This window comes from Aptenodytes patagonicus, chromosome 14 (assembly GCF_965638725.1).
Source record: "Aptenodytes patagonicus chromosome 14, bAptPat1.pri.cur, whole genome shotgun sequence".
Lineage (NCBI taxonomy): Eukaryota > Metazoa > Chordata > Aves > Sphenisciformes > Spheniscidae > Aptenodytes > Aptenodytes patagonicus.
This window is the reverse complement of record NC_134962.1, coordinates 11,603,561-11,655,342: the sequence shown is the minus strand read 5'-3', so window position 1 is coordinate 11,655,342 and position 51,782 is coordinate 11,603,561. Positions and strand designations below refer to the sequence as shown.

Below are 51,782 nucleotides of genomic sequence, written 5' to 3'. Positions count from 1 at the left end.
CTTTCTGCAAAGGGAACTAACCCATGCTTTGGGGGTGGAAGCATCAGTTCTTTATTAGTGTCAGCTACAGGAACAAATAAAACTACAGAACCCAAAAAATCCACTAAAAATGATGATTCATCAGCACTTGTCATTTCCTGGGCAACTGAACCAGGCTGGGTTCCACACTACATTTCACAAGATGCTTTCAGTAGCAAGAAGAGAATTAGCATGGGGATTTTTTTTTTACAGGTGCAGGAGGAAGCAATTCTGCAAGGTTTACAATACACACAAAAAAAAAAAAATAGGATGGGGCACTGAAGACAAGCCAGGGTCACTGTACGGGCACGATTCCAAGAGCACAGTGGGGTTGCTGCTGCTGTTCTGCAAAGGCAATGTTCTCGGGGCTGGCTCTCAGTCCTGAAGTCTACAAAAAAACAACAGAGAACCCACATATGTAATTTTCAACTGCTAAAGGAACAATTTCATCCAGACAAGAATTCACCTGAACTCGGATTAACACAGTTTCCTTGCGATCACAAGTCAAGAAAATATTATCTTCGAAGGGGTACATGACAGTCCGAATTGCTTGTTAACGGGTCTGTCCCACCCTCAGCAGCAGGGTCAGCTCTCCTGGTCAAGCCCACACAGGACCGCCAACATTTTATAGGGTATCTACTGACAAGGTTCTGCAAAAAACACTGGGAAATCCCAGGAAAGATTGTGCCAGTCCCCACTGGACCTACAGAAAAGCCAGGTCCTTTCCTATCTTCCTTCCTGGTTGCATAGTCATTGCCCTTGTGAACACAGAAAAACCACACAGAACCATGTCTCTGCAGTACAATTAAGTCTGGAAAATGGAGAATGTGATTTAATAAGCGGAATATTACAGTCAAAGATACTTACATTGCTCATCAAGCCATACTTGGTCTGGACAAGAAACCAAATCCCCAGTTTCAGTGTCAGAAACCAGAGACCCTGAGCACACCACGCACACGCCGACACTTGCAACAGCTCCCTGCACCTACCCCGAGTCACTGCAGGAACGCCACGGCGCTGCTCTTGTGCGACGTCTCGGTAGCCTGGTGTGCTTGGAGAACAGCAACCGCTTCCTCGATCTTACAGAAAGCACAAGGAGGGGAAGAGGTTGAGTTGCTCCAACAGAGGAGCACGCTACACAAGATACGCAATATTCCAGGTCCCGATCTGGCCTCTGCACAGACCCACTTCCAAGAGGTAAAGGACTTTAACAACAATTATAAAATCCAAGTCCGCTGCTTCTGCAGGAGACTGATCAGCTCACAGACCTCTTCTGTCTCTTCCCTAGGAAAATGCTGGGGCATCTCTCCTTTTCTGTAGGAGTCAGAACTGTTGCCCTGGTTTCGGCTGGGATAATGTGAATTTTCTTCCTAGTAGCTGGCACAGTGCTGTGTTTTGGATTTAGCATGAGAATAATGTGATAACACACCGATGTTTTAGTTGTTGCTGAGCAGTGCTTACACTAGCCAAGGACTTTTCAGCTTCCCATGCTCTACCGACTGAGAAGGCTGGAGGTGCACAAGAAGCCGGGAAGGGGCACAGCCAAACTGCCCAAAGGGACATTCCATACCATGTGACGTCATACTCAGTACATAAACTGGGGAAAGCTGGTGGGGGGGCCGCTGCTCGGGGACCGGCTGGGCATCGGTCGGCGGGTGGTGAGCAGTTGCACTGTGCATCACTTGCTTTGTATATTCTTTTATTATTATTATTTTATTTCAATTATTAAACTGTTTTTATCTCAACCTACGAGTTTTCTCACTTTTACTCCCAATTTTCTCCCCGATCCCACCGGGGTGGGGAGTGAGCGAGCGGCTGTGTGGTGCTCAGCTGCCGGCTGAGGTTAAACCACAACTGTCCAGAGAGAAATCAGACTTCTCCACAGGTGGAGCTGCCTGACACCACCCAGCAGAGCCCATGTTCATTCAAAAAAAAAAACCGTCAGTGAAAGGGTAAAAGTGAATCCTGCCTCCAAGGAGCAACAAGGAGATGCAGTCAATTCACTGCAACTGTTTTGATGGGAACCAAAGCTAAATATTCACCAGGATTAAGGAGGAAACTGAAAAAATGCTTCAGAGACAGCATTTATCTGGTTTCTATTCTCAGGAAAGAGCATTTCCTCCTCTCCTTCTGGGGAGTGACACCCACGCTGCTTTTCCCCTCTTACTTCCCAGCTACCTCCAAACCACCCTCGGAACTCGGCTCTGTTGCTGAAGGCGGGCAGGCGTTCGGGCACTGGGTGCGGTGCCATCAACCCGAGGCCCTTTCTGTTCATTTTTCACCAAAAAAAAAAAAAAAAAAAGCAGCAGCTACTTGCTGCTCCCACGGCTATCAACGTCCTTGGTCCATTTTCTGGGTCACGATCACCCTTCCTTGCAGCAGGAGGTAGTTAGGCCTTTGGGATGCGATTTGTTTGGGCACTGAGTGCCTCCTACCTTGGAGCGCAGGGAGTCGGGGGACTCCAGGAGCAGCAGCAGCTCGGAGTTGTCTATCTCCAGCAGCATCCCAGTGATCTTGCCGGCCAGCGAGGGATGCATCGCGTGGATCAGAGGGTAGAGGCGCTCACCTGCTCCAAACACCAGGGAGGACATCAGCACTATGCAAGACCTCCAGCATTTTCAAACCCAGCACCCTCCTGCCCTCCCAGCTCTGCCCTTTCAACTAAAAAGGGATACAAGGGGGGGGGGGGTGGTGGAAGAAAAGTCACTGCTCACAAGCAAACCTACTCCAGCATGTCACAGCAACAGCGTTTGCAGGCAGGGAAGCTGCTGGGTGAAGCCAGACAGCAGCAGGCACCTGCCGTGGGAGCAGGGCAGCGGAACGGCGAGCGCTGCCCATGCCTGCCCACCAGCGTGCACGTGAAGGGGCCTGCTTCTGCAGGAGCAGTTTCCTCCTGGGGAGGGAAGAGCTGGTCTGTGACCTGCTGTGCTTTTGCCAGGCCCAAGCCCTCGAGGCAGGTGGAGCAGGACAGCCTCCCTGCAGCAGGGTGAGCGATCCCTTCCCACGCCACAGGCACTGGCCGCTCTACCAGCGGGACGCCAGACGGCACCCGAAGCCCAAGGACTGTGCGGCAGAGCTGACCCTAACCCTTAGGGCCACCAAGCTGTTCATCAGCACCCGAGAGCAGCGATGCAGGATGGCTCGGGAGTTCAGGGGAATCGCAAATGCCCTGGTACAGCCTGGCAGCTCCGGCAGGATGGAGCTCTGCCTCTCCTGCAGAGCTTCGCCAGACACTGTCTCACTGCCAGATGGCTAATACAGACAGGGAGTGGTTTTGCTGCTTCCATACCCTTCCAACACAGCCCAAAATTGTTTGGGTTTTTAGTTTTTGTTTTTGTTTTTTTTTTTAAAAAGCACCATAATATCAGAGCATTCCCAAACGCTTACAGCTTTTCCTAGCAGCTAAGTTTTCCCTGGTGCATGCAAGTCCACATGCCCTCACGTGCATGCACAGCCCCACAGCCGGACCTACTCCAGCAGAGCAGCCATGACACCCACCTATCATTTGCTTCTGCTCCTGAGGAGGGGCTGCTGCAAGCATAGATGCCGTCAGCGGCTCCTGCCCCTGAACATGCACAGCAGGTTCTCCCACCTGGAGAAAAAAAAAACAGAGAAGAGCAGCAATCAAAGGCTGGAAGTGATGTGCGAGTTACCTGGCTTGCGGGAATGGTGCTGGTCCCCGAACGCAGTGGGGCATTTCACCCTTCCGAGATACTGATGCAGACTCTGGCATTGCCTGTTTGTATCCAAACGCCAGCTTCCAGGAAAGCCGGAGCCAGGCATCACAGCTGCGTGGCTACTGGATCTGTAGCCCCAGTTACCCCAGCAGCCCGTGGGAAGGGTCCCCATAGCACAAGTCATAAACGGAGCCATGGAGCTGCCTGGGGTCAGCAGTTGCGTTAACCCAGAGCAGGACCGGGACCGATGCACGTTGCGGTGACTGTGCCGAAGCCGGGAGCCCACAGAGCGGTTACCTGCGGGGCCACCACGGGCGGCACGTGCCCCATAGGCTGGACGTTCCTGACGGCCGAGGAATACTTGTACTGTGGGGCGCCCCGCGGCAGGGTGGGCGAGGATGGCACCCGAGCACTGACTGTCTGTGTCCCGATGTTGGCTGCAATGGGGACAGGAACGTTTGTAAGGAGCCTGTTGAACGCATGCCTGTGCCGAGGAGGCTGAAGCCACAGGGGCAGTGTGCTCAGCCAGAGGGCCTGAAAAATCCCCCCATGGGCTCAAAGCAGCCCCCAGGTCAAAGGCAGCTTTCCTGGGACAGGCAGGGCACTGCCATCCTGCCCGCTGGGCTGGGGTGGTCTGATTTTGTGCAGAGGGCAGGAGAGCTGGCAAAGGCACCTACGCCCCGTTGTCTGTCTTCCAGAAATGCCCGTCTGCATCAGCAGCCAGAGGACGGGGACAGCACTGAGGAGGAGGGGGGCTGCAAGAGCAAGTGCCCCTGTCCCCCAGCTCACCCTGGCTCCCCTCCTGCAGGGAGGCAAGGGCAGAGAAACGAGGGGACAAGGACAAAAGGAGAGGGGACGAGCCAGAGACAGCCCTCCTGGTCCCCCTGCTCGCTTCAGCGAAGACACTCAACGCAAAGATGACCTTGGGCTAAACCGCATGAAGCTGGGAGGGTTGTAGGTAGATGCTGCCCCACCAGACAGTCCTATGTTTTGGGGGACATCAGACCTTCCCCCACTCACCAGGTGGGCAGCTTCCACCCTGCGCTACTTAAGCCTCTCCTCAAAGCCTGTCCACAGAGGTGCCTCAGAGGGGGCTACGCTGCGAGCCCCAGCGAGCATCCTCCTCTTCCTCACTCACATGAAAGGCAGAGGGGTGACAGGACAGACACGGGGTTGAAGGACTCTTGGGGTGAGGAGCGCTCTGGGCACCGTGTGCAGGACAGCAGCTCAGTCACCACCCCACCAGCCCTGCAGGAGCACAGCCACGTCACACTGGCAAGGTGGAGGGGACACCCCAGGACACAGGGACAGCCCCAGCACAGCAAGGAACTAGGGACGCCAGCAAGGTCTGGTTCTCAGACCATAGCTCTGAACACCTCTAATGTGAACGTGTTTTACCGGAGGCTTGGCCTTGGCAGCAGTTCAGCTAGAGCTGGTGAGAACCTCTGCTTCTGCCCAAGAGCTCCTTTCCCAACCTCCACCCCAGTCTGAGCACTAAGCCTAGGTTGTCATGGCTGCATCATCTTCATCTTTAATGAACGTATTCAAGGAACAGTGGCCAATAAGACCAATCTGCACATCAGAGACCTCCCCCATTACCTGAAAGACCACAACCTTCCCCAAAAGTTACACACTTATTTACTACAGACACTGCTCCAGTCCCATCACATCTGAGGGCACCATCTGGACTCCTCCACGAGCAATCCCACAAACCGATCCATCTTCGGAAGCAGACCCAAGCTCGCAGCAAGCACCCTCACCCACGCACAGCCCCTATGGCGATGTCCAAGGCAGGTCCTTCCCCCACTCACCCACTCTCTGGGCCTGGGGGGGCACACGGGGCACCTGGGTGGAGGCCTGTCTCATGGTGCTGATGTTGGACAGCAGGCGCCGGGGCGGTGCGGCAGCCCTCAGGATGGGGGTAGCTGCAGGGTACGCTGCTGTAGAGATGGAGCACGATTAATAAAACTTCTTGGTAGCAGAGACATGGAAGGAGATGGGGGTGGGGGGTGGGGGTGGGGGGGTGAGTGACCATGGCTAGGGAAACCTCAGGAGCACCTTACTTCTGGGTCAACCCTAACACCTCATCCCCCAGTGCCCACCACTGTGACCCCTGCACCAACCCCCCCCCCGTGCACTTCTCCTGGCAATGGCCCCCTGTGGTTACACGCTTTGTGCTGCTTTTAGAGACCATCAGTCCCTAACCGAGCCCAGCTCGCACCAAGAGCCCTGGGGAAGAGACAGGCTGACTCACGGGGAGGCCGGGAGGGCTGCGCACTCCAGCGAGTGGCAGGACGGACTGGGACAACTGGGCTGGGGCTGTAGAAGGTAGCTCTGGTTTGTGGCTAGGAAAGGAGAACACGTTATCCAAGGTAGCTTGGGAGCTGAGCTGAGCCAGATCTAATGCAGAGCATCTCAGCGGCCACCGTGCATGGACAGGTGAGCCAAACCCACGCTCTGCAGCATGCTGGAGCACTTTAAAGATCCACCTCCAGTCCTGCTGCCTGCGTGTCCTCCAGCAGCTCCACTTATCTCCTCCCCACGAGCTCTTGCACCTCTGTAACCCTTCTCCCTCCCCTCCTTTCGTTGGGGACTCTTTCTCCATGCTCACACCCTCCCACTAAACTCCTCCTTGGTGACCTCCTCTGAGGAGCGGTCGGTGGCTACTAAATCCCCAGCCCATTGCCTGGAGCACCTGCAACCCACCAGCGTTTTGGCAAGCCCTGCCACTTATGCAGAAGCCCAGCGCTGATCCCACCGATCCCACGCCAGCGTGCACTTGGGTCTGCACAAACCGAGATACGCCTCTCAGCCCGACCGCCACCCCCCTCCCCCAGCGCAGGGCAAATTCAGGTCCCCATGTGAGGCTGCCATTTGGGCACAGAGACTCACCTGGGGGATGGGGGGTAGGAAGTACCCCGGGGGGGGCTGGAAGGAGCCCAGGAGAGGGCCGGGCAGAGCCCTCATGGTGGCTAATCTCTGCATGTACTGGTTGGTGAGGATTGCTTTCCGCTCCTCTTTCCTTTGAGCGAGCGCGACGTAGAGAGGCTTGGTGCTGACGATCCGCCCGTTCATTTCCGTCACAGCCTTGGTAGCCTCTTCTGGGGAGGAAAAACATACAAACCCAAACCCTTTGCTGTGGCCACCCTCTGTCATCACCTAAAATTGGATTAGAACAAGACAGCTAAGTCCACAGATCGCCGCAGCACCCGCGAAGCACAGCGTGGTGGTGGTGGGCACATGGGACCCACAGGCACCCCACTGAGCCCCCACACCCAGGGTGGGACAGATGGGGCAGCACCCGTGGGGCTCCACAGAGAGGTTTCTCCGGGGAAGGGAAGGATTTGCTTGGGCAAAACCAGTAGGTTTGGGAAATGAAGGTGGCAGAGTCTGGGCAAGCCCAAGATCTGCAGCCTGTGTTCTTCCAGGGGGTCTGTGCCCCAGCCCCACAGGACCCACGGGCCAGCAATGCTCCAGGGCTTAATGCCACAGGACCCAGCAAGGGCTGGGGATCAGTGGGACACCAGGCCCTGCCTGAGGGCCAGGCAGCATCTGTCCCCAGTAGCTGGCAGGTTACAGGTATCTGACCTTAAAGCCAGACCATCCCTCTGCACCCGTACGCACAGCCTTCAAGAAAAGCTTGACACCAGTCTTGGTGGCAAGACTGACACTTTTAATGTTTTGCCAAAAGGCAAAATGCCAGCCTGTCACCAGGCAAACCCTGCTCTCCCCAGAGCGAGGTGGCTTTTGGGTCATTTCCATTTGCGTCAGTGTCACATTGGTCCTGAACCGCAGAGCGGCTGTGCAATATTCAGAATGATGTGGCTTTAAGGTCCCATACCCTGCACCTCACCGGGGCTGGGGTAACTCAGCAAAGCTACAAAATATTTGCTGAATCAATAAGCTCCTCAGGACAGTGTGAGGTACAAGTGGCACATCCTTCACACTCGGCTTGAGACACAAGCCATCAGCAGGGAACCACAGCTCAACAGGATGATAATCCTGATCCATTTCCAAGGGCTGAGCACACCGTCCAGTTGACCCCAGGAGCCCCAGCGACAACCCCGGTCCCTCACCTTGGCGCTGGTGATGGTGCCGTAGGGAGAGAACTCCTTCCTCAGCCTCTCATCATCTATCCCATCATCCAGGTTCTTCACATACAGGTTAACCCCCTGCAAACAGGCAGAAAAGCACCTTGGCCTCTGGGCTCCTGAAGTTCACAGCAGCTTTTCAAGCTGGATGCATGTTTCACTTGCAGCTCAGCCGGAGGGTGGGACACCCCACAAACACGTCCTCTCCAGAGCTGCCGCGGGACCAGTGACGTGGAGAGGAGCCAGGACGGCATCTGTGCTCCACTCGTAGGTGAGACACCCCGAGTGAAGGGGGTGCCCAGACCATCGCTATGAAGCTGCTCCAAGACCTCAGGAAGCCACCTCATTTCCAGACTAATATTTTAATTTCTGGAAAAGGACAGACCCGTTCGTTCACGTGCCAAGATCATCCTGGGTTTACAATCTCTCTCCTCTTTCCTGATACTGTTTCCCAGAACATTACCAGGCAGTGACTGGACCCCTGTGTGGGTCTTTTTTAATTGCAGAAGGGACTCAGCACACTGATCTGCTCTGGAGAGCCCCGTGCTGTCCCCAAGCTGAGATGTCCCTGGATGCCCAGGGCATGTCCCCAGTGCAGACCTGCAGGACAGAGCACCCCGCTCTCCCCTTACCTGGTACCTGCTCACTCGCTCCTGCTTGATCTGCTCAAATTTCCGCTTCAGCTCGCTCTGGCGCTCCAGCCGCTTCTGGGCTCGGCCCACGTACACCATCCGCCCGTTGATCTCCTTCCCGTTCATGTCGGCCACCGCCTGCCAGCCAAGGGAAGGGCTCTGAGCGCAGTGGGAAGCTGACAGCCACAGCCCTGCTCTTCACCCACCACCCCCGTCCAGCCCCACCACGAGCAGAGACCTCCCTGGGTGAGGACAGGGAAGCAGCTCTGCTCCCCTTTGCCAGGTCCTGCCCATCCAGGCACCCCTGCCAGTACCAGCACCCAGGCAAGCACGAAGCCGGTGAGGTTCCCCTCCAAGGAGAGGTGGGAACATCAGCAGGCAACAAGCTCGGGGCTGAGACAGCAGACGGGCAGCGAGGAGCCTCTTGCCTTCTGGGCTTCTTCATGCTTCTCGAAGTTGACAAACCCAAAGCCCTTTGAGCGACCAGTGTTGTCCATCATGACTTTGACACTTAGTGTCTTTCCTGCAAGAGGAAAGGAAAGTATCTGTCTGAAGAAGGGCGCCCACCGAGGGGGTGCCACCGGCATGCAGCACCGTGCTCGGGAGCCACCGTGAGAAGCCAGTCCAGCGAGGAGACTGGATGGCCGTGGCAGCGCAGAAGAGCCGAACATCAGGACAGAGAGCGGGGAGCCCCCCTGCGAGGCAGGAATGGGAGGCTGCATGAGGGCGATCCCTCCCACCCTGGAGGCTGCTCTCATTGCTCTTGGCTTTTTGGTTTTTCCAGCCAGTGCACTGAGTTCCTTCAGCCAGAAGTTCTCATCTCCTTTACCATGAACACATATATTGGGTTCGTATGAATGGTATTCACAAGTTATCGGAGGTAACGCTGGCCAAGCACGGACAGTATGGTCTGTGGGTTGGCACAACACTGAACCCTGTCTCAAGGGGCATCTTCCAGTAATGGACTAAACTGAAAAGCCTTTTTTGGTTTCAATTCAGACTCAGCATCTCTTATTCCCAGGGCTCCTATAACCAGACAGCAGGCTGGTTTCAAGACAATTTCAAAAATTAACAAAACAAAAACCCCCACTTTTGTTACCCAAGAAAGTACAAAAACTTTTTTTTCCAGGAGAACACCTAATAGAAGTTACCCTCCATCATTGCAGGAAAGTGCATGTAACGTCCTGATGATTTAAGTCACTGCAGCCCTTTGGTGACATGGTGTTTAAGCTAAAGTCAGATCCCATCGAGAGAAGGGGCTCGGTATTTCAGTCAAGCACACTCCCCAGCTTTCTTTGCAGTTGCCCCAACTCCAGTTTATCAGACATGAGGATATTTTGCTTCAATAACCGTACTCACCAAACTTGGAGAATATTTCCCGCAGTCTGTCATCATCCATGTCATCCCCAAAGTTTTTGATGTAGACATTGGTGAACTCCATCGCCCGAGCCCCAAACTCGGCCTCGCGCTCTTTGCGGGATTTGAAATGGCCAACAAACCTGCAGGAAGCAAGGAAAAGGACATGAAACCCTCCGTGTCCTCTGCAGAGGAAAGACGGACACGGGCACATCTGTCTCGGTACAGGCCAAGAGAGACCCCGTCACCTCAGGCCATGCTTTGCTCACCCATAAACCCACCATGTGTTTCACATCCAGCAACTTCAGCGTGTCCCACACTGGCATTCCCCTACCCAGGCCCCACTTGGCACTACTGAAACGGGGAGAGTGGTAACATAGGGCACAGCCCCATGCTGGGGATGTCACCCCAGGAGACCCCAAAAGACCCCAAGGGATGCCACCAAGCGCCAGCTCTCTTCCTCCGAGGTATCCCCAAGCCCCTCGGGCAGCCGCTTGTCTCTGTGGAGACAGGGATGTAGAGAATAAGGTGATGCAACGTAAGCAGAGAGCTGAAGAACAACAAAAGTTCTTCCTGCCCAGATTATCTGATGCTGACAGCCAAGATCGAGGACCAGCCCTGCTTTGTGGGCACTCGTAACACCGCCTCAGCAATAAAACACAGCCCGGGGTTGGACTCCTTCCCCACCGTCAGGAACAGCTCCAAACTGCTATCACACTTCCACCGGCATCAACCACGAGTGACTCACTGCCCCAGAGAGCAGCAGAGCCGCCGCGCCCAGCAGGGACAGGATGGGACGAGGGCAGAAAACAGAGAGCAGCAGGAGGTGGCAGCCCAAGCAGGGCAGGCGTTTGCTCCCAAGCGTGCACCAAGGTGAGGGAGGAGCAGAGCCAAGCGCAGAGCTGAGGAGACACTCTCCTCTCCGGCACTTACACCTTCCGGTCGTTGAGCAACATCCCATTCATGGTCTCAATGGCCCGAGTTGCTGCCTCGTGAGTCTCAAAGTGAACAAAGCCATAGCCACGGGATCCATTTTCATCACAAACCACCTACAAACGCAGAGCAAGGAGGAGGAAAAAGAGACAGACACTGGTTTTCTCCACACTTGCACACGAGTAAGTCGCAGGAAAACCCCTCCTCATTTTCCAGGGGCATTTACCCTCTCTGACATCCCGCTCCCACAGAGCTGTGTTTGGGTGTTGGCAGCAGGTCACGGAGCCGGGCGAGCCGAAGGCCAGATGCCCAGTGCTTTATATGATGCCCGGGAGCTTGTGGCTCGCCGAGATCCAAGTGGCATCGATGCACCGAGCTCAGGCAGGACAGCACACAATGTCTCTGTGCAGGGACTGGGAAGAAGGGGGACACGGGGGAAAGCCCCCATTCCCAGGGGAAACACAGCAGGGCCTTTTGGCTTCAAAGCAGGTGGGAATTTAGAGGAAACTTTGTAGGAAGTGAAACGAGGAAGTGAATTTCAGCTGGCTGGAGCACGCTACCGAGAAGACGGGGCAGCTCTGCAGCAAGCCCTTTCCTGCAGGGCTCACGTGCATGTGTACCTTGCATGACAGGATGTTTCCGAAGGCAGAGAACGTGTCATACAGGGCTTTGTTATCAATGGAGTCGTCCAGGTTCTTGATGAAGACGTTTCCAACCCCCGACTTCCGGAGCCCGGGGTCCCGCTGGGACCACATGATGCGGATGGGACGGCCTTTGATCACTTCAAAGTTCATGGTGTCCAGGGCTCGCTCAGCTGGCAAAGAAGCAGAGACAGGGGGAGAGAGGAGGGTAACAGAAACAGATCCCCTTCACATCCTACAGCAGCTGAGACAGGCACAGGAATCGGGGATACTGTTGGACAGGGGCTCGTTAAGTTAAGTGAGACAGGCAGCTCTGCCTCCCAGCACAGGTAGGCACTGCTCTCCTCTCCTCCCCTCCTCTCCAGCCACACCACTCCTTCCTTTTTAATTTTTTTTTGTTTTCCCCTCTCCAAAGCATGTCTAACTCCCATGGGATCATCCATTTCACTGCAAGCTCCAGTTTGGCAGATGCCCAACTCATTCACCCAGTAACGATTTTGGTCTCCAGGGCAACTAACCCAACACCTTCCCATCACTGCTGCCTCGCTCCAGCATGAAACACCTTTCAGTTACAGCACTGTATCACTGCGATGCCTGCCAGGAGAGGGGCCTCACTTCACGCCGTGAGCCAGCGGGCAGCTGGCTGCCCTGGGGAAGGGCAGAAGGGGTTTTGGTGCCCTTCTCCATCAGTTCATGGAGGTACGTGACTCTTGCAAGTCACCTTACTCCCCCCCACGAGCCCAAAGCCCAGCTGCCGCATCCTCTCCCAGTCCCTAAGAAGAGAGGGCTGTGGGATGTGTCACCATCTGAGAGCAGATTGGGATTAGTTACAACCAAAACTCAACATCGGCAGAATATTGCCCAAGCCCCAACAGCTGATGCATCCATTCAGACAACCGCTGCCCCATTTTCTGCTGCCTGCCCTTCCAACACCCCAAGCCCCCGTTGCGAGGCAGCTCCTCGGGGCTGCGTTACAGGGAGCATACCATCCGCAGGCTGCTGGAAATTTATGTAGGCATAGCCCAGCGATCGGCGCGTGGCAACGTCCCGACAGACTCGGATGGACATGATGGGCCCAGCAGGCGAGAACTTCTCGTAGAGCATGGCTTCAGTCACGTCCGGGTGGAGGTCTCCGACATAGAGAGAGGCTAACGGATAGCCAGGGCCGCTAGCGTTCATGGTCAACCACAAAGCTCAGCTGCAGAGGAAGACAGACCCGAGGCTGCAGGGCACAGGTTTCAGATCACATACAGCAACCACAGACCCCCACGCTGGGGCTGGCCCCACTGCAGCAGCGCAAGCCGTGCCCTTCCCACCAGCAGTGGTAGGACCAGGAATGCCCCAAGGATGCTGCAGTTCCCAAATTTTTCAGGGACACTTTACTGTTGGTGCAAAAGCCAAGCTGGGGCGATCTGCACATCACAGCCCTCACACACCCGAGGAGTGGCCAGAGGGACACAGCACACCAGACACACTGATTTGCTCCTTTGGACACTCAAAACCCAAGAAAAATAAAACCCAAGAGAAATAAAATGGAGTTTGATTCCTCAGAAGGTAAACAGCCCTTCTCCAGCAGAGACCTCCACTTTAATTCCTCCTTAATGGCTCCCTCCAGCCGGCTCAGCCAGAGCAAACCCGAGGAGTACAGGTTTGCTCTGATGCACGGCACTGCCCTGCCAGGGGAGCAGCTTCCCGCGAGCAGCCCTGCAGCCCACACCGCTGCAGCCAGCGCTCCCAGCGACCGTCTCCATCTCTAACAAGGCAAACACAGGTTTTTAGCCAGCCCTTCCCAATTTCTCAGCTTGCTGACGAGGCCCCCAAAGCAGGAAAATTGATGCTCAGTCTCTCGCTGGTTTTAGTTGGGTATAAAGTTGTGTGTGAAGATGACAGTCACCGCTTGAGACCCCCAAGGTACTGCCTGGGAAAACAGAAATGCAGCTCCTGCCCTAAAAGCTTGTAAGCCCATCTTTGGGGCTCTTACCTTAAAGCACAAAAGACCCGAGACACTTGTTGGGATACCCTATGGATGCCCAAAAGAAACGCACGCACACAGGAGAAGTGCATCAAGCACTCCCTCAGCCAAAGGCAAGTCACCACCAAGGGCAGAACATGGAAAAGCCGTGCATCAGCTCCGTGAGAGGGCCCTACTCCTCCCGCAACCAAGATGCGCCTCCTAAGGCCCTCACAGCAATGCTGACAGCAAAATAAATACAGGCTGACAGAGCAAACACAGCTTCCCTCTGCAGCTGGCAGGGCAAAGAGCGAGGGAAGGCGGTGAAGAAAGGAGAGGACCAAGCCGGAGCGGTGAGGACCAAGCGGAGATCCGGCCCAGGGCGGGGCGGGGAGCCAGCGGAGATGCGGTACAGCCCCGTCACCGCCGGCTGCCGAGCCCCCGCCGGCGGGAGCCCCTGCGCCCGGCAAAAGCGAGGGGGCCGAGTCCGCACAGGCAGCGGCGCGCCCGGGACGGGGCAGAGCGGGCGGAGCAGCCGAGGAGCGAGCCGCTCGCCCCACCCGACCCCGCTCCGCCGGCGGGGACCGCCGGCCACCCCCGCTCCGGGCCAGGCACGGGAGGACCCGCCGCCCCGCTGACCGAGACCCCGGGAGAAACCGCCCTTCGCCGACCCGGAGCCGGGCGGCGGGACCCCGGCCCCGCACTCACGCCGAGCGCTCCGGCGGGCTGGGCTGGGCTGGGCTCGGCTCGCAGCTCAGCGCTGCTCCGGCTGCGGCTGCCCGCACCGCCCGCCTCTTCCCGCGGCGGCGCCGGGGGCGGGACGGGGCCCTCCCCGCCCTCTCCTCCCCGCCCTCTCCTCCCCGCCCTCCGCCAGCTGCGGCCCGGCCCGGCCCGGCCCCGCCCCGAGCTGCGCCGAGCGGGGCGGGCATCCCCCCGCGGGCAGGGCTGGGCTGGGCTGGGCTGGGCAGCGGCAGCCCCGCGGTAGCCCCCGGCCCCGCGGAGCTAAGGGGTTGAGGCAGAGAGCCAGCTGTTGCATCTCCTAATTTTTTGCAAGCCGCGGCTAGGGCAGCCGCCCGCGTCCCTCCTGTCTTTTCAAATGAACGGCAGGGTAATGGCGCTGCATTTTGCCCTTCTGTCAGTGCCTGACAGCGCTCGCTAACGCTGCACGGCCCACCCACGCATTTTTAGGAAATCACCTGCAGGTTCTGGTAGGTTAAGTTAAGAAATCCAGACAGGAGCCGGTAAGATACACACAGCTCGGTACAAACCCCTCATCATCAGACGCTTACGCCAACTCCACAGCAAACTCCCTCAACACCCACCTGAGACCCACGGGATACAGAACCTGGCCTCTGCCATCACCTTGTGTCTGGATGAGACACGGGTGTTGTAAGGTCACCTTCATCCGCAGAGATCGCACCCCAGCTGTGCTGGACGTAATGGTACGTGTATGAGAGGTGATGATTTGTCATTAAACAACTTGCCGTGCAGCTGAAAGGCTGGATGAAAAAGCACAGGAGCCTAGGGCGGCGGGCAGGGCAGTTCCACCAGCAACTTCCCCAGCGCGACTGTTTGCAGGGCTGTGCTGGGCCTGAGTCACCAGCACCTCCGTGTTTCAGCCAGACCCGTTCCTCAGGGCCACGCTCCCCCTGCTTCCACACTTTTAAGCGGGGAAGCTTAGTGCAGCAGGACAAGTGTCTCACGTTGACTTCAGCTGAACAGGTCCGCTGGATTTCATGAAAAAAGGCGGTTCCTCTGCTGCCACGGAGTCCTTGAACGCCGCTCGGGAGACACACCAGCCTGCTCCAGGCAGCACGCACCGTGCAGCACCACAGTCCCACATATTAAAGCAAAACTAATCCAAGCGTGGTTGCTCAGCTCCACCCCATCCTGTACTCTCGGAAGGGACAGCTGCCGTGCAGATCAGGAGAAACCTTACCTTCCCAAAAGCCTTCTGGTTTCCCACGCTGAACTGCCTCACCCAGAGGTCAGACGAGCATCAGTGCCGGGAATGAGAAGCTGCAGCAGCACCAGTTAGATCAGTTAAACATGTAGAGTACACCCTGACTCTTACTGGGGCTGGGCCAGCTGGAGTGCCCTTTCCCAAAATGATCTAATTACTTGAAAAATCAAAATATTCCCTTAACTCATCACTGCTGCAGACCAGTCTCCTAGGCTCATCATTTCCCCCAAAAGAGAAAGTAAGGATGGGCGATGTCATCTGAAAGAATTGAGGCAGGACAAGTGCTCTATGAACAGGAGCAGCTAGCAGGAGCCGGGATTTTTTCTTCTTGGAGCTGACAATGTCATCAGTGTGAGTCAGACTGAGGGTACATTGTAAAATCATTTAAGAGCAAGTATGTCTATAAAAGCTGAAGAAAATGACAAAGTAGCAATAATTACAGATATAAATAGTGGGACCACGACTTAAAGCCACAGGACAGATCAGTGCTTGATCAGCAGCTAGTTCGATTTTGGCCTAACGCCTTTGTAGCAGTCAATCAAAAGAAGCTGAGTGACATTATCCACTGAGCACAGTTCTGCATCGTCTCACTGCAGGAGCAAGAGGCTCCGAGAGCAGGAAGGACGCTTGCTTCGGCCCCAACTAACCTCCTCGGCGCTTTTAGGCTGACTGGCTATTGCTATCCATCTCTTCAAGCGCTTTATTTCCAGGAAGACACCTCCACTTGCACTTAGATGTGCTCTTGCACACCACCAGCTGCGAAGAGCGGAGCTACCTGGCGTGTATGCAGGTCACAGTTCACTAGTGCAGCTGGGTGTGCAAACAGATGACTGACAGAGGGCCAGCTGAAGAGCTAACCCTGCGTTCAGAAGCGTGCATTTAAAGGATTCCCTGCGGAAAAAGCTTTAAATGTAACCAACACTTTTCTCATGTACGGTGTGTTCAACCATACAATATGCAATGACTCATGGCAAGTTAAATAGGTATTTATAGTTGCATTTCTTTTAAGTGCCACAATGACAATATAGCATAAGTATGACCTCCACAAAAATGAAGAGAACCAGTGTCCTCTACTACAAATCTGGGAGGCTGTGTGCGGGGAAGTCTCTGCAAAGGGATGAGTAATTAAGTATTCACACCATTTGGAAACCATGAATCAACTCGCATAACCCAAGATCCGTGCATTTAGTAAAACTAAGTGGTGATTTTACTACCACAAGTTTTTTGCCGCTAGTATGGCAAAGATAACAGACACAAACAACTGATAAAATTTTTTTTTATTATTCACTTTTGAATTCTTTTACACTTTTCCTGATTATTTTGTGTCAGGTGAAACTAGAACTGTTTAAAAGACATACACGAATCTAGTACATCAATAACCAGGTATTTCTTTTTGCTATACTATTCTCACAACCACGTGTGTGCTAGGCAATATAACCGTCACAGAAGCAAACTTTAGGCAGAATACTGGTCAGTAAAAACAAAGCGAAAAGAGCTACCAGATATACAGACAGGCTCGGTTCCACATTCACTACTGCATTTATCAAGCGCCAAGTATTAACTGCACAATTTGTTCAGCTAGTAGAGGGGAGTTTTAAAATCAGTGCATGAAATTCTCTTCAGCAGACAGATGGACAGACAAACAGATGGATCCTATACCTAAGTGGAATGTGAAGGTAGGGGGATGATACCGCGAGACTGATAGGTGACTATTCCTAACCTTTTCCACTGCATTATTCACGCAACTCTTACTAGGTTTTATTTAATGGGACACGTTTGAAACATAACTAGGTGAGGACGTTTGGAGCTCAAATATTACAAGTGTTGCAAATGTGTAGGTCTGCATTCCAGTACAATAAACGGGAATTCCTGAATATTTGAGCCAGCTCCTGGTACTACCAAAAAATGACAGCCAAGAGCTGAAGACTGCAACAGCACTGGCAGCTCTCAAACATCCAGGAAAGAAACCTGTCCTCGAGCAGACTCAGGTCTCACCCACCATCCTGACATCACCCATAATCGAAGAAAGGATGACGCGTGTGTGGGAGTCCAAAATTGCTTTAATGGAGTTTAAACAGGTGAGAGGGTCAAGGATGAACAGAGTCCAGTGGGAGAAAAATTTCTATAACATGGCTCAGTGGATTACTTAAGAAGTTTTCAGGATCAATTCAAAACGGGAATACCATGGAAATTTCAATTCACCTAAGAGTAAAGTAATGCAAAAGTGGCAGATCACTTCATGGTATCATCCAAACTAATAAGGCCATTCAAAAAATTGAATCTTCTCCTATTGCAAGTCCATGGCAGTGAACCAAGAATTCTCACTACTGAAGAATATCTAAGGTATAATTAGGTACGTTATTGCTGTGGGAAGGGGCTTAGTCATGCATGTTGTATGAGCACGAAAGCGCTTTTAGAAGTCAAATCCCAGTTATCTGCCAGTGTGAAGAATTTGGAAATCAAGCTGCTAATTCCCCCATTACCCTCCTCCCCAAAACAAAAACCCGTCCCCAGAAAGATAGGATTGACAAAGTGAGCTTTTGACTGAAAGCGGTGCCTCAGACTTGGTTACAAATGTCTACAGAGTGTGCCTGTTGAACTAACTCATAGCAGTGTTACTAACTGGAATGCCATACATCGGATTGTTTTCCTTCCATGCCCCAGTGTCACAATAGAATCTCTATAACTTTCTGTACAACTTTACAACAGAATTGTACTTCGACTATTTTGGTGCCAAATTAAGCTCGCCAGAGTTACATAATTGATGTCTACTTTTCTACCAATAAGAGTTTTGTAAAGTCAATTGCAATCACAAAACCCATAATCACAGTGTTCAGTTAAAAATATAAACACGGTAATCATAACTGTAAATGTTCATAATAGGAAAGTTCGGAATGCCATTATAATAGCCGACCTCCGCTTTAAGTACACAGAACACCAACCAACCGTTTTTACCCCACAGACAGTTTTTGCTACGTTGAGGTTGTGAAAGTCGATGTACTATTCTTTTTGCTTGTCGCACAAAGGGATATTATGTGTAGGATACAGGGTGACATTGAACATATAATGAAGCATGACAGCCATTAGTTCTCTCCCTCCCCAGCATCCCCTTCATCTCCCTGGTTTTCCGACGTCCATAGCTGTAAGAAAATACAAACACATGTTTACACTGAAAGCACGCAGTTAATTGCAATTGTCAGGAAAGGGAAGACAGCATAGTTAGCGATAGCTGTGCAATTTTCTCAGCTAAGAGCAACACAGAACGGAACTTAACAGTAAAGCTAAAGAATAATGAACTAGAAAACGGGCAGAGGATTACAAGTAGAAAGCCAGCAAAAGTTTGCAAGCTCAACACAAAGACAAGCTGGCTGTTGAGAACGGACAAACTGGACTTTCTGTTACAAAAAAGCCAAGTTTGTTACAGTGGTTAACAAGTGATTTCTGGTTTAAACAGGCAAGTCTAACTGGTCTGGTTACAGACAGGTTTTTTTTGTAACAGTGGTTACAAAAAGCAGTGCAGCTAAGACATGCAGCTAATGCCTCAGAAAAGGCTTTTAACGGCACAGAACTACCTAAGTCTTCAGATGTTGAGTCCCGCTTAGTGGAGTCCAGCAGCCTAAAGAAGTAACAGCGCACCGTGCAGCAGTTTGCCCCGTGATACTTACAGTGAGGTTGTCCCTAAGCAGCTGCATGATGAGAGTGCTGTCTTTGTAAGACTCTTCATTCAGCGTGTCCAGCTCTGCTATCGCTTCATCAAATGCCTAAAAATATGCAAGACGGCACTTTCACACTCTGCTCTCTGAATTCACTGCTGCTTGCAAAGAGCTTACAAATTTGCCACACTACTATTGAAATTCTGTGACAAAAGTTTCCAGTATTTCTTTTCCACCAAGAGAAGAAACGTAAACCAAAGCGAGCACCAGATCACTAGACAACCAGTGGGAAAACAGAAGTCTCGGGGGGTCCAGATGAAAGCCCAGAACAACTTTACTACCATGCCAACACCAAGTGCTGAAGAGGCAAGCGCACCCTCTGTCCTACTGAAGCATGATTCACACAGCTTGAAGTCAGGTTTAACAACACCGCTTAAAAGCAATACTTTCATTAAAAATGAAGGCCTCACTGGTCTAAATTGGCAGTAAAAGACAAAGGTACCATTAAATTGATGTATGTATTGCACGTGAGTAAGTAGGAAAGAAAATGGAAGACAAGGTTTTTTTGATGGTGGGGTGGAAGGTTTTGGATTTCTTTTCAAAACAGCATAGGAAATCGGGTATGTTCCACTAGAGATTAATAAAGCCATTCTTCCTATCGATCTGTTTGTGACACATGAAAGCCCATGCTGCGAGTCTGAGCGCCATGAATAAGTGCTATTTCTTCATTCAGGTTTCAAACAGATGTAATTGTATCAACTAAAAAAGCAAGAACAGCAGCTTTGCACAGCAAAACATTACTTGTTAAAGTATTATTAAAGCGCATATTAAGAACACAAAGATTCACCTAATGCCATATTATTCAAGTTACTACCAGGTAACTTTCACAGATGCAAAAAGCCTCATTTAGAAGGCTCTAATCATATTTTAAGGAGAAGGCTAAGACAAAAGCGACTAGCTATTTGTTTGGCACAACCCATCACACAAGCTCTTTTTGGTCTCTGGAGAGAGAAGCGCACACACACGCAGATACACAAGGACATTTAGGGCTATGACCATAGTCACAAAGACGACATTTCATGCGAATGCTAAGTGTTTAATTTTAAGTAAATATTTCACTTTACAAGTGCTAAATTAATCCAAGCGTTTTCAAATTTGACACAAGCACATTCTAAGAGAATTACATGGACATAAGAGGCGGCACTTTGTCTCCCCTTTCACTGGATCAACTGCACTAGCAAATTAGCTTTTCTTAAAGCTAAGGTAGTCTAGCTAACTTACCTGAAAATATACTATGATGACAATAGTTTAAAAATGACAGCATTTTTAAGGAATTTGGTATGAAAAAGCATAATCATCTACAAAGTGCTACTGCAACCATTTAATTATCTCCTTAGCCTCCACAAAAATTGGTAATATGAAGAGTCTGCTTACCGTCTTTGCCAGATTACAGGCTTTTTCAGGAGAATTTAGTATCTCATAGTAGAAGACAGAGAAATTTAGAGCCAAACCGAGTCGAATGGGGTGTGTTGGCTGCATCTCTTTCTTGCTAATTTCAAATGCCTCCTGGTAAGCTTGCTGAGAGTTTGCTACCGTTGCTGCAAGGAGTAATTACAATCATATTAATGCACAGTACCTCACTGTACTTCACGGGGGAAGCTATTATATTCTTGGTCTAGACTATCGTGCCACCAGAAATTCACACAATTACATATGCACAGACGCTTCTTTCAATGTTTTTAGATGTAAAAGCCTACCACTGGCTGAACTATTAAGGCAGAAATATTTGTTCAGATAAAGCTTTGAGCTGTGGAAATTAAATTCAACATGTTAAGAGTCTTAAAATGAAATTTATTCAAAATAAGTTCTAACCAATCTGAATGCACATAAGCTCTACCTAAGTCAAAGCGTACTGTGATTAAACACTCACTTCCAGCCTAGCTGAAGAAGTAGTAGTTCTGCATAATAAATCCAGACAAAACCATACGGGGAAGAAGAATTATCTAAACTACCTATTTAAACTGAAGGAAACATTTAGCAGGTAGGTCATGAGCTTTATGTTTCAGTTTGGGGTTTCAGAGGAAAGACAACAGTCCCTTCCTGGCTAATGGGTAACAACAAGCTCCAGAACGGCGTCAAACTAAGTTTGCAAGACGTGGACTACATCAGACACTTCACCAGGAATTCAGGCACAGTTCAGCTTTGCTTTACCATTTCAGGATTAATTGGCTTAGGACCCAGTAACCCAATATCCCATATTTGCATGCAGAAAGCTTGCAAACAGTGAAGATTTGCGAGCTAAACAAGAGATGATAGGAGCAAAGCATTTTCCATGAGAAAAAACACATTCTCCAGGAAAAGGATTTTACACTGCCAAATATGCTTGAAAATCAGTCACTGAGGTCGAGGGCGGCAAGCAGAATTTGACTGGTTTGATAAACGTCTGTCAATCACTTCTATTAATTTCAGTGAAGTCTTTCTCTAAAAGTGACTTGCACTGCACCTGTCTTCAATACTACAGAGCAGTAGCAAAAAGAAATAAATACTTCATGTTAGGGGAAAAGAACACGAGTATTTTTTATACTTTATTCTGCTCAGCCCCCAGCAGAATGAGAGATTTCATCTCTACTTACTTTGCTTATTGTCCCCAGATGCCACCTCTGAGAGGTATCTGTAGTAATCGCCTTTCATTTTCAAATAGAAGACCTTGCTTTCTGGCTGCGTGGCATTGACAATAAGGTATTTATCCAGGAGTTCCTGAGAAAGGAAACATCACCTTTTTTTTTTTTTTTTCAAAGTCATAAAAATAATGCCTGAAACAGAGCCTTCGTTACAATGGTAAGCATGAACTGTTAAAGCATTAACAATGACTTATGTATACTCATGCGTTAATCACTTTGCCTACTGTTGTCTAAACTCAGGAAAAGAGAGAAACTACTTGTACCCTAATCCCTGGAAAGCAGAAAACTTGCTGTGTTGAGGCTACCCACAATTCACTCCTGCAGAACCTAAGAGCTATCAGGGCTTAAGACTGCAAAGATTTTCCTTGAAATACACTGATGCAAACCTATGTCCACAACCAAGGTAATGAAAAGCAGCAGCTTGACATTAGCACAAGTCTGGTCACTTTTGCTGCCACAAACTTGAATTCTACACAGAGCAGTGAAATTATCTACAACAAACTGATTCTATCTGCAACTCCAGCTGAATAGTGGCACTGTCAGCACACGGGCATTCAGGGAGAGATGCAAAGGCTGAGAGCACTGATAGCAACTGCTCTTGACAGATCTTCAGCAAACTGAACAGCAATAAAAAGAATCCCTCTCGTCTAAGTGAAAGAAATAGCGAAACCGGTTTGGAGGAAGAAGTACACACCTTCTCCATCCCAAAAGGGTACTAAACAAGCCTCAGGACATCAGCATTCATTAACGAAAGAATTTAAATGGTAGGCTTTTTAGCAGGACTCATGCCAGTGCTCCAGATCTAAATTTGTTTTCATGGTGACCCCCAGCCAGCAGCTAGGGGTCTTCAACACTGCCTTGTTTGCTTCTTTCTATTAAAAAAAATAAATGCTCTTTTATAACAAATCCCCTAAGAAACAAACTAGATGACTTAGGAGCTAGAATTGGACCCAAGTATGTGGCTATGCAAAATTATTCCCCTGCTAAGGTGCTGCAGTGTCTACAGCACTAGTAAGATTCGTTAAGCCTCTCTGAAGAATGCTGCAGTACTAACTACTGTTATTTTTGCTGTTGGATTATTACCAGAACATCATTGCAGATATCCTGCAATTCAGCCTCAATTTTCTCACGATATTCTCTTCCCATCTGCTGCTTCTTCTCATTCCTCTCTGTTTTCTGTTCAATGCTGGAAATTACACGCCAGGATGAGCGACGGGCACCAACCACATTCTTGTAGGCAACTGAGAGTAGATTCCTTTCTTCATTGGACAGTTCATGTCCTTGCTCAGTGACAGCCTTCATAGCAGCAGCCATGTCATCGTAACGCTCAGCCTGTTCAGCCAATTTGGCTTTCTGTACCAACTCACTTTTATCCATGGCTCTCCTGTAATTAGTGGGGAATAAAAATAGAGAAAAATGTCTCTTGATTGTCTACACCGTGGAATTTAATGCTGAAGGGTGAAGCAGAACTCACAGTCGCTAGTAAGTGGGAAATCTATCAACTCTAACAAAGTAACATGAAAGGTTTCTTTTTAAAAATTCATACGACCTTTTGCCAAATAGGTATAATTTCTATGTGTAAATGACTAATCACAATCCTGAAGATATGTAAGCATTATTATTCAAAATGCAGCAAAATTCATACTGGCATTAAGCACAGCACATCAATATGCTCCCTGTGTAAATCTCCCCCCTTTCCTATACCAGCCACTGCTCAGCCTGGGAGACACTGCATGATCTAACCCAGAAACCACCGCTTTTGGCTTTTTGGGTTTGTTTGTTTGTTTTCCCCCCACTATTATACAACAGCAACTACTTAGGAGCATTGAAGCACTGGACAGCTCCTCCTGACACTGAAGATTTTTTGCACACTACAGGAGATGTTTCTGTGGGTTTAAATAAACCATACCCAGTAAAGCTGTAGTTGTTGGCAACTATGGAAAGTACATTTATACTCTTCTGCCAGAAAATTGGTTTTTTTTATACATGCATCAACGTACATATAACGGACGATTCTACACAGCTAGGGTGGCTGCAGTCTCAGGTTTTCAAGACCTTTCAAATAACACTGACATCCACAAAAACCCAATGGGACGTGGCCCACATGATGGTCACTACTGCAAAACTAATTGCTTGTATGGAAACAACTTGTTTATCATTTCTGATAATGCAGTTTAGCAACTGAAGCCAAGAAAAACACATCACATGACCACAAGGCCCCTGAAGAGCTTAAGCAAGGAAAAATGAAGTTGGTAAAGAACGTGTCAGTGAGGCAGCTTGAGTGTTGCTTACTTCTACAAGACAACGCCAACATATAGTTAACCTCGCCATTGAGCTACCAACCTTCTACTCAACCACACAGGGCCAGGTTCACAGGCAAACTTAAACAAGTTTCTTTGCCTTTATCAAAGTAAGTGGACCTCAGTACCTCACAAACTCCCAGATGCCCCAAATTCATCTATAAAATTTCTCCAGGTGCATAGGTTCATTTTTGGACAGACCCAGAACTGTTATTCTTGTCAGTACTGAGCAATAACGTTCCTGTCCTACTCCCTAAATCCCAGTCAGGACTGTCACTGTCCAGATGAGAAGTTTTCAGGCTGAGACCTAACAGCCAAAAACAACTTCTAAAAGAACACTAAAAAGCAAACAAGAACAGTAAGTTTACAGTTGTCTTTCATAGGCTTCTGTTCATTAGACAAGCGTCTACAGCCCTATTAGAAAGAACCAACGGGCTGAAAGCGATTGCTGTAGCCTTTTCCATGGCCCTCTCCTGTGAAGATCCCAGTCTGACAGGCTCCTGATGAAGAACGCTTCACACACACTGCTCAGTTTGTATTTCAATCCAAGTATCACCTGCCACACTATCATGCAGGGAGACCAGGCCCTTATACGAAACCCTCAACCAGGACACCGAGATGCAGACCCAAATTCCCATCATGTGTATGAGCAGTTTCAGAGTTTCTTACTGCCAAGGACAGAGTCCTAACTACAAAATTATTTTGAGATGAGCATACTCAATCCCTCCAGCTAAAGATACTCCACTTCAGCAAAAAAAAAAAATCACCCAGGATATCAAGTCAAACATTGTTATTTCACATGAAAACGCTTTAAATAAATCCAGCAACCAAACATCCTACCTGCTATATATTTGCAAGTCACGGTCACTCCTGTTTGCATTTGATCCTTTGTAGGTCTAGCCTAACGCATCCATCCACGTAAGGCACTCAGTAAGGATAAGTAATGCTAAAACCAGCCTCCTGGAAAGAGACCTCTTGCCGACTTGTAAGCGAAGTCCGGCTGCAGTTCAGTTCCATTTCAAATACTGGATTTAAACTAGTGGATTCTGGCACCTATTAAAATGTGACACACAGCCTTCAGATCGAAGCCCTCAACAAGACAGACTGACTGTGGGTAGCAGTGTGAGAAGTTCTTGTCAGGCATGATTAATTTGGCTCTGTCTTCCCCAAGAGGCTTTTACCACAGGGATATGCTATATCATCATTGGCTTCTGCAGACTTATCAAAAGGATAGCTCTTGAGGATGGAGAGGGATAAGTGGAATTTGTGATGTGCATTTTTTCTCCCTACTCTGAAGCGTATCATAGTACCAATGCATAACAAGCCTAAGGAAATCATCAAACTGTTTACCATTGAGAGAACCCATCCCACTTTTCACTGTTGAGTCTATCAAACCTCGTAAACCATTCCCTTAACTCAGCACTAAATTTAGACTATGTGCTTAACGCAGGAAGTAATTTGTGAGTGGCATTTCTCTACCCACTGACTAAAATCTGAACATGTACAAAGTACACCTGAAGAATGCTTTTTATGTTACAAGAGCCAACTTTAAATAACAGAACATTTAAACAAAACAGTTTCAGACCAGTTCTAGTTTCCTCAGTCTGCACAGCTTCTAGAAGCATTTCTACTGCAACCGTCTTCTCCTCCTCTTCTTATGGAATGTGATTATTATGTAGAAAAAGCCCGCTTATTGAATTCCAGAGGCAAGTAGCTCCAACAGAGTTTACATTTTGCCATTGAAAGGTCAGTTTTATCTTTGATCTGCACTTTGCCCATAGCAGTCTAATTTGTAGACAAGTCATCCCTGCAGAATTCCGTTTACAAACAATAGAGTTTAGTTTAGAGATGGTGCAGAGTTTGTTTTATCAAGCTCACTGACATATTTATCTTTAGATGCAAGTCAGTTCACAGCAGTCAATGGGTTCATATAAGGACACATGAAGGAAGTCACAGAGGGAACTGCAAGGGCATAAAGACCTACTGGATAAAAGAGATCCAGAAACCAGTTTAACATATCAATTATACAGGTGAAATACCAGCACAAAGCATCAGAATGTTGTTTCTCGTCAAACAACTTTCCTCAGTAATGTAACTAATTTATGCACATCTTTAATGTAACTCAAACTTATTACTGAAGATGGAGTTCCTCAGAACTTTGCTGGCTTAGTTTTGACATAAAAAGTCAGTATACAGGGGCTTGAGTTGTTTAGTGAATTCATCTTAATATCTGTACTGTTAGTAGGTTTGCTATGAAACACAAAGTATTATTCAATAACATGGATTTAACAGAACTCAAACGCAGTAAGAAAATCATTGCCCACACCAAAATATCTGCAGTCAACAGTAAGCCTACCATTGTTTCGTTCACAGGGTGCTGCATAAAGGAACACATAAAATCCTCATTTGATTCTCCATTGCTTACCTTGTTAGAAGCTTGGAGAGAGCTTTGCAGAGCTATGCTGGCTTGAGCTCCAAAAGAGGGAAGTGTTTGCCAGAAGGAAAAAAGATACAAGGAAAGGAGTGATGTTTGAAAAGGCAAGGAAGCAACTATCAGTTATAACTGGTCCCTCCTACAGAGGAGATGAAAGCCACACTCTAACAATGGATCAGTGTGCCACAGTCTGAAACAAGCAAAGCCTACAGCTAAAAATACTCCTAGGCCACAAACAGAAGCCATCTAACACAGGTTACCTGCAGCTAGGAGCAAAACGCACAGAGGTGATGAACAGGAGGCCGACAGAAATGATCTATTCTAGCACTAATGAAGCCATGCCACGCTGGCAAGGGGGGAAGAGGGAAGACGGAAGAAGGAGCGGAGACGTGCAGATCACAGCCATGGAGGAGTCCAGAGAGTTGCCCGTTCTAGGCAGAAGATTCTCACATTAGATGCGTTAATACATTTCAAATTCTTAAGAGACTGTCTTCTTAAGAATCTGTCAAACCACAACTTAGTAGGCCTCCAAAATGAAGTGGCTGGACACTATTTAGAATAAGGAATGCCAACCACTGGCCAGCAGTTGCAGCCAACAGTACCAGCTGCCAGAAATTTGAATCACCCTAAATCCCACACTCAAAATATATTTTTTTATTATTAATTTATTTCTCTATCTCCCATACAGCCTAAGTTCTTTCAACCTCTCTTCCAAATGCAGAATAGCATGTATACAGGTACTAAAGTTACAAGCGCTTACTTCCCGCCCCCAGAAAAGCTTTACACCTGTGTAGACAAGACTTTGAAACATATTACATAGCATCAAAGGTAGAGGGTCAGAACCTGCAAACCACAGTAGTTTGTAACCGCCTTGCTACTTTCAGCGGAAGATGCAGTAAGAAGGGGCTGGTGCGACCATCCTGGGAACGGCACCCGAAGTCAGCACGCCCACAGAACTTTCAAGAGCGGATGGACACACAGAACTGGAGGTTTACATCTCTGTAACAGCTGAGGAGTAAAACATACAGATGTTCTTCAGAAGACTGCGGGAGCTTGAGGAGAACTACATCTTACTGCTCAGCAGTTACCACATCTGCTTCGTAGCTTTTATTGTTTCCAATCTCAATGAGCTGTTTAGGACAAAGCCAAAACAGATCAGAAGTAACTGTGTTTAAAGTCTGCAGAAATCATATGAAAACTGACACTGAAAAAAATCAGGCTTATATAACATATTGAACTGACAAGACAATACTAATAAGCCTACGTTGGCCTGAAGTCTGCTGCTCTTGATGACCTGTTCTTCTGATGCTAATTAAGTAATTGATTTTTGTGTACTGTTTTTCTCTTTATAGCAAGCATTAGAATCTATCAGACAAACACTTCCACTTTGTAAAAAAATTGGTGAGAAAGCAGCGTCGTTACTGGTTTGACATACTGGTCCTCAATGAGTCAAGTAGAGATGCAGGTTAACAGACCTGCATGTTTCACTGTGAGAAATGAATGTAAAACCAGGTTTGGTGAAATGGGATGCAATCATACTTCTCAGTCACAAACTTTAAGTCCATTCAAATTGTAACAGGAAAAGCAGCAGACTGGTACAGAATTTGTAGTTCAATCTTCTAACAGTATGTGAACATGCGTTATTTGATTTCTGGATGGGCAATTCATTCCAAAATTAAACATTCACATGAGGTAAGCGGTATTTCAAATTACAGTTCTATAATTATAGAGAGTACGAGCTTTGGAGAGACTATTTCTAAAACAAATGGAAAATCCTTCTCCATAATTCAGGTACACACATGCTGACACAAGTATCTGCATGGTGTTGATGGCATTCACTGCCAAGCAGACATCGCTCCCAATAGATATTCTTTATAGGAAAGGAACCAACTCTCTTTAAAGCAACTGCAAGAAACCTTCCTTGCTTTATCGTAGTGCTAGGCATTTCATTTCATTAGTTGTGTTTCTCTATTTTGGTTCCCTCAAAGGCTACCACGTATTGTTAAATAACCGATTAGAAAATGAACGTGACTGGTAAGATCTGAACAGTGAAACCTTCCACAGCTGTCAAGAGCTTGGGTATAACAACAAGTTCAGTAAAATATACTGCAAACATAATGAGGGGAAAAAGGAAAATGACTTCATAGTTGTGATATTCTTGCTGACCTTGTGCAGCACATAACTTTAGCCTCCTCTGCATCTACTGATTAACCATACGCCCTGGCCTTCAGCTCAAATCTTTATGCAAATGTTCAGATAAAATTAACATTCTATAAAGCCATGCCTAAGCCTGCTCTGGCCATCTTCTGCCATCATTACTTGTTGCTTCCTAAAACTGACCAATATAATTTTTGAATAAAATGACATTCAACGGTTTTCAATCTCCATAGACAATTATGAAGTTTCTATGACAAGTACCAATAGCGCACAGGGATACTGATATCATATGGACAACTTAAATTTAGCGACAGTAGCCTTGTTCTTAATGCCATTTAAACGAGGGACTGCAGGCTGAAAAGCACTGCACTGCTACATACCTACGGCACTTCGCACAGGACAGCTGCGGGTGGAGACAAGCACGCAGTCCCAAAGTACAATATACTTAACACGGTAACACCTTTTTGTTCCAACTAGCAGAATTGTTTTTGGCTAGAGTCCAGGTGGAAATAGAGAGTTATCCCAAAAAATCTTCCCCCAGGCATAAAGTTCATGCCAAACTAGCGTATTCATATCACAGGTAAATTGCTTTTGTTAATAATAAACGGAGAGTATTTATGTTACAGGGTGGGGCAAAAAGTGCGGCCATATAAAAGACACACTATTACAACGCCTGGTCTTACTGGGATGTATTAGGATACCAGACAGATTAGAGTACTAGCTTTTTACCTCATTATTCAAATCATTATTTACTTAACTCCTCCTCATCTGAGTTTATTCACATGCAGCACAAAAAGCTGCATACTGGCAAAGGCCTGCTTAGGGAAAAGAAAAAAAAAAAAAGACTCAACATCAAAATAGCAGAGATCAGAACATGCGGTGCTGACATAATGAGGTTGCGAAAACTGCACCAGGCCCATCTGCGCAATGAGTCTATCACTTTATCGGTACCAGTTTAATAAACAAAATATTATACAGGCTATATTTTTGCAGTCCTTTAATATGAAGAGTGAAAAAGGCGCTAGCATTCTTGTTTTCCTTTCTAGACCAGTTTATGTCTATTATTTTAAAATAAAAGCTTTTCTTTTCATAAAGAAGTATTAAAATTTCTGACTGAGGTGTCCTGCAGCAGTGAACGTGTAAAGACGCAAATATTCCTACAGCCACTGAAGTTACAAAACCTTACAAATGTTCTCAAACTCTCTGACATTTTTACGTAGGAATTTAGCTTTTATGGTGCTGCATGACGTGCAGTTTATTTTCTTACCACCAGAAAAGTTATTTTAACTGCTAACAAGGAATTTAGCCGAAAAGCAACTGATTTACATTGTGATCTTTGCATCAGATGCGTTTTTGCTCCCATATGCTAACACAGTGACGGTATGCCACTGACATTTGATCATCCCAACTAATATCTGATTATACATACCTCAAATTAAACCTACGGTTGCTAGTTTTGGGTTACTGCCCAGCCTTTTTGTAGACTGGGGCTGGCTTGAAGCAACCTTCTTTCCCTCTGGAGTCCTCCCTAATCTCATCGCTATTTCCAGGTAGACACAAATAATCAAAATTTGAAAATAACAACAAAATAATTTGTTTCCTTCCAAAACGTTCATGACATTTCCGCGGTCGCCTCTGGTCCTACGTGAGCAGGCTCACACAAACGGGCACAGAAGCGGCACCTCCCCTCTCACGCTGAAAGGGCCCAGCCTTTCGGCTGGGCACAGAGCTCCTGGTTTGGGTGAAGCTGCGAGGACGCCCCAACCCCTCTCTCGACCTGGGGTCGCGAACGCGGGAGCCTTCGGGAAGAGGAGGGCTGTGACCGATACGGACCCCGCCGTGGCGGGGCTCGCTTTCCCTCCTCCCCCGGCCGCCGGGCAGGGGAGCCCTTCGCCGCCCCCGGCCGCTCGGTACAGGTGTGCGCGGCCGGCCTCGCCCTCCGGGGAGCAAGTGACTCGTTCAGGGCGGGGCGGGGCCGGGCGCTCGGGGAGGAGGCGGCGCCGCCCGCTCGGGCTCCGCGGCGGCAGCCGAGGGAGGGTCACACCGTTACTCGGAGCGGGGGGGGGGGGGGGGCAGGACCCGCCGCCCCCCCTCCGCGCGGGGACCCTCCCGCAGCGCGCCGGAGGCAGGCCCCGCGTTCTGCTGCGGCCTCCGACGCCCCTCCCCGCCGCGGGGCTGCGCCGGCCCAGCCGGCGGGGAGGCGGGGGGCAGGCCGGGGAGGCCTCCCCCGCACGCTCCCGCGGGCGCCAGCGGGGCCGCAGCGGCCCGGCGCGGCCCAACCCCAGCGGCGGGGGAAGGGGGGTGCGGCGGAAGCCCGGGCGGCGGGCGGGGCGGCGGGGAGGGGCCCGGGACCCTCACCTGGCGGGGGCGGCGGCACCGCGGCCTGGATCCCGGCGGGCGAGGCGACTCGGAGCGCGGCGGCCGCTCGGCGCACGCACACACACCCTGCGGCGCTGCGGCCCCGCTTCCGGCGCCGCCGACACGCCCCTTCCGGCGCTAGGGGGCGCCACCGCCCCTCCCGCCTCCCCATTGGGCCGGCGGGCGCCAGCCGGCTCTCGGTTGCTATAGCGACGGGGGGGGGGGGGAGCCGAGCCCCCTCCGCTCTCCCCGGCCCACCCGCCTCGATGGGGGGGCCGTGCGCGTGCTTCCCCCCCCCCCCCGCCCCGCTGCGCGCGCGCCCGCCCAGGCGCGCGCCGCCGCCGTCCCCCTCGGCCCCCTCAGCCGCCGCCGTCCCGCCTGGGGCGGGCCCGGCTCCGTCGCCCGGGACCCGGCGGAGGGAGGGCGCCTCTCCTCAGCGCGGCCCGGCGCGGCGCTCCCTCCGAGAGCCTGAGGTGACCGAGGGCTTGGCGGACCTGGCGGCCCCCGCCTGCTGCGTGAACCCAGCCCGGGCTCCAGAGGAGGCAGGGCCTGCCTGTTCTGTCACACCTCGGCACCCTCTAGGCCGTGAGCTCTTGGCCTGTTTGAGCTCGTTTCACACGCGTGGGGCAGTCCCTGGTGCGCCTCTGGTCAATGCCGACCGCAATGAAGAGGTGGGGTGGGTATCTAGGGGAGAGAGCTGCTCTGGCTGGGGAGTGCAGCGACTTCTCCAGCAGCAAGATGACAGCATTTTTGGTTTTCTTGCCGTTTCTCACTACTGTTCTCTGGCTGAACCTCACGATAAGGGACATCTCTGCAGACCACAGGCAGCGGGTGCCATTCCGTGCACTGTCATACAAGTGAAAGTTCACAAAGGCTTTGAATTGGAAGGTCACCTTTAAACACTCTTTTAGTATTGGCTCCTCCCTACAATTTGAATTGCATGTTTTCACTGAAAAAACAAGATCCTTATTGGCTAGATAAGTTTTATGCAAGTGTAATAAAAGACATTTACTAGAGAAATGGAGAGAGAGCGCATTTTTAGGGCATGAGGAAAAGTCTAGCTTGGTCTCCAAGAAGGAATCCAAGGAAAAGAGTTCAATTTTACAATGCATGTAATCCTTTTGGATAAGAAGTGACTGCACACACACAACCCCCCTGCTCCCAAGTCTCAAGTTTATAGCAGCACCTCTTGTCAAAGCGTTATTATTGGGGCTGAAAGGCAGTCTGTTCAATTACAGTATCCTGGAGCCCAATTTTCTCTTACACTTTCAGATACAATCCTGATCCTGTCAAAGTCACTGTCAGATTCCTTTTCGGTGATGGAAGGACTTCATTAGTTTCCTGCTTAGTCTCGGTCCAAAGGTTAATTACTTTGGAAAGTCAGGAGGAAAATTACTTGGCATCCATGAGTTACCTTAAGCTGCAAACACTGATTCAGCTAGATCAGTTACTGTCATCGCTTTCTCTTGTTCTTTTCTTTTCTAGGCTAAACTTGGTTTTGCCCCAATCTTCTCCATAGCCCCCATTTTCCAGGTTTCCATCTGGGCCGTTCCCAGTTTTCTTGCTGAGGCCTTGGGAGTGCTGATTCATGGCAGAATTACTTGTATTCAACACTCCTTTCACCTATATCCCCATATAATACTTGGTTTGTAGAAGTGTACTGTGGACGCCTGTTTCTTTAGTCATGTGCTGTACCTCCCTCAACCTTCTCACCTTGCTGCCTACTCTGGCTCGTCACTGCCCTGCCCATGTCATCACAGCTCTTGCCTCCTACTTCCAGCAAGCTGCACCCAGCTCCCTTCATGCTGCTCCTCCAATTTGTCCAGATCAAATTCCGATCATCACCTCTCAAGTGCCTGCAGTCTTTCTTAGCTGGTATTTTTGGACCGTGCGTTCTCCATCACACTATCCACATAGAACAATTCAGCACTGTGTAGTCACAGAGGTGAAAATACCACCCTCTGCTTTTACAGAGCATGCTGCCGCTCCTGCGGCTGGGTCCCTGTTGGGCCAGAGGCCACTGAGAGACAACTGTGTTAATAACACAGTTCATCCCTCCGTGAGCGCTTCTTACCCTGGGGTCTTCCTAGCCCTTGTATGCCTGGTTTGGTGGAGGAGATAAGCAATGCATCCTGCAGTTTCTCCAGGCGCAGAAGGGTGAGGGCTGGAACCAACACCAAACCTCAGCTCTGAAACATGTTGCAACAGCAGCAAGTCTTTCGAAGTGCCACCTTTCAGAGGAGGAAGTGCAGACCTGCTTGATGTGGCTCAAAGGATCTGAGACAGGAGATCCGAAACTTTGTGGAAGAACAGCCTTTATCTCGGGGACAGGCTCGATCCATGAATAAACAAGCTCAACACAGAGACCAGCCTGCCTGGCTCTCCAGCAGAAAATGCACTGCTCTGCATTTTCCCAGAGAGACACATTTCAGGTAAATAAGTGTGAAGAAGTACAAATGGTATTTGGCTTTAGCAGCTGGTCAGCGTTAACCCTGTTGTTGCTCTGCGGAGGGCAGAATGGCTGTGCTGAGAGCACACTTGTTGACATGCTCACGATGAGTTGCAGGCAGGCATAGAATAAAACTGCAGGGAAGGAAATCACAGGATTCTGCACCGAGAAAGGAGACAGCCCATGGCCGAGATGGAGTCCCCTCGTTAGAGGAGCGGTTCATTACAAGAACTGTGAGACCCGTGCTCTTCCCTGACTACATAATAGGCTTCACCATTAGAAGAAGCCTCTCTGCAGACAGCTGAGATGTGCAGGGGCAATTTGTTCCTGTCTTTTGCAACTGCTTTCACTACAGAGAGGATTTCAGTCTTCAAAATGCTTCTCTAGCATTAAGTTTACTTAGCATCAATAATAGTTAAAAGAAGCGGAACAACCTCATTGTCAAAGATGGCCTGTTGCGGAACAAGGAGGGCTGGGTCTGCGCCCTGTGCAAGCAGCAACACTGAAGTTGTCCCCAGCAGATGGCACAAGTGCTTGAGCTGCTTCAGTTGCTGCTCTGAACAGCAAGGTACCTGCCCTCAGGTGTCCGGCTTCTTGCACAAGAAAAGCAAACCTGAGATTTGTAGCAAAATATTGTATTTAAATTGATAAACTTTCATTCAGAAATAAAATCCTGATGAGTTGCTCAATCTTTGTAATTTTTTTCGGTCATTTTTGTTGACAGCAATAGGTCTCAGATGATGCGGATACCAGACGCAAACAGTTGATGGCACTGCATGATCACCGTCCCTGCAATTTATGTCTCCCTGGCTACTCAGCAGCCTTTCTCTGAAAGAAAAGGGAAGGTGTTACACTTTCATGCTGTAGGAAAAACACTCACAAAATGTAATTGTTACCTACCAAGTATATTTTATTTCTTGATTCTTCTGTTACTTGTTTTCTCTATCTTCTGCTCTATGTATGAGAATCCACAGCCTGGACGTTTCAGTTGTTCTAGAGCTGGATCTCACAGACTGCTAAATAATGTATTAGGCGATGGATCCCAGACGGAATTAGCGTAGTGGTTTATGACAGCTATCATGGCTGCCTTGCTGGAAGTGATGGCTGGGATGTCCAGCAGAAGCCTGGTCAGTATATGAAGAATTTCATCATTTGTCAGTGCTGGTTGTGGTGCTGCTTTGAACGGTACGTGGTGGAGATAAGGAGGAGGCTTGTAAGGAAGCGACATGGAACACAAAAAAGGAAAACAATCAGTGTATTTTTCATGAATATTTCTGCAATAGGAAATAAAAAAAGCCCCCAGGGAAGAATTTCTACATTTCGTGTCTGTCTTGTATTTTCTCTGTACATAAACTGCTTGTGACATTACAGACAGCTGTGATGAAGTTAAAACTAGAATTAGGTTAGTTAGAATTAAATTTACAACCAAACTGGGATCAGGGATAAACATCTTGCATAGGATGGAATTAATATTAGCATTATTATTAACTTTAATTAAAGCAACATTTAACGCAAAGAGCAGCAGGTTTTCCTCATGGTCCCTGCCAGCTAAATGCTAGGCTAAATAATACTTTGTTTGGGCATCTTTCAGTTCTTCCTTCTGTCCAAGGAACCCAAGTGGTTTAGTACAGCTTTTCTATTAAATGCAATTTGGACTGAAGTCAAATGACTATTTGAATTTGAGGGTGTTTAAAGGTCTGAAGATGACTTTAGAGAACACAGTAAGACCATAATTGCGAAGCAAGAAAGCAACATATAAGAAGTAACTGTGAGAGCATGAAAATACAAACGACCTAAATAATATAAAATAGTATGATGGGAAATATGGTTAGAACAAATGTCTTGGATGGGATAGGAATTCCGTTCCAGGAATGCAATTTTGGCAGTAGCGTCCCAAACAGAGAATGCTATTTCTGGGGAAATGCACTGAACTCTGGGTCATGAATTAAACTCAGGTAATTTATGTTTGGCTCGTAAATAGTGGCAGTGCAAGAAACAAGCAGAAATGGGACAGAATATATTGCTGTAAATTTTGTAGCCATTGAAACCTGTGGAGTTGTCGTGGACATCTGGTGCCGGGTAATGCCTGAAAAAAATTCAAGCCAAGGAACACATAGCAAGCCCTTCAAAGCTGCCAACTCAACGACCTTAAGGAAATCCAGTTTCAAAGCAGCATGTTAAGAGAGGTTTGAAGAGGTAATTTCCCAAGCCCTGATCTTTATTTATTAGCTGTTTCTGACAAGCCCTAAAGAAAGGCAAATGTCTTGATATTTTGAAATTGCATGGCAAGCGTTCATTTTATAGGAAACTCTATTTTAGGAAATACCGATACTATTCCATTTCCTGATTTCTCATTCTTTTTTTCTCTGGGTATTTAATACCAGTCTCCTGTGCAGACCTTCCAAGCCAGTTTCAGTTTCCAAGGCTTGGCTGCCTGGGGCTCGCAGAGCTCCAGCTTCCTCACAACCAGCTCTCTTCCAGGTGCCTTTAAAGTGGGATTTCTGCTAGAAAAGTACCAACGGAAGAAATATAGCTCCATGTTGTAATCAGAGTTAGGTCTGTTAAAATTTTGATAATATTTCACTCCTCAGCGGGTGCAGGTCAGCTGGACTTCTTCATGGGGGGATGCAGCCAAAGGAGAAACCTCCATTTGGCAGGAGGACGGATCCCTTTGGGGTTTGATGAGATCAGCTTAGACAAGTCTGGGTGCCTTATGGCAAATACGGGAGAAACCTCTCCCTAACACACGGAGTGGTGGAGCTCCTTCTTTGGTATAAAGCATAGGGGAGCATGGCGTGATGTTTTCTCTGAATGTCTCTGGGGAAAGGCAGCTTCTCGCAGAGCAATATGTATCTGTTTCAGGCCATACTTCAAAGCTGAGCCTGGGTTTTTGGCGTTTGCTTTGCTCCTTTTAAATAGGAACTATCTGAAGGCCTAAAAATCTGAAGCTTAAAGAGCTATACAAGCTGCCTAGAGCTCTGAAGAGTTTCTTTATAATTAAAATAAATGCATGAAATATTTAGCCTTCATCCTGTGCAAACCCTGACTTTCAAAAAAGAATTTACAGCATAGGGTGGAGTTTTATCTGCTCCTAAATAGAACAAGAATTTCCCTCTTTCCGTTTCTGCCCCAAATCTCAAATTCCAGTGTGCGATGAATCAATTGCAGAAGAGGAGATGACCATTCCTCCGCCTCCCCATGCAAATGACTCTCAAAAACTTCACTTTTCTCGGGGAAGTCAGGGTGAGAGCTCTGAAGTAGCACGTCTCCAACTGGATTTCTGTTCTTTATTCTGGTTTGTGGTTCAAGGTGTCTTTTTCTTAATAAGTACCTACCACTAGACCATTAATAGTTTAACAGTCTACAGCTCCCAAGGAAATGCTTACCAGCAGTCAGAGCTGGAAAATAATTCAGAGGATGGCATAGGTCTGATAAAAGGATTAATAAATCACAGCACCGAGAGCTGTGAGTTCAGTTTTGCCTGACACTGGCACTAAGGATTATTTCGTATATTCAGTGCTCTTAATTGCTTTTTCTCCCCAGAAGTTCCGTGTGCAGGTCTGGGATGGGCTTTCTAGAGCTTTCCCAAACAAACTGAAGTAGATCTCTTCCTAATTTATATTTAAACTCTGGTCCTTACAGCAGACTCTTGTATTTGAGGTATACTGATTGGACTGATAAACACAGAGGGTGTGGAGTGAAACCTTCTCTCACTTCCATCATGGCAAAAGTAGAATATTTTTGCAGAATAAAACTGCAAACAATTTCAACCTAGCTCTGCTATTCCACTTTTCTTGGAATTGTTCCGTCTGTTTCTCTGAAAATGAAAGTCTGTTTTTACTCCTGCCACCTGCCATTTCCATATGAAAGAGCTGTTTTCTTATAACGAAGGTACCATTTCTCCCAAGGGCAAACTAAGGATATTTCATCACACTGATCTTCCTGAAGTTTCAGTAACCAAATTCAATATGTTACTAGATTTGATCTACTTTTTCACAAAGCGGTAAAGCCTTTCAGGGAAATCTCAAGTTCTGTCTGTGGGTATTTATAAAACAAAATGTCATCTCTCTGCTGAACTGTAAGACAGTCTGATCTGGCAAAACAAGAAAGAGAATCCAAAACCAAGATTCACTTCAGCTTCGAGTCTTATCTAGTGACAAGCATTTGGAAACCAGGGTATGATTTCCAAGCACAGACCATATTTTTATCCCAGGCACAAGTGAAGAACACTGTGACCGAAAAGTTTCTTCATGGAGACCTCTTCATGTGAGCAACGGTGGACAGTTGAGGTGGCCTGAGGTTTGTCTTCTGTGCAAGCCAGCTTTTTGCAGATCCAATTGTGCTTTTTAAGAAACAATTTAAAGTGCCCTTTGACTCCAGGAGAAACTCCCCAGATGAGTCATCTTTGACACCCGCCTTTTAATGAACCACTTAACATCATGAGCACTGTTCTCCCAACAGTATGGGTTAGTCCCACTTTCCAGGAGGAGAGCAAGAAAAAAGTCAGTGGGGCTGAGCACGCGCCACCTGAGTTTCCTCGGCAGGATTCCTAGGTGAGAATCAGGGAAAATTGATCCTCTTCTTAGCGTTTGTATAGATGAAGAAATTATAACCCATCAGAGAGTGTACTCTGGAGAACACAGGACTCCCAGGAGTTTAATATGCTGTTAGTTTGGTGTTGCGGGCCTGGATGCACTGGAGGTACCCAGCTGGCTGCCCAAAGGCTTCAGTAAAAGTAAGAGCAGGTGGGTCTGCTGTGGGTCATCTGCTGGACTTCCAGCTATGCCTCCGGTCACCTTTTCAGAGCAGTGCAGACACAAACGTGCAATCAGAAAAAGATTGCCACAGTTACATAGCTCCTTTCAGCACTGTATCATTTCTCCTGGTAGCCTGGCATTCCCCTTGGTTGAGATATACTCTTTCCTCTGCTCAGGGTTAATAGGTATCGTCAGGGATGAAAAGGAATAGGCCACGCTCTTGCTGCGTTGAAGGCTGCAGAGAAGACATAGCTGAATTCTTGCTCAAATTCCCAGAAAGCCACCAACTGTCACCAGATCTCTGGCCAGGATGCTACAGCTGGTCTGAGACTTTCCAGGTTCAGAAAAACACACTACGAGTGTTGCTTCTTTTTTGACTCCTAAGGTGAATCCTGCAGGAATAGGGATCGGGGCCCATACCAGCCTGAGGCTTTCTTGAAAATCTCAACTGAGACTTCCCTATTCATATGGGGAATATGGTCCAGAAGAGGGCCACGAAAATGATCAGGGGGATGGAACAGCTCTCCTATGAAGAAAGGCTGAGAGAGTTGGGGTTGTTCAGCCTGGAGAAGAGAAGGCTTCGGGGAAACCTTCTTGCAGCCTGTCAGTACTTAAAGGGGGCTTATGAAAAAGATGGCGGCAGACATTTTAGCAGGGCCTGTTGCGACAGGACAAGGGGGAATGGCTTTAAACCAAAGGGGGGTAGATTTAGACTAGATATAAGGAAGAAATGTTTTATGCTGAGGGTGGTGAAGCACTGGCACAGGTTGCCCAGAGAGGTGGTGGATGCCCCATCCCTGGAAACATTTCAGGTCAGGTTGGACGGGGCTCTGAGCAACCTGATCTAGTTGAAGATGTCCCTGCCCACGGCAGGCGGGTTGGACTAGATGAGCTTTAGAGGTCCCTTCCAACCCAAACTATTCTATGATTCCATGATTCTATATAACAGATCTGCCTGGTTCTGCAAAAGTTCATTTCAGGCCTGATTCATTTATTGAATACTCACAGATCAGCCAAAGGCCAGGATAGTATATGGGAACATGTTAATGCATTTACCCTTGGATTGCCAAAACATTATCTAATTATCTATGTCAATGACAGCTGCCTTGGAACGCAAAAAGCCCTTAATAACGAAGCAACTGTGGTAACAAAATGATGAAATTAAAATAGCAGAAGATGGCTCCCCAAGCTGGGTGAGTTTGAGATGCAAAGGGATAACAAAATGATCATAAATGCATACCTAAACATTTTGCAAACATAAATGTATCAAGGAATGAAGTCATCTGTAGTTGTAGCTCCAGGAACTGAGACAGAGTGTGTCTTTTTGTTTTAAATCAGTTTTCTGCCAGATTTCTTGCAGGAAGCATTGCAAAATTGCCGTGAGCCCCGGAGCTGCAAGTGCTACCAGCCACTAGATGTCCCAGAGCTGCGCTCAAACCTGCAACCCATCAGCTGCAGAGACAGAGGAAAGGCAAACTCGGCGGTGCAGGAGAGAGAATATTTTTTAGCAGACTAACCGGTCTAGCTGGAAAACCGAGATGAGCTTTTGAGCACATATGCCCTTCTTTAGGCCTTGTAGTCTTAGTGGTATTGTAGCTGTGATGGTGTGAAGAAATAAGGAATCTGGACAGATGGATCTGAAGAAAGGCTTCTACATCCCAAAGTTGGTCTTGCTTCATTTATTATTACCTTAAACCAGGGTACAGCAACACTACTACCGCAACAGGAAAGCAAAGTGAGATGGGAAAGCCAACATTTCAGCATTTATAAGCTCCTCAGAGTAACAATATGGAAAGGCAGAAGAAAGAAGTATTTCTGCTCTTGTCAAGCTAGTGTAAGCATGTGATCTGCATGTGGTGGGTCATATAAAGGTGCAATGTCAAGTTGCTTTTATTTTCCTGTTCCTCATTTGTGGTTTAGTGCCTTTGCTTGACAAGCTGCAATGATGCAAGTTCCTATGCACACATGCACCGTTTTGTGCCCACTGTTTTTCCCTTCATTTAATTGCTTTGCCGTAATGTTCAGAAAGTTTTGTGATTCTGCATGCAACCCAGGAGAAAGCTGTGAACAGCTCACTAAGAGGAAAGAAACAGAAAATGGCTCAAGCATGGCTCTTGGTCCTCCCCCACAAAAGTATTTTAGAAACAAACACCTTTCCAACGTCCCGGTACCCACAAGGCCTCCTTCAGCCCACGTTTAACTTCCTGTACACTCCCATTCTTCGCTACCTCTTCTCCTCTGAACAATCTTTACGATGATCGATGCCTTGAGACCGTATCTCTGCTTGTATGAAGCCTTCTGCTATGCTGGAGTGTTGTGCTAGGGCTCCCATCTTTCTCTTCTCCATTTTTTCCTGCACACGGGCTATGCCGTTGCACGGTACATCTAATACAACCCCAGCAAAATGGCTTTGCTAGACATGCACAGCGTGTCAGGTCCTTCCTTTTTGGGATCTGCCAGTCGGGCTGCACGCGTACCTTGGGATTGCTCTGAATGTACCCCTAACACATGGTTGGGATTTTGGGGTGCTCAGAAACCCTGTAAAATTGCACATAGTCATCTTCACCCACTGTGGCAAGATACCTGGGTGGAAAAGAGGATCTGTCTGGGGAAACTCAAGAGGAGCCTCAAAATCCCGCTGCTCCGCTTCCTACTCTAAGTGCACTCCTACACATAAACACTCTGATTTTTTTCTGATTATTAGGGGAACCAAGAAGGCTGTGGTCCTGTGACATACCCAAATCTACCTCATTCCTGGATCTTCTGAACTCACTTGCCACTCAGTTGCTATTTCTTCTCTGTCAGAGCAGTAATTCAATAACACATACCAGGAACCAGCCAACATGTCCAATAAGGGAACAGAAGCAATTTAATGTGATTCATGATCAGTCACAACTAAGCAACAAAGCTAATTTTTTGGCATTCATTCCTGGGAATAAGGATTCAAGAAAAAAACATACTCTTGATTAGATTCGAAGAAAGTAAAGGAGTCTGCAACCTACTCGCAGACAGAAAGGAAGGCAAATTAATCCAGGACATCATTTTTTGTAAGCTACCCACCGCACTGCTGGATGAGGAGGGAGAAAGGGTCGTGTCCTAGCACCGTGGTGCTGCCACTTGCCTCCTCCAAACCGTTCCTGCCAGAAGGTATAAACAATTTCAGGAGACAAGGCTGGATGTGGCACTATAAGGTTCTTGAAGTACTCTGATCTCTTGCTTCCTTCCCCTTGAATACATCGGCTACTAAGCAGGGTGAGATAGAAGTGGGTGTCTAAAGCGGTTTTGGAGGCAGGAAGGTTGCACGGGGGCATCTGCTCTTCATTCTGGTGCAGAATGGATGGTGTCATTTGTGCTCGGCGGGTCCTGAGGATGAATGAGAAAGAACTAATGAGAACATCAGGAAGAAACCATCTATTGATGCTTCCCTTGGTAGGAAAATCCATCATGTCCTTCTGTTCCTTGTACCTTACTTACAACTCAGTGACACTGGGTGACATTTTTTAGCTTAGTCATTTTATCAAGCCTGTGAGATAAATCACTGCCCAGTGAGGGAAATGAGCTCAGCAACATTTATAACAGTGTGGGGTCTCATGAAATCTTGATTTAATGACCCTAGAGTAAGAATAGAGGCAAATTTACACCACTGTCAGGGGACCATATCCTGTCCAGCCTGGGAAATGGACCTAATCAAATCCTGTCATTTGCATCTCTGACTGTTCTGAGCCTGTACTGCAAATGGGCCCAAGCCTCAAATGTTCCTCTCATTTAGTCTAATGAAAGTGCACAGAGAGCTCGTTTCTGGAGCCAAAGCTACAGACGGAGGGATAAAGCCCTTTTCCCAGGGTGCGGGCAGTGCTGGTGAAAGCCGTCAGTAGTCAGGACTGCCAGGCACAGGCTGTTAGCTGGATGCTCTAATGCCATCTAAAAGCAAGCAGGGAGAAGAGCAGGACAGGCTCCTGTTGTAGCACTAGCAAACTACGTTCACCCCAAAAAGCTGTCATTTTGCACCTCAGTCCTGGAGAAGCCCCATGGCAGACAGGAAGGCAGCCAAGCCTCCATCTACGCATGATGTGACAGCCCCTCACAGTGCCTAGGAACCTCCCGTGGACACGTATAGCATTGTGGTTAGTAGCATTAATACAGGCAATAATTGTAACAGATCAGGACAACGTCCTGGGAACCGCACCCCAAAAGCCCAGCAATGGCAAGTTTACACTGCAGCTGCACGGATCTTATAACCAGAAGGCAGCAAGGCAAAGCACAGTGTGGTTTACTTGAGCAGGTCAGCTCAGACTGCCCAGGCTGTTACACTCTTCCAGTCTTCAGAGGACTGGTGTTACTATCCTTTGTAATACGTCCCTTTGATGCTTCTTTATACGCCCACTTCTTCTTTATACGGCCATGCCGCTGTGGTCTTCTCTGCACGTATATCTAAATAATGGAAGAAATCAGAAGAAACACGGAAGAAGCTATGATGCCACCATTCCCATGATCGTCATTATTTGCCATCAGTTATGGCTTGCTTGTGCTGGGTTTTATCCAAAAACCTGGGAATAAGATACTCCTCGCCAGAGGGAAAACACAGTGCAGTTTATGGTGTGATGCAGCAGATGGGGGTGGTCCAGACTGGCAGGGGACCATCGCTCCCTGTTCGGTTGCGTGGCTTTTGCCTTGGTGGCAGATTCCTCTGGTCCTGGGCAGAAGGCAGCCCCACCGACCAACGAGCCTCTCGCCTGCGAGGAAGCAAAGATAAAGCGTTTGATGCCGGCCCTGCCCGGTGACAGGGAGAGGAGCACTGCTCAGAAGTGGAGAGCTGGCTTTGCCAGAAAGCTGAACTCCTGGGTGGCGGGACGCGGCTGTCAGGAAGCCTGGCCAAGTGTCTCAGAGAGCTGGTGACGTGGCACTGCCTCGCCATCACACGCACACCATCTGCCACCAGCCGTCCCCAAGCACAGCCTGAACGCGGAGCTGCTCTGGAAAGCAAGGCTGCAAATTAGCTCAACGAGAAGGAGGCCGGTAACGAATGCCACCCCACGCAGGGGTACTGAGTGCGGTCTGTGAAATGTGGCAGGCGAACTGCACAGCATCCTGCAAGTGCCAGGCCCCGAGCTTCTCCCATGGGTGAAGCCAAGGGCTGCTCAGTCTGCCCGGCACCCAGCACCCAGCGTTCACACAACCGCCATCTCCGTGGGACAAAACGGCTTCATCTTCTGTGGCTTTTTCACTGCCAAAGGTTTGAAGAAACCTCCAAAAAGAGAGGAGGCAGCCAGGGCTGTGCTCTGGCTCACAGTAACATGATTAACTCCATGCTGCGTTGGTCTGCTGGAGCACGTGCACGTGTGACCCCTCGCACCTCGGTTAGCTCGAGCAGGTTCGGAGCACAACCCTCCTGCCAGCGAGGGGTCTATCAAACTGCTGACTCCTCTGCCGACCTTGCTCATCTTCCGCGGCCCAGACAGCCCTGGTTGTCCCATGAGATGCCTGCAGGACCAAGTCTGCCTTTCACCCACAACATGGCCAGGAATATACACTGGTCCCTTCCACGGGTGCGTAAGAAAACTTGGAAAAGGTGTTTGTCTCCTCTAGGTCCAGTCTCCCATGTATGGTCTATTGTCTTCTTTACTGCCCAGTACAACTCCCCCGGAGCTAAAGGAATTTGCCATTTTAGGAGGAAACAGTTATTGATGAACACTAAGGGTGTCACAGATTTTGCTCTCCCCCACCATCTCCCTTCTCTCTCCCAGTTTTCTTGCTGTCGGAGACAGCCATCTGCTCTGCCTGCCCTGGGGCTCAGCCCTTGGGATAATAATATCTCCAAGCAGTCCCAGAGCACAGGGAAGCCGCGAGCCAGCGGAGTCTGCAAGCACCAGGATGAGGAAGCCTCTTGGGAACTGAGTGAGAAAATAGCAGGCCCAGCCTAATCATCCTCTTGGAGCGCTCCTATCGCTTGGGAGGCTGAGACCGGTGGCGGAGAGAAGCTGCTCAGGGTTATCACTGCTGCACATGGAGCAAACCTGCGCCAGGCATCTTTCTCGATTCCCAGGCTGCTGGCACCTGTCTACCACCCAACTCAAATTCAGAGACTTTACAAAAAAAGAACGCCAATCTTATGAAATGCTTACTAGTGAGTTCCTTCCCAGGGAGGAAAACGTGGCTTTATAATGCAGCTCTTATTCTCTAGCGTTTTACAGCAATCAGCTGCAGCCCGATAGCACTGTGACAACTTCAGCAAAGCCCGGCGCCGTGCTGCAGTCAGCAGAAGCTGGACAGAAGGAGCTGGCAGCTATAGATTGCCCCTTGCCTGACCCTCTGCAAACTGGGACTCAAGTGCAGCTGCATGAAGCTGATAACATATTGCATTGCTTTGTGTGCACACCAACAAAGCAGAAGGCATTGAGCCCCAGGACTCTTCTTATCAAGAGGCTGGAATGTCAAGTCCAGCCTGGCCAGCAAAATTGATTCCTTCCTGATGGAGGGCAGGGTGAGCTTAACAGGCTCCGCAGCAGTCAGGTAGCACAGGCAAAGGTGGCCTCTTGCAGCATAGCGTTGAGTTACACCATCCAGGGCTTTTCCCCTCTACCCTCAGGAAACAGGACCGTGCTCCACTTTTTCTCTAAGAACTTACTTCTTTCTCCCTGCAGTGCTGCAAGCCTTTAGCTAATGAGACATCCCTGCTCTAGAAACTCTGAAGAAAAAAGAAAACTGTTGCCAACTTGCTGTGAGTTTCCTTTACAGGGAGTCCAATAAAGTACAAGAATAGATCTGATCTGCTAGAAAGTAGGACTTTTTCCTCCATAGAGCTTGTTCTTCTTGCCGTGGAGCAAGCTGCAGCATGGTGATCCACCCGTGCCCAGGAGCATCATGGAAACAAGCCCGGAGGCAGGTGGAGGATCCCCAGCTCCGGCTCAGCGGTGGCCTGCTACAGCAGAGCTCCTGGAGTGCAGGCAAAGGGCTCGATGCTGCTGCTCTGTTCATGACCTCCTGGTGGGTTTTAAAGCAGGGCAGACATACATTAACTCCGTTTCTCTTGCCTTCCTGCCAGGTATGTTCTCTAAGTGCTGGAGATTGCTTCTGTAAACAGTTAACTTAAACAGAAGGGAAAGTTTATAGCAAACAAGAAGAGGTGAAATGGTGTGAGCCACAAACAGCCCTTTAAAGGGGGACCTGGGAGGCTGGGAGCTTTCTCAGCTAATAATCCAGGCTGAATGGGGTCCTACTGAGGTGGGGACAGGGATAGCGCTGCAGCTCCACACCTGTACAGGGCACTGTGTCTGGCCCAGGCAGTCCTACAGCCCAGCTGGGCTCCCTGGGGAAGGCATCTACATAATCCCATGTTTACAAAATGCCCACTTAGTGCTGGAGCTGGACACACTGGGGTGACTGCCTTTGCCAGGGAAAGACGCTCGCTCGGGGTGACAGGCTGCCCACAGCACTGCACAGGCGTGTAGGACAGGAAATCAGGGAGAACAAATATCCTGTTCAAATACCAGAGGACAGCGTGTAATTACCTGAGCTGGGAGCCAGCCAGGACTCCAGGAGTAATACTGCTGCAAGAGCAAAAGAGCTGAAAAGCAGGAGGGAGGGAGGGGAGAGGTGGGTACCAAAGAGCCAGGCGCAGAATTTGACTTTTTTTTAGGAAGGCAATAGCACAGCATCTCTGCGCTGTGCCCCTCGCTGGCGCTTTGCTCCAGCATGGATGGAGATGTGGTCCCCAGCATTCCCTCAGCACCCCATCTTCCCCAGCCACCCCACTGCCCTCCTGCCCTGCGGAGATGGGCGGCCTGCCCAGGGGATGCTACAACCCAGGTACTCCTCGTACCATCCCTCACCGTTGTGACCCAGCCATAGCCCCTTGTGCTAGAGTCCACAGGAGCTCCGCTGGCCTCTTTGCACTGGGCCATTTTATACCCCGTGCCGGTCCCAAGGTAAGTTTTTGCAGCCACACCTGAATGCTGCTGGAATGGCACATAAGGACTAGAGCCCAAATCAGCCCCAGAACCTGGTGAGGAAGATGTAGATGGGTTGGAGCAATGCACCACAAAATACCTGGGGACAGAGCAGGGAGTCGTAGGCTTCAGTGGTGGCAAGAGCACACTGTCACGGGAGCACAGCGTCGGGAAAACAGTGCCAAGGGCTGTGGTGCTTGCAGAGACTGACCCACAGCGGTTTCAGCCTCACATCCGTGACCTTCTCAGAGCTGGATGAAACCTGCTGAACTCAGACTTCTCCAGACTCTTCAGGGCTTTCAAGCACAGGGTCAGGCTGCGCTCTTTAACTCAATAGCTGGCAGCTGCAGGCTTGATGCTGAGCTGATGTGTGCATCAGGAAAGTAGCACTGCAGGTCTCTAAACTGGGAGGAAAACCTTCATGCTGGAGTCTTTGCTGAGGAACTTTCTCAAATTGAGCCAAGCCCTACTGGCTAGATTTTGTGCCCGTATTGAAGGAACCTGGATGCACACAGCATGATGATATGCCATTTTCTCAGGACTGTGCTGGGTTCCCTTGGCTGGCTCATGCCCGGATTCGGTCCCCCAATCTCTACTGACGGCAGCTTGATTTTTGAAAGAGCAGCAGTTACATGGCTGGGGGGGTCGGACCTAGAAGCACCCCCAGGCGTTAGCCCCGTGGGGCTGACCTGGTATTACTGACATTGAAGTGCAATCAGCCTGGTGGACCAGGCTTCTTCATGGAGGAGACCCTCACCCTGCAGAGCCTGGTCCCACTACCCACAGACGCGTTTCCAAAGAGCTCTTTCTGCTTGGTGCTCCTGGACCTGATCTACAACCTCCTTGGCCCAGTGGAGCTGCTGGCTTTGGCTGAGACATGGGAGCCGAGCCACGGCCGGGGGAGGAAGCAGTGCCTGGGGCGGGCAGGTGCCCGGCTGGCATCAGGGGATGTGTGTTAGGATCCAGGCACCAACCCCCAGCCCTGAACTTCTGTGTCTCCCTTGGGATCTCGCAGCTGGTGTTGAACCGATTCAAAGGCCAACCCGGTCTCGGGAGCTGCGTTTCGGTGTCCTCTGGGGCACCAGGCTGTGCAGTTCCCTCTGTGGAGAAGCGAGCAGCCACCAGCATCTCCTCCTTCCCATCCATATCGCAGCGTATCCCATCACACTTTTCAAGAACAATTTTTCTCCTTAACTACCAGCCCCAAGTTTCAAAGTTAATTGGGGCTGGTGAGGTATAAATAGACACTGGACCAGATGGAAACTCTGTCGTGATTTATAGCTAGCTGAGCTATCACATGTTCCACTTGTACTCTGAGCAAGGGCACTATTAATTATGACACTGCCCAGGCAGATCGCATGGGAGGTTACGACAATGATATTCAAGCTGAGGACTTAAATATAACCGAGCTGTGACGTTTTGCTGAGTGAGCGAGATGCAGAGAGGACCTGCCTGTTGCAGTGGCACAGTTTTCAGGGCGTTTCTCCAGCGAGCCCCAGGGAAGGAGGTGTTTTGGAGAGCTTTGGATGGACGAAAACCAATGTAGCTGGTCCTTCGCAGTGACTGTTTCTTTGCAGGATCCTGCTTTTGTCCAGGAAAAGTGCAATAAAGCTGAGGGATATTTTCTCCGTGCTGAGGCTGTGTTTTCTCCCCAGCAGCTGCTTTGAGAAGAGCCCACATTACAGGCACCTTCTTGCTGATGCAGACAAAACCTCCTGCTCCAAACAGGGAATTAGGATTGAGCTTCACCAGCAAGGCTTCTCTTACAGCAATTTCCCATCCCTGTGCCTCTGCCTGGGGCCCCAGCAATGTGCTTCTAGATCCTGAAACAGTCCTCAGAGGAAGGAAAAGGCTCCTGTATGAGACCCCAGGAAAGGGAGGACTGGGATAAAGTAGCAGGAGATGATGGAGGCCAAGCCTTGACTGCAGCCGGCCTCTCCTGCCAGCTACCCTCGCTGCACAAGGCAAACTAAGCCCTGGGAAGGGAGCACTGTGTGTTCCTGGCCTGAGGAAGCCCATAAAAAAAAAGGCGGTGTGAGCATCCCACCCCACAAGCCCTGTACCCTTCACTCCACAGCTCCAGCTGGACGTGGACCATCATCCTGCCAGTCCGGAGCACACGCGTCACCCTGAGGGGCTGCAGTCTAGGCTGACGAGAGGGGGGAGAGGGATGTCTCCTTAGCGGTGTTTCCAGGGAGGATATAAGGATCAAAGGACTTGCCGGAGGTCATCTGGGAGAGTCTGGCGCTGCACCAGATCTCCTGAGTTTCAGGCCTCTTTTCATCACTGCCTGTTTCTCCTTGTAGCCCACACTTAAAGCATCTCTTCAGTCATCCATTGTGAATTGGGATTTTGCTAATTACTGGAAGAAAATGAAGCCCAGGGCAAGGAGGGTGACTATTCCTACTTTCCCCCAAGCCCCTTCTGCCTGAGGAACAGATTCCCCATCTTTTATGAAACGGTCAGTTCAAGAAAGTTTGCAGATGTCCTGATTTTTCTGGGACCTGCTGCTCAGTGGTAAAATGAGAACATGAGCCACAGCCTCTTCTTGTTTTTAGAAAGCATCGACCTCTTGCATTCCCCACACTGTGTAGCTTTCAAAATACATACAAGTGTCACACACTACTCTCAGATACAAAGAAATCTTTACCAAAGCTTCCTTGCAAACTCTTTCCATCACAAACTGAATAAGATGTGCAAGTACAGAGCCATGATTTAAGAACTTAAAACCCGGCTAAGCTTGATAGAAGGTATCAGACTTACAAACAATATGTAGGGAGAATTTAATCTTGCAGGGACTGCAGTTATTTGAGGGGAGAGATTGTGTTTGGGATTAAGAGCCAAATTACGGCACAAGTTTTTATTAAATCTTTATATTTTCAGCCATACCTTATTATGGCTGTTTTGGGACAGGAGCTTGGTTTTATGATGGACATAAATCCCCCAAAATAGTTCAGATTCTCTGAAACAGGCAAAACATGAACAAAATGGATTTGGACCTTATCTGGGCTGCTGACTACTTAAAGCTCACACACGAGCATTTCATTAAGGCATGCGATTTTCCAGAAAGCACCAAAAGGAGGCAAAAAATATCTATTTTCCCCAGTATTCCTAAAAAAACCCCAAAAGAAGCCCTGAGCGCATACACGCACCCCTCACTGGGACACCCCCCCCATCCACCTGCACTCACGCCGGGAAGCGCATGTCTGAGCATCCCTATTTTGAACTGATCTCAGTATTAACGCACCGCAGAAACATTCACCTGGGGAAGCAACCTCCTCGTTATCTTAGAGCTCAAGGGACCAGAGCCCAGCTAGCTCTTCCTGTGGGATGCCGGGTGGGCGTTAATGCGCTTTGCAGGGCTCTGCCTGTGCCCCGATGGCCACAGCCCCGGCTGGACACGTGAGGTGGCTTTGTGGCAGCCGGGGGAGGTGGGGAGCAAGGGGCTCGGGGGCTGCCGGGGGCTCACGCCTGTGGCTGGGTCCGCAGATATCTATCTTCCACCTGACAAATTAATCCAAACACACTGACATCATGTCTTGGTGTGCAACGTACATAACTGTGCAAGACAAATGTTTGATTTAGAGTTAGCATCATCGCTGCAGCGGAGAGGGCAGGAGCTGGGACAAATGCTTTTCCACCTTGATGTCTCAGATTTAGGTGGCTTTATGCAGCTGGCAGCCGACTCCGGGACCGGGAGCTGAGCTCAGAGCTGAATGGAACTGGTTGTCCCCAGCAACAGCGCAGCATCCCTCTCTTGCTGTGTGATGGGTAATGACATGTTATTAGAACAGCACTGCCTGCAAAAATACTTGGGGAAGCAAAAACGAGTGTCCCTGGCTTGATGCAGGCAGTGCTGGCCCCTGTGTCCCCGTGCAGCAGCTCCCTGCAGCTTGTCCTTAGCGCCAGTCACCCGGATGCAAGTACTCGTCTTGCTGGATGATGTTTAACAAACCTGTTCATGTCTCTGCACCTCTGTAAGCAGGGTGACAAATGCAAAGTGCTTTGAGATCCTCTGTGGGAAATAACTCACTCCTATCACCAGACCTGAGCATGTGAGCATTGTTTTATCTACCGGGACTGCACATCTATGCCAGGTGAACATGGATATAGATCACACGTCATCATTAAATGAACCATGGAAGCCAGGAGCTGGGAGAAGGAAGGAACAGTCAGGGACAGGGAGCAAAATACTACGCACACACTTACTGGGGCATTTGCGGGTCAGATCCATGGCACCAGAAACTCTTCAACCTCTGCTGCGAAGAAATGCATTGGCTGGCGCTCAGGCTCCTGGCTGCTCTAGTTGCCAGCCGAGGAGCAAAGCTGCTCCAGAGCTCGTGTGGTGTTTGGTGCTTGGTGGGGGGGGGGGCAGGAGGGGCAGGAGGGCTGTGTCTCTACACCTGAGCCATGCCACCTCCCCGCGGGCACGGCTCTCGTGCAGGCTGCCGAGACCCCGCTGGGGCCAGGCACTGTCACGGGTGACATGGTGGCAGGAGAAATGGTCTGTTCCCTGTCCCTGCTCGCTGCTGTGCTGCTGGCTCACCCGCTGCTCTTTAACGGGTCATTCTCCCCGGCTCCGTTTGCTGCTTTGCCCTTTCCAGCCCAGCGCAATTGCTTTATTCCTGCTGGGATTCGCATGGTTTCCTAAATTGGGTCAGTCTGGGCAACTCCAGCTTGTGCCAGGTCCCAAAGACCTTCTCCCCTTTGCACTTGCCATCGGGAGAGGCTGAGGGAAAGATGGGGCAGCAGCATGCACTGACCTGAGGGGGGTACCAGGGAGCTGCACTTGCTGAGAGCATCGCAGGCACCACGGACGGATGTATTAAACGTTATTCGAGGAGCAGTGTGGGAACATACTGCTGTGAAAGTGCCCTCCTTGTCACCGAGACTGTGGTCACCTGCCACTACAGACTGATCCAGGCAAAGTCCCCTTTCTGTCAAACAGCTTCACAAACGCTGGCTGCTACTCCCAGGCCAACTGGGCTCGCCTCCAGCATCCTCCCAGGGCCAGCACCATCCTCCCTGGCCACTGCCGGCTGCTTTGCCCGAGCAGCAGGAAGGCAACGGGCAGAGAAATATTCAGCTAGTTCCAGGCTGGCTTCTTATTAGAGAGAGGCCTGATTCCCTTGGCAGGATGAGCACTTCTAATTTATGATTACAGAGGGAAGTAATTTGATGTTTTCTGGTGGCTACACTCTTCTATCAGCCATAACTTAATCCTGGCTCTGCGCGGAGGGAGCTGCCGGATGAGGCTTCCCATTGGGAAACGGCCCCGCCGAGGCTGCAGCCAGGCTCTCCATCAGGACACAGCAGGCTCGGTGCTAGCTCCCATGTACCCAGCGCTGCTTCCCTGGCACTGCAATATAACCTCCGCAGGGATGCAGCACCGGACCACCTTGCGCAGCTCGCTGACACCCCCTGCTCCCCATGCCCTCCCGGGAGGGAAAACCAGCTGCGCTCACTGCTGTGCGCTCTGGGCTTTGCACACAACTCCTGCCACAGCACATGCCGGAAAACCCTTGCACAAGCCCCAGCTCAGCAGCAGACAAGGAAAAGCAAGGGCCCTTCCCTCCAACACCTTTGCCCAGGCGGCACCATCCCCACCGCGGGGCTGCTTCCCCCTCCCTGAGTCCCCAGCTCCTTCCCCAGTGACCCTGGCTCACTCCCACTGCGGTTGCTGCCGTTCTGGGTGATTAATTCAGCGTGAGTAATTTTGGAGCAGATGATCTCATTCACATGGTTCCTGCTATTTCTCCGGCAGAGTGGAGGAAAGGGGGAGAGG

At 49.5% G+C, this 51,782-nt stretch overlaps 2 protein-coding genes across 3 annotated transcripts; both read right to left on the bottom strand.

The window, feature by feature from the left end:
* Window positions 1–1,013: 1,013 nt before the first annotated feature.
* PABPC1L (poly(A) binding protein cytoplasmic 1 like) lies at window positions 1,014–12,527 on the bottom strand. Of its 2 annotated transcripts, XM_076351736.1 has the most exons (14): window positions 12,335–12,527; window positions 11,328–11,521; window positions 10,708–10,823; window positions 9,778–9,917; window positions 8,847–8,941; window positions 8,419–8,556; window positions 7,772–7,867; window positions 6,588–6,854; window positions 5,950–6,040; window positions 5,507–5,635; window positions 3,993–4,132; window positions 3,517–3,610; window positions 2,454–2,584; window positions 1,014–1,097 (listed from the first exon to the last, which is right to left on the bottom strand). In XM_076351736.1, the coding sequence occupies exons 1-14, from the start codon at window positions 12,525–12,527 to the stop codon at window positions 1,014–1,016; spliced, it is 1,908 nt and encodes a 635-aa protein (XP_076207851.1). The 2 variants fall into 2 exon arrangements, with proteins under 2 accessions (XP_076207851.1, XP_076207852.1); XM_076351737.1 differs by lacking the exons at window positions 1,014–1,097; window positions 2,454–2,584; window positions 3,517–3,610; window positions 3,993–4,132; window positions 5,950–6,040 and having other exon boundaries at window positions 5,606–5,635.
* Window positions 12,528–16,522: 3,995 nt separating this feature from the next.
* On the bottom strand, window positions 16,523–30,943 carry YWHAB (tyrosine 3-monooxygenase/tryptophan 5-monooxygenase activation protein beta). Its single transcript, XM_076351605.1, has 6 exons — window positions 30,846–30,943; window positions 22,680–22,980; window positions 21,549–21,672; window positions 20,350–20,513; window positions 18,928–19,023; window positions 16,523–18,402 (listed from the first exon to the last, which is right to left on the bottom strand). Exons 2-6 carry the CDS (start codon window positions 22,971–22,973, stop codon window positions 18,346–18,348), a joined length of 735 nt encoding a protein of 244 aa, XP_076207720.1. The 5' UTR covers window positions 22,974–22,980; window positions 30,846–30,943; the 3' UTR covers window positions 16,523–18,345.
* Window positions 30,944–51,782: the final 20,839 nt, after the last annotated feature.

Bases quoted from the DNA above. Each gene is read 5' to 3' on its own strand.
- YWHAB (XM_076351605.1), bottom strand. From the start codon at position 22,973: ATGGATAAAAGTGAGTTGGTACAGAAAGCCAAATTGGCTGAACAGGCT. The intron at 21,673-22,679 runs GTAATAATCCAA...TTCCTTTCTCAG, and splicing joins ATATCTGCAATGATGTTCTG to GAACTCCTGGATAAATACCT. The intron at 18,403-18,927 runs GTAAGTATCACG...ATTTTCTTACAG, and splicing joins TGCTTAGGGACAACCTCACT to CTATGGACGTCGGAAAACCA.
- PABPC1L (XM_076351736.1), bottom strand. From the start codon at position 12,527: ATGAACGCTAGCGGCCCTGGCTATCCGTTAGCCTCTCTCTATGTCGGA. The intron at 11,522-12,334 runs GTATGCTCCCTG...CTTCTTTGCCAG, and splicing joins TTTCCAGCAGCCTGCGGATG to CTGAGCGAGCCCTGGACACC. The intron at 9,918-10,707 runs GTAAGTGCCGGA...TGCTTCCTGCAG, and splicing joins TTGCTCAACGACCGGAAGGT to GTTTGTTGGCCATTTCAAAT.